This window comes from Aquila chrysaetos, chromosome 1 (assembly GCF_900496995.4).
Source record: "Aquila chrysaetos chrysaetos chromosome 1, bAquChr1.4, whole genome shotgun sequence".
In the NCBI taxonomy this organism is placed as follows: Eukaryota; Metazoa; Chordata; class Aves; order Accipitriformes; family Accipitridae; genus Aquila; species Aquila chrysaetos.
Window position 1 is genome coordinate 74,389,865 of NC_044004.1, and position 72,089 is coordinate 74,461,953.

The 72,089-nt window shown below is 38.1% G+C and overlaps 2 long non-coding RNA genes across 2 annotated transcripts in view; both read right to left on the reverse strand.

The window, feature by feature from the left end:
* Nucleotides 1-24,378: 24,378 nt before the first annotated feature.
* LOC115346958 lies at nucleotides 24,379-44,740 on the reverse strand. The gene is made up of 4 exons (XR_003925320.1): nucleotides 44,525-44,740; nucleotides 42,831-42,930; nucleotides 26,252-26,330; nucleotides 24,379-24,485 (listed from the first exon to the last, which is right to left on the reverse strand). It is a non-coding gene; the product is annotated as an uncharacterized LOC115346958 (long non-coding RNA).
* A 21,541-nt stretch (nucleotides 44,741-66,281) lies between these two features.
* LOC115346961 overlaps nucleotides 66,282-72,089 on the reverse strand; it is an 11,311-nt gene continuing 5,503 nt past the window's right edge. The window contains exons 2-3 of the long non-coding RNA XR_003925326.1: nucleotides 71,638-71,777; nucleotides 66,282-66,683 (exon numbers count right to left, since the gene is read on the reverse strand). This is a non-coding gene — a long non-coding RNA (uncharacterized LOC115346961). The remainder of the gene's footprint in view (nucleotides 66,684-71,637; nucleotides 71,778-72,089) is intronic.

Here is a 72,089-nt window from a genome sequence, read left to right on the forward strand (position 1 = left end):
TTGCACCCACTGTCTGTAATTCATCCTATGGTGAAGCCATTGCCATAATAGTATTGACATAATACTGCAATGGTGATATCTGCCAAGAACTGGGTTGTCTATAGATGTTGCACGGCAACAAAGTGCCAGTCACAGTCAGTCTTATCTTCTCTAGCGGTACCATTAGACTATAGATTTAAATTGCACATATGGATATTTGCACGTCTCTAGACACAGAAGTGTCACTGATTTCTGCTCTGCTGTCACCCTGACCCCAAAACACCCTACGCCTATGTTCACTATCAGAACAGGATGCCAGAAGAAGGGGTAACGCTAATAAGCAACCCCATAAGTTTCTTCTTTCTTCTGCACAACTCCTGTCACCCAGTTGTTATCAGTTGCTAAGATAAAACAAATATTTGTAACAGTGCCACCTGGTGATACTTACTGTAATGTTATCGTATGTATTTGCTACACTTCTAAAATAAATGTATTACTTTTTCTGGTTCTTGCTTATCGTTTGTTTTCAGGAAACCCTTTAAAGTGTTCAGTTTGAATTAGGTGATTTTTTGCCAGCTTTTGCAATTAAATTTTGACTTGAGACTAATTATTTGACTATAGTTCATATTGAAGTGATTATAGCAATTTTTTCTAAGAGTGCCAGGTATTTGTAATAATGCGTTAGGGACTGTATACACATTAAAAAAAAGTACACAAAGAGTTTTCTCCTACCCTGTGTAGCCCCAAATAAAAGCAAACACAGCTGAAGCCTCTGAATTTATCCCAACAGCTCTTATCCCAACTGTGTGAATGGGTCCTTCTAAATGATCCAGTTTCTTCAAGTCTTCAAAGCAGGGCTAAGTTCCACAGTTAAAAGCCAGGTCCAAGTCAGTAATGTCTTTCCAGGAAAATAGTGCAATTTTCCTTAGTCACAATAATAATAGTTTGAGACATAATGTGGAATTGTATGGCTCTGAAAACCACAACTGTAATCTCCAGACAAATTAAGGGATAAGATTTCTGTGAGTAATTCAGTAGCTGATATTTGACCTTTTATTCAAAATAAATATAAAAGAAGCCTGCCAAAATAGTTTTGTTCTTTTTTTTAAAGAGTTCTGATTTATTTTTTCTCATTTCTATTTCAATGTTACATGGCAATCTGGAAGAAGATTTCTCTACAGCTATATTGTAAGGCAGGTATACTTAGAAAAGGTTTATCTTACTTTTGGTTACTACTGGGCAATAAGTAGAATAATGTATTCACAAACATGATTGCTAAATCCAGCAAATTGATTCAGCCATGTTTGTACCAGACTTCCTTTGCTTTTCCATGTACTTTGGAGAAGCTGCCTTTTGTTACGATAAATGTTTAGGTAAGAACTATTTACGTAAGTATGAATGTATTAGCATACCAACAGAAGTGTTTATATGCACACAAGTATATACAAACAAGTATGTATATAAGAAGCACTTTCCTTCTCTTTTTACTCTTTTCCTACTTTTTTTTTTCATTTAGAAGAATGAAATGAAAGTTAAGTCTGCAAGGCAGCAATAAATCTGATGATTGTTCTTTTTATATTTGCTAGTCTAAAATCTAGGGCTAATATACATATTTAAATGTGATCCAAAGTCCAGAATTTGAAAGACTCACTACTTTCCATGGGATTTGAATAATTTACTGGCTGAAATGTATTTTATGTCTCAATGTGACAAAAAATACAAACTGCAGCACAGTTCTCAAATAATAGAGGGGCATTTCTGAATGGTGGAGTCATGAGCACAGTTGCTACTTGAATAATTAGGAAAATTAAAACATTTATAAAGCATATACAGGCAATTCACAGACAGTCTGGTACCTGCAAAAAGACAGATAAGTGTAACAAAAATTAATAAAGTCACCGTGTTGAATGCAGACATCCAGTAGCAATAGCTTAAGACTTTTAATGTCACATTTGGACAGGGAGTTGTCTCAGTTCTATTCCTGGCATTCCTAATTACCAATTTGGAAAAAAACAGAAGAGAATTTTTGTAGTGCTGGGACATGAAACAAGTCAGCAATAGTGCCAGTTTATTGTAAATAGGTATGTAGAAATGTCAGTCGGTGCTAAAAGAGCTCCGTGATGGTTATCAGGACAGATTTTCAGCTCCCCTTTTGGACAGAATTTTCCTGTGTGTATAGTAGCTCACATCAGGACTTGGCGAGCTGGAGAATCCATGGATTAGGAAAGTAACCACTTAATTAATGCATGGATTTGTTTACACAAAGACTACTTCAGGTACTTTTTATGTAGGTAAAAGGTAGGGTAACACAGTGCAAGGTAACAGTATGTGAGCCAACCTCTGGAAGAGTTACTTAAGCTAAGCAACAGTTTTTGAATCCAAAAATAAAAGGATTTGTCCAGTGTTAGGAAATACCAGAGCAAAGCCTTTTTCTGATGTAACTGAACTCTGGGGCCAAACTGAGCCATCACGTCAGTAGCAATTGCATCTTCATATTTCAAAGATAAAGTGTTTGTTATTAAATCTTTGTAAAAGTAGACATTGTACTGAAATCATCACTGAGAAACCAGGCATTGTAATGGAAATATTGATGAAAACATGCCCATTTTAACATGGGATATTTTTATACTATTATGCAACCTAATTAAGTTCACATACGATAGATGCTTTCTAAATTGAGGCAATTCACCACCCACAGAATTAACATAAATTTTTACCTCAGAGGTGAACTGAAAAGGGAAGGAACATTAAAGCTGCTAATGTGCTCAGCTATTTCCTTGCTGAACACTATCAGGAAACCAACAATAATAAAATAAACCTGAAAACCCATTCATGCATCCGGAAGTCCCTCACTTACTTTGTTCCGGAAAATGCAAAATGCTACTGTGCAGTGCTTTCCATCCTGCTTTATGTCTGTCTTGACAAGGTAAGACTCTGGCTTTTTTTTTTTTTTACTTCAGTTGTGTCACTTGCTATTAGATATTTCACTCTGGTGATTTGAAATGCATTTGGAGAAACTATTTTCTGTAGATCTGTATGCATATGCTTGCACAGAGGGAAATGCATGTAAATGAGGAAGTATTTGCACTGATTATAGCAATTAAATCAAAAATACAGAGGAGAAGAAGAATTAAACTGCATGTGACATTGCTATGAAAGGATTACGGTGTCAAAAGGGAAGGACATAAATTACAGTATGCCCACATAACTTAAGAAAAGAAAAAGCAAGCACATTATTATTGATAGTTTCTGGTTTACACACAGATGCACAGGCACATGCACATGCACACACATATTGTAACTTATTTTACAGCTTGAAGCCAGCAAATAAAATCCAAAAATACACTGTGTAAATTTGACTGCAAAAATGAGTCCAGAAAGCAAATAAGCCACTTGTGAGATTGTACTTTTGGCACTTTATACTTGATTTCCCAACCCCCCACCCCCACCTCCCCAAGTTATTTTACTTTGAGGACCTCTTAATTGTATCAAAGTTGTTACCAGGCAGTTCAACAATAAATATTTATGCTCTGGAAACCAGGAAAATCTTAGTGTTTGACAGAAGGAGGCATCCAGTTCAAATTACTTAATTCCTGCATCTCCTGTAACTATCCACTGCAAATATCCTCAGTCTATCTGACACTAATCTGGAGGATATTCTTGGTTCACCTTTTTAACCTCGACAGTAAAAGCTAAATCTCTGAGCCAACGTATGTGTCCAGGTTGGGGGGTCTATTGCTGTTAAAGTCGTAGTACCTACCTGAGTTTAACTTTTTGCCGTGATTAATTACAATTATCATCTGAGCAATAAGAATATCATGTCTGAACAAATAGGGGACTATTTGGAGTGTAAAAGAATACATCTTGTATGTTCATTTGAAGGTCTTCCTTAAATTTTCTAAATGAACCTCAGCAAGACAAATACTTTTTCAAGAAAATAATTTATCGAAAGTAAATAATGCCATTGTGGTTGACACCCACTATTTAACTTATTTACTTTGTTAAAGAATTTATTTCTCATGCCTAGTATTGTGTCGGAAACCTCTGTACACCCATAGAGACTGATAAAATGGACTGTCAAATAACTGTAAGAGCAAAGTATACTGAGCATTTCCCCATAATTCTGAAAAGAATGGAATTCACATCAGTTCTGGTGTGATGACTGTATAATAAGAAAGTCTATTTTTAAAAATCATCAAATTTCTTTTGCAAGGGAATCAGCAAAACACATCAGCAATGACTGCTTCAGACAATCACTTACCCCTGGAATGGGACAGACGAAACAGGACAGGAAGGAGCCGCTCTGACAAAGAGCCCCACCTTCTCCAGCGAGTAATGGAGGAAAATCTGAGCAGCAAAAACCTGCAGAAAATTATTGAGAACACTGTTTTCTTTTCAGTACATCAGAGGGTACACTTTAGAAGAGGGGAAAAAAATCACAGTGGCCTCTGTTGGCCTTAGTGGGAAGAGGGAATAACCATTGACAATCACAGAACTGGGAAACAGAACAATTATTTTCAACAGTCCATCCATTTTCAACACTCCTAACACTGAGCTCACTTGCAAACTTAACATGCAAGAGCAAATGGAAAAATCTGCCTCAGAATCTATCTCTGGATGAAAGAAAGAATGAATGAATGAATGAACAAACTAACAAATTCCTAATCCATGCCCATCTATTTCCATCCCAAATAGCTAAAGTACACACCGTGAAAAATTCACACTGATCTCTCTGCTCTTTGCGTAAGGATACACATTTTGCAAAAGAAATACCCGAGAAAAGAGCATTTCTCCATTTGTAGAAATGAATAACAATAAAATTTTAAATACCTGTAGCTGTGCATTTTCACAGGTTACTATGGGTAGGGTAGATAGATACTATGCTACTAGCTTTTTTTTTCTTCTGGAGCACCTATGCTCTTCGGTATTAGAAGCATAGCCATCTGTAAGTTTTAAAGGTCACAAAGGAGGAATATAGGCCACAGTCACAGGGGAAACTCATCTTCCATGTCCAGTAGGTCTTTATGTCAGTTCAAGGATCTGGGACACAAACAGTGAGGATTACTTATAGCAAAGAATGACGGCTCTAGAGCAACCCCTTCTTGCCTTGGAAGACTTAATCTCAATCTATAGCACAGAGCCCATCTAGGTGATTTAGATAAATGATGCACCAGTCTTCAGATATTCTGTGAAATGTTAGCTCTCATATTAAGGCTTATATCACAGTTAAACATAGAGATTTTATTGAACCAAGAATTCTAGTAGTACAGGTATAATATTGAAGTTGACATATACATTAGCTTTGTGTTATTGATGTTGTGGCTTCTATTTCTTTGCACCTTGAATGTAATGTGAATATCAAATAGAAATTCAGCTGGCATCAAGTTTCCCAAATTGATCACAAGTTGAAAATCTAAATCTTAATTTATTTTTCTAGGTTTTCTGTCTTTGTGAATAAGATAGGCTGTTCTTCAGAAAGACATTACATAGGAAGGTGGAGGTACTAACAATCCTTTTGGAGGGAAGAAAAGCAACCTTATTTTACTCATGCTTCCCAAACATGTGTGGAAGCTCTTGTAATCCATAATAATCAAAAGGTGATTAAAATACATCATGTTTCCCTTAAATTCTATTTCTACTTCAAACAGAGGGCGTAATAGAGTTAAAACAAACTTCTGTCCAAAGTTCTGTGTACTTAGAGAAGATAGGAGGAGAAATTCAGTGTTATTGTATGGTGCATATGGATGGAAACAAAAACCCTACCGCAGCCAAACAAACAAAAGTACAGGATATCAATTGTATCCTCTAATTGTTAACTGCTAAAATAAGTTATCATAGGGCAACTATGCCCATATATATATATATATCTGCATGCATGTATAAAATTAGACATGTAACTATGTGAACTTCAGTACAGGTTTTCCCTTTTTAGGTATACTCCCTGTAGTATAGTTGGATAACAATAAAATAAAATAAGGTGCCTTAATGTATGTCTGACATATTGTAAGACCCTAAATTTGCTTGAAGTATTACTCGTACTGAAGAAATTTGATCCCCTGGTGTCACTGGTAATAAAGTAATAACAATACTTTTGCGAAAGGTATCATATAATACCTTTTCTGGTCCTAAGTCTGTGTAGCCTTACCTACTGGTTATTTGCAAAAGCCCAGGAGTGAAAAAAACAACCTGTTTAATTAATCTCTCTAAGTACAGAGAACTCCATTTATATGAATAAGAATGTATGTGTAATATCAGAAGCATCTTCTCAAACACTTAAAAATAGCCTTTCCTCCTTAAAGGCTGGAAGACCACTCCTATGTTTGATACACACCCGACCCAAAATGTCAAGATAGGCATGTTGCTTACAAGTGAGGAGCCCCTTTTAGTCCTCTGGGGTAAGCAAACTTCACAGTTTCAGACTTCTTTGTCAAACACATCTCCGAACACTACCAATTTAATATAGGAGCACTTTCCTAGGGGCCTGGACACTTAGGATGTCTCATTCTGTCCAGGTAAGACCAAGATTCATGAAATTTGCAATGAGTGTTGGAAACTGGTATTAAACTCTTCAGCAGAGTAAAAATCAAGATGCAATTACATTTTTTCCTAATGTGCCTGTTCACCCTTCTCCTTTTACCATTGTTAAAAAAAAAGATTAAAATTATATCCACGTAATTTACTTGCTCACATACAATCATTGTTCACATTAAAATATGTTTTACAAAAATCTACCTAACATTCATATGTTGTGTTTGAAATAAGTGTGTGTTGCACAGTGACACATACCTACAAATATTCTTCATTTTCCCTGCACACTTCTGACTTGAGATAAAGGGCTTGTTCAGAAAATGGAGTTTTATATTCTGAGGAAGCGAAATGTGTTTGCTTTTTGTATTACAAAAGTTAAAATTCCTTTCTCATCGTAATCTGTAATCTGACATGCTTATAAATACCCTGTCACACTCTGCCTTGCACATTCCTAATCTTCTGTTGATAGTCATATTGACTTCCATTTACACTGCTTCACTCATGCCCATTCATACTGAATCAGGCTTTGTGCTTGGTTGATCACACTGAATGAAAACCATTCTTTGCCTCTCAGACTTTTATATTCATAACTGTTCGTATTTCTTTATTCATATTCTCTGCTTCACATATCCATTGTGTATTACCTCAAGATATTACCAGCCTGTGTAGCCTTAAAAATTTAAGACCTGATTTAGGAAAAAAAGCATCTATGAAACCAATATACTTAGGAAAAAAATCCACTTTCTGGATTTTCTTCTTTCTTGAAAAGAAAAATGGGAAGTTTTAGTGAACTAGAGAAAGTGTGGAAAAATACTACAGTGGGATATTTGTTATGCTGCTCACCTAGGGCCAGTTGCTGATACCCTTTATAATGAATAGTTCACCCGCTGAGTATGTATTGACTGAGTTGGTCCACTCAAAGCATACTGCATTATTCAGCGTGGTTAAGGATGGCAAAGACTGCCACCCAAGCCTTTGCAGATTTGTAATTGAAAAATTAGTTTAAGTAAGTATGCTAAGATTACGTAGTCTGATTGCTAGGCCTAAATTAGGGAGTGAGGGGGCACTTGTTTTAAATAGAGAGATCACTTCTGCTTGAAGGAGTGTTTTGACACCTATGGGCCATGCGTAAGATGCACTGTAATACAGAGGAGCTGATATTTTTGGCAGTATGGAGTTGATATAAAAATGCAAAGACAGATTCCCTCTCCCTTCCTGTCTTGATAGCACTTTCCTGGCACTCTCTGGTATTTGTGATATACTCAGAGGGAGTTGAGTGGTACCATGCATGACAAAAGGCTTCCAAACATGATACCATATTACCTTTTTATTAATTTTTTGGTTTGCTATTTGCCAGATGTATACTTCAGTTACGATGCAAAAAGAATATACTGAACACATGGGCTATACTATTAATTTATAAACTTCAAAGTATTTCAGAAAAGGTTTATATGTTTTGCAACTTTGCATTTTCAGTAAAAGCATGCTACAGTTTATTTATTTATCTATCTTGGCTGTATTACAATCATCCATTTATCTGTAAGATGTAACAGAGACTACTTCATGCAGTTGATCTTCTATTATGTAGGTGGGATTTATCTCAAATGATCAGCTTTCCATTATCAGGATTGATATGCAAAAATCTGATATAGTTCCTCAAATGGCCACAAAATTATCCTTTTTGTGGAAATGACACAAAAATACTCTTCAACCTCAGATTTGATGCTCTGGTCTTCCTCTGTCATTTTATTCTTTTTGTTTCCTTACAGCACATGTCCCAGTAGATATTTCTTGTCTTTTGCATCCAGATGAATCTAAAACACACCACAACAGACTGAAAAAGGGGGGGTAGTCTTATTAATGGAGGTAATTTGCAAGCACAGCAGGAATTTGCTCAGGTTTACAGGGTAGGAATTTTATGACTCTTCTGGGGTAGAAGCAAGGTGTTCTTTTAGTCACGTTGCAAAAACAAAACAAAACAAAGCAAAGCAATGCAAAACAAAACAAAACATAGCCCTGCTTTGTTTTTTCATCCACGTAAAGGACATACTCACCATGTCTGAAATGTCTTCCTTTCACGGGGCACCAAGACATGTCCTCGCAGAAGGAAATCTCTGCCAGGAAAGGAGTATCTGAGTGATGTCGCAGCATCTGCTCCAGTGGCTCCCAGTGACCACCTGTGGTCAACGTGAATTAGGAGCTAGAGCAACTTTATCATCTACTGGAGGAGGCAGCTGCCATGTGGACTTTCTAAACCAGACAGGCTAATACTGCTCCCATAAATCACAGTAAATTAGGGGCCATTGCTACTTAAGCTACGCTGAAGCCACCACACAGCATGTGGTCCCTTGTTGGTCACATACTTTTTGCTATTACCTAAGAAGACCAAAATAACCCCGTATTGTACCATATTCAATAGCCACCGTTAGAAGGAGGTTAGTAGTGAAATAAAGCATCATTTTGCGCATGATAATTTTAAACGCCTTTTAAAGCCTCTTGAAAATAAAACACCAGCTGTCAAGAGTCATAGTTAGGGAGCGGAGACTCAGCAGGTGTTCCAGGGGAAAAGCGGTGTACGCTCCTGGGGTGGCCCCTCGCCTCTTACAGAGGCACAGAAAACTCCATGGGGCAGAGGGGGGAATAAGTATATATATAAATAGATATACGTATATGTTGCCAGATCCCTAGCTAGTGTAAATCAGGATGGCTTGATCTGTGCCCTGACAATGTAAAAAAAAATCTGAGGATCTCGTCTGCTACTGTATCACACCCCCATTCTTCATGGACTTGGAGGAACAGCATTTTCACAGTCCCACAAAGTCCTTTGCTAATTGCTTGCTTAGAAGATGAAAAGGGTTTGGGGTTTGGTTTAGCTGGGGAAGAAGGGGAGGGGGTGTTCTTTGATTGTTTGGGAGTTTTTCTTCCCCCAAAGTAAAGGGTGCAAACATGAAACTGTCTATTACACGCTTCATAGCCTGTGTGGTTCAAGATTTTTTAACCAAGTGTGTACTGTCAAACAATTTCAGCGGCTCCCAGAAGAGAACAATATAACTAGCCGGTATGAATAATGTTTGTAAATTTGAGTAATGGTACTCCCTGAGAAACAATGTCTTTTTCTGTATATGTCTTTTTATTACCTGCAGCTCTTTCATCAGCCAACATCTGCTCTTTGATTCAAGCTCTTTCCTTTTTCCCATGCTAATAGCTGTTAACACTGAACCTGCCTGTTACAGTTCAGGCTGTAAACAGCATGGAAATATTCAGCATTGCTGGTGTCAAGAATCTTTAATGTGGCCCCAGACTTTAAAGGGTACGTTCAAATAAATAGATCAACCTTCTGTCATGTTTCAGCTTGGCATTCCTGAGGCAGCACAAATAACCTGCTCAGTAAAGTGTAAAAAGCATTGAAGCAACAGATGAAAAGTTTGTTTTCTGTAGTTCTGCTTAGCAAAAATAAAATATATTTTCATGATAAATAGCAACACACCTTCATATAGGTATATTTCTCTTCAATCATTAAGGCTCGGCTTCCTATTCAAATCATTGCTCAAATAGTCTTCTTTCTGAAAGGAAGACGGGGAAAAAGAAGAATCCCCTGAAGATGTATCACTAATCCAAATGTGCCGGTGGTACTTTGCAGGCTGCTGCTCCAGCAGTTGTACACGCTTTTTTTTAACCACCCCTCCCCATTGCACGTTCCACACCACCTTCTGTTTTGCAAAGCTTAGTGCTGTACCCATCCAACCGGGCCAGATTATTTACAGTAATCAAGGTTATTCACTGTCATCTGGACTATCCAGCATCTGGATATCAAGTGTGACACCTGTGGGGCAGGTATGGCGTTGAGAGAGATGTTTCTGAAGTGATACGTGATCAGGGCAAGCTCCCGATGTAGTCGTAAGACGGCACTATTCTTATTGCTCAAGTTTGACTGCCACGTGCATGTTATGTCAGAGATCAGAGGTACTAAAAATTAAATCAGCCAGCTCTAAATGAGGCATTCTGGATATCCGACTGCCTGTGGAACGTGAGGACTTCTCGGTATCGTTGAGTCTGTAAATCTGAATTATGTCTAAACCATAGTAACTTCATTAATTTGAATTAGAGGCTCACCTTGGATAAATCCTGTGAACAAATTCAGCAACGTATGAATGTTTATCATCACCTATAGAGGTTTATTTAATAGACTAGACTTAGATCCATTCATTCATTCATCATTCAGTAATTATAGTCTTTAAAGCGCAACATGAAGAAAGTCTGTTTGCTAGGAATGGCCTATTAGTATAGATCTTAGATTAGAACACACCGAGCTGAAAATTGCAAGACCTATACCTTTAATTGATAGGTGGAAAGCCATTGCTATCTCTGTTTCGCATTGCATTGTCCTGATGGGTGACGATAATACAGTTGCTGTGGAGCAGAGGACGCAGCACTGCCAGGTTCTGGATCCCAGGTGAAAAAATCGGTACCTACAATCACAGCCCTGTAGCACAGGCTTTGATAAATGCCATCACAGTTGCACAGAAGGAATTGTAGGGAGCTGTTTTGTTTTGTTTGTTATCTACAAGAATGTCAGTGATTTAATATTGTAGGTAGCCTGTCTGGACAAACTGTTTTTCTTGCTGAAATGGCGTAGAGAGGTCCAAACGGGATGGCGAGTAGGATACATGCATACAAAGAGCTCCCCGCTGAACGCAAGGGCTATTTGTGAACATGTGGGACTTTCTGGTAAGTCTTTAGATACCTCTATTCCGATACAACTTACTCCGGCACTTAGGATCAACTGGCTTTTCTATCGAAGTGGATATTTTTCAGTTCTCAACTGACACAGAGGGGAGGAGGTGTTGAGTTTTGTGTGATAGAAAAATGACTGCAATAGTGTAGATGATCTGGTTAATAGGATTATTCTCTAAGTATGCTCAGCATAGTTTTCAAGCAAATATTCATTAATATTAATTAATGTATCCTCATCTCAATTCCTACGAAGGAGGAAAGTTTCATCCCTACCTCACACAAGTCGCTCTAAATATTTTTCAAGCCTCAGAGTTGCTGTCTCTCTTAACTAACTCCAAACCAGCCCTTCTTTCTCCTGCTCCAGGTTCCACTATTATTCTACCTTCCATCTTTATTTTGTCTGCAGTTTATCTATTATTCCTCTCTTGTTAATCTGATACTTGGGAATACAGTATGCTACTGAAAAGGAATGAATATATATAAATACATGTTTTATTTCTTCATTTATCAGATGTTAAATACTATATTGATGTTAAATTTGTAGTACTTCAGATTCTATTTCTAAATTAATTAGGCATTACACTAGCAGGTCATTCAAAATAAAATCCACTGTGTGCATTTTAGTAAAAAAAAATTTGACTGCTGAAGATTATGTTTCATGAGCATTCAACACGTTATTTCACAGGATACCTCACTATGGAATCCTGACGTGGCATTAATAAGTTCCTATTTCTACACAGGTACGAAGAGGCTGCGATTTATACACATACATAAATATACATGCACGTATTTATGATATTAAAAAAAGATGTGTATATATGTATTTATATGAAAAAATCTCTTTGTACCTATACATATTTTACAATATATTTTATACATAGTTTTATGTATGGTATATATTATGAGTACTATACAACAATAAATACACTATATATACAGAAATAAACTCTATATATTTACACATACATATCATATACACCACACACCTCATGCAAATGTACATACCTACATGTATTCATACATATTAACATGAGTATCACTTTGCTATCATTGTTAATTAGGATTTATAGTGATAATGTTGATAGACCCTTAACAAATAAAACATGACAGGCATTGCAGTTTTGGACAATTATACTACACCTCAGGTGGTGTTAGCTGGCACTAAGCCAAATGACTATAATCACACAAGAACTCCAATAATCTCTCTGCAATGCTTTAGTTTGAGTGGCTTGTTGCTATTTTGAAATGCTGTATGATACATAAAAGTAAGGAAGAGGAATGGTTCTGTCTGAACTTATTGGGGATGTTGTCATGGAAATAACATCAATGTCAAACAGTCAAAAAGGTTCAAATATGTTCTGAACTGTAAGTTTTTCGTTTAATTATAGCAGTATTAATAGATGACGCTGTAGTTTTTATATCTTTTTCAGCATGAGCTATGCAACAGAATAGATTGTCTAAAAAGCAGATGATTTTGTTCCTTTACAGGCAAACCGAAATTCAGGCAAGATTTGGAAGAGCTCTTTTATCAGATTAAAACATCTGTAAAGTTAGCACCAATCAGGTACAATTTCAATACAATTCTATTTCTGGTTTTGAATATGATGCTTCTGGACCAAGTGTTTGCACACTACTTTGGAAGGCCACTGCTTTTAAAGAGAACTTTAAAGTGACTTTGCAAAATATATGACTGTCCAAAACAATTTTGATAAGGAGTTACATTTTTTGTAATTTTTGTAATCATCCTGGGAAAAAGAAAAAGTTCATGTGTTGTACAGACTCAGTTCCACAAAAGGAAACATAAAGCAGAATCTCAGCAGAATGGGGATGGCTGCAATCTGACCTCAAGCTTAAGCCTCAAAATCCCTCATAAAGTGTGTTAGTCCTCACTTTCCCAGATACTTAATGGTCCCGTGCGTGCCCAGAAATGTACCAGTATGGCAAGGCCGTGTAAGGAAGGATCAACCTTTCCTTCAGGCTGAGGAAATCCAGGGATATCTGCCATCCCTCCTGATGCTGACCTCCTCTCCTCTGAGCAGTAGGTTCAGGTGTCACATTCAACCCCTAAGCTGGAAGCTGTGTCAGTTTTTAAAGAGGGGTGAATTTCTTTATTTCACAGAGCAGGGGCACTCCCTAGCAGGTAATACCCGTGCTACAGACTGATTGCCAAAGGTTGTGCCATGTTAGGTTTGTAATCAACCAGCTCTGCTGCCCTTTGGCTGACTGCCCCAATTGCTGGGCTGGATCAGTGGCGGCGGTCATATTCCCGTTTGGAGACGTACGCGTTTCCTCTCTCATGACGTCATTTCTCTACGTATGTTAAACCTCTTCATGCCCCGGTCGTTCCTGTTCACAGATGACGGATCACTGCACTTTCTTAGGGAAACAGCTGTATTCTAAAATCTAGATGTACTCCTGTATATAAAACACACGGATGAAATAGTTCTAAAACTAGGCCAACAAAGATATCAATCAAAATAGTTATTAAGTGCCAATTACTTTGTTTGGTAATTAACTAATACCTAATGAATTTCCTCATAGCTGTTTCCTTTAAAGCCAATTAAATGCTTGAACAGACCTTCCATGTTTAATAAACTAATAAGAATGATTCATTTATAGCGTATGCATTTTTGAATAATTACCAAGCAGCTGTTCTTATCTATCTCCAGTATTTTTATTAAACCTCAGCAATCAGTTTTAACAATAATTCAGTATTTAAAATGCATGATCTTGAAAACTTGGTTATATTAATTTGTGTTGCTTCTTTTGAATAATTTTATTTCTGTACACACAGTTTGTGATTTGTCAACACATATAGAATTTAATTATAGTTGCTGGTAATAAGTTAGGACTTGAAATTCCATTGTCCTGCAATGTAATTATTTTCTTATCGTAAAATATTACCATTTGGTTAAGTATCAGCCACAAACCCCACAAAAACTATGTTGATTCTGCACAAGGGTTCATCCAGCCTAGTATTATTTTCCAACAGTGGTCATGAGCAGACACCTAGAGAGAAAACTATGTTCCAGGTGCATATCCAATATCCACAAAAGTCCGTGCAAGATATCCATCCGTACCAACCCTTCTTTGGGACTCGGCTCTGCCACAGCTCTGTCTTATGGGTCTTGGTTCTTGCTTTGGAAGGGACAGTGTACCGTTGATCTCGATCCGCTTTCTTCTTGCCACACCTGATTCAGCAGATCTCTGCCCTTTCCTCCTCCAGCCTTTGCCCTTTCAGGCTGAACATGCTAAGCTGTTCAAAGAAGTCGCACGTTGAAGTGTGCATGTCATCCCCCTAAAATGCACAGCAATGCCCATGCCCCGTGTATACCTCAGTTTCCTTGTTTGTGAAGGGAGAACAATTTTACTTCCCCACCTATTCCAATCACTTTGATATGTATGAAACCATACTAATCTGATCTATATACACTTTCAAATGCAAAATTATTATTATTAATGCTAAAATGAAAACAATGAGGCTTAATTTATTTCCACTTCGTTGGATCATTTGATTAGTATGGTAATAAGAAAAAAAAATTAATGCAGATTCATATAGTAGGGTAAATGTTCTATTTGTCTTAGAACTAATTTTTTAAAAAGTTAGTTTGGCAAATAAACTGGTGTGCAAAGAAAGAAAATGCATACAAATTATTGATATGGATTAGGGCAGATACAGGATCGTAACATCAAGCACTAGAGAATGCACGTTTACTCTTTTCAGAATAAAAACCTCTAGATTTGCTAGAACCAAAAATGAATGTATAAAATGTTCTACTTTTTGTACTTCCTGCTGGTAAAAGAGAGTTCTCTGTGGATACAGTGAGGAGGACTCTAAAAAAATAAATAAATAAGAGGAAATTAAGTAAGTCAGAAACAGGTCAGCTCAGGTTCCTATCTTATTAAAATCAAATGAATTTGGATAATGTGTTTTTCTCCTTGCTAGACGATCAGTGCTGTGCAGTCTGTGATTCGTCCTCTGAAAGAAGGATCACTAACAGGAGCCCATTAGGTCATCGCCAATCTGTTCGCAGAGAGGTTCAGTGCTGGGAACTAACCTGAGCTGACACGAGAACAGCTGTGGGTCCTAACAAGTGGATGGCATGCACAGACTGTCTCGAGCACGGACAAAAACACAGGCTTTACGTATTTCTAATCGGATGGTGTATTAATCCTCGTGTATAGACATGCAAGATAACAAATAGCAACACACACTTGAAAGCGCTTGCTGAGATGCAGAAGGAAGGGATGACTGACAGAAGCTAAAGCTAAAAAAATAATTCAAGTTATCATTATTTTTCTTCTTTTTTCCCTAGGTGAACTATGTAATGATGCAGAAAGAATAATTAAGTTAATGCGCTATCTCCAGGCATTTTCGGATACTGCAGATGCCAAAGTTTGTCCTAAGTTAGGACCCTGTATTGTCAGTGAAAAGACATAGGAACCTGCAGAAGAAAATTCATCCCATCCACCTTTAACAGGTATCTTTAAGTGAGACTTAACCCTTCATCCCTTGATCATGTCTACTTTTCTTTGTTATGTATACAAATTGGCCCAGCCTAGACAAATGGCTCAGAGAACCATATCTAACTTTCAGACGTTTGAGATCAGATGAATCACATCTCATTTCCTTTGCAAAGATGAAGGACTGGTCTTCTGGCAAGACCAGTTTAAGCAATGAATGAGCATGAAACTCTTGGACTGACTAGTCTTTCTGCCAGGATGGTCGCCTCCTCTCCCTCAGAAACGTGACACCTTATTGAAGAGGATTCCCTGGCTGTCAGTGTAAATAACCTCTTTACTAGTAAGTTTTGGTTCTGCAGGAGTAAGAAATCAAAAAGGTCAAGTGTCCCATTTTTCATTTCTTCACTCTTTTGAAGGCGACAAGAGGGCAGAGGGGCTACGAAGGGCAAACTTCTGCCTCTCTTTGATCATCCTAGGGCACACAGAGGTTTTTTTCTGTCCATGTGGAACAACTCAAAGAAAGGAGGTAGAAAGAAGAATTGTTCACTTTTACTGCAAAAATAGGTCCTTATTTGGAACATACTATCACTTCATAACAAATGAAAAATGAATCTATCCAGGCAGCTTTCAATCAAATCTATATAGTATAATAGATACCGATTGCATATATTAGTATAAAGATTGATGGAGTAAAAGAGATTAATAATGTTCTTGTAATTTGTTTATGCTTTTTATTTATTGTTTCCTCATATATCCTTCTATAATGTATGTATGTTCGACATTCCAGGAAAAGTGGGGAACATCTAAAACAGGTATTTATACTGTTTTATGCTTTGTAACAATTATTCCCACTACTGGTTTTGGTATTTCATGGGAAATTAGTATAAATCCATTAGAAAGCACACTGAATCCTGCAGTGGATGGAGGTCTAACAAATCCAATTCTCAACTTACTACTTTGGGGAAGCCTTACTTAAAAGTTAATAAACCGGTAATGTCAACAGCAATGAACAGCAGGCTAACTACAATAGGAGCCCTGGGTTTCTTACACACTGTCTCTAATCAAAAGGAGCCAATTATTTTTCGAGTTGTGCAAAATGTCATCTAATTGGCTGCGTAAAAGTTGTGTAGACTGAGAGAAATGTAAAATTAATCAAAATCCTGTTTTGAAAAATGTACAAAGAATATAATACATCATTGTTATTTTGCCCAAGTGATGAAGATCAAATCCTTCTTCCTTTTTAGAGCCCACAGTAGGGACTAAGGGAGATGAAAAGATGCTTGTAGTTATTAGACATAAGAACACTCAAACTGATTCTTTTCTTGGCTCGTGTAGCCAGTTGACTAAACTGGGAAGGAAACGTACTCGGTCATGCACCCCGCTGTCCCTCATCTCCCAGTCATCCAGACTGAGGACCCGTCCAGACAGGCCCAGGCATCACAGTTCCTTCCATGCCAGGCATAACAAAGAGCGTGTTTAAGCACAGATCTTGCCCCAGGTTGGAGTTAAGATGCAACAGTGAAGCACCCTTGGAGCTGTAGGCCAAGGAGAGTGTTTCGGTCCTCCAATTTAGAGTCTAACCTTCACAGTCACTCAGGGGCAGTTCAAAAAAATGGGAATGCCAAAAATCATCAGTACTTCTTGCCTGGTATTAATTCTAATCATAGGCTGTCATTTCAGGAGCTCAGTGAAGACTACTCATGGTTTTGTTTGGGTTTTTCTCACACACGCACAAAATGTAAATTTTTTAATCTATGTTTTTGCCAGCGAGAAGACTAAACAAGCCACTCCATTATTACGTGGTCTTGCTTTACTACTCTTCCCTAGCATTTTTATTGGCAAAATAATAAATCACAAAACATAGAACAATGTCATCTTTGCTTAAAAACGTGCTTTAAGAACCAAAACTTCAACTCAGATGAATATGAGGGTTGTGTGTGTCCCACGAACATTAGTTATTGCAGGAAGATTAAAATAAGTGTACTGTAATGAAAGAATTGCAAACCTCAACAATTTGTGTAATAACAGAAGACATAATTTTTTATAAAGTTACCTGGCATTTATTAAAACTACCTGACTTTTTTTAGCATTGTAAATATCAAAGATTTTTTTCCTCTTCATTAAAAATAATCATCTGCCTTGAAAGGATGTCCATAATGATTGCAGTAAAATTCATCATGATAAGAAACAACAGGTGGAAAGCACAGTTGTGCTGTAAGAAGAAAAATGGGTTTAGGCCTTTGCACCATTTAATATCTTTGTTTGTTATTTTCTCTAGTATACGTTTAACTTGAATGTTTTCTGATTGCACAGGAGATTTTACAGCACAGAACTTCTGCAAAGCCTTGCAGAGTACTAAGATGAAATGAGTTTCATTTAAGAATATTGAATATGAGACAGTGAAAAATAAATCATTCTCTCCTTATTTAATCTTCTTCTTCTGCACCTACCCTATTCACTTCAGTTTTTTCTCTTCTGTATCACAAGTCTGTTTCTCTAAGTAGCAATGTAAGTCTGTATGAAGTTGCATAGTCTCATTTTTGTGAAAGAAAGCATGCCATAATCTTCAGATTCTGCTTCTTGCTCATGCCACTAGAATCAAGTGCCCTCCTAACCTCCATTGTACTTTAAGCATGGCTTTGGTTTGTCATCTGTCTTCCTACGATGCAGTGAGTACTCTTTTGCTGGTGCTGCTTAACATCATTGTTGGCGACATGGACGGTGGGATTGAGCGCACCCTCAGCAAGTTTGCTGACAACACTAAGCTGTGCGGTGCGGTCGACACGCTGGAGGGAAGGGATGCCATCCAGAGGGACCTTGACAGGCTTGAGAGGTGGGCCCGTGCGAACCTCGTGAAGTTCAACAACACCAAGTGCAAGGTCCTGCACATGGGTCGGGGCAACCCCAAGCACAAATACAGGCTGGGTGATGAGTGGATTGAGAGCAGCCCTGCGGAGAAGGACTTGGGGGTGTTGGTTGATGAAAACCTGGACATGACCTGGCAATGTGCTCTCACAGCCCAGAAAGCCAACCGTATCCTGGGCTGCATCAAAAGAAGCGTGGCCAGCAGGTTGAGGGAGGTGATTCTCTCCCTCTGCTCTGCTCTTGTGAGACCCCACCTGGAGTACTGCGTTCACGTCTGGGGCCCCCAACATAAGAAGGGCGTGGACCTGTTGGAGCAAGTCCAGAGGAGGGCCACGAAGATGATCAGAGGGCTGGAGCACCTCTCCTGTGAAGACAGGCTGAGAGAGTTGGGGGTGTTCAGCGTGGAGAAGAGAAGGCTCCAGGCAGACCTTAGAGCAGCCTTCCAGTACCTAAAGGGGGCCTACAAGAAAGATGGGGAGGGACTCTTTAACAAGAAGTGTAGTGATAGGACCAAGGGGTAACAGTTTTAATCTGAGAGAGGGTAGATTTAGATTAGATGTAAGGAAGAAGTTCTTCCCTGTGAGGGTGGTGAGGCACTGGCACAGGCTGCCCAGAGAGGTTGTGGATGCCCCATCCCTGGCAGTGTTCAAGGTCAGGTTGGATGGGGCTTCGAGCAACCTGGTCTAGTGGAAGGCGTCCCTGCTCATTGCAGGATGGGGGTTGGAACTAGATGATCTTTAAGGTCCCTTCCAACCGAAACCATTCTACGATTCTATGATTTTAAGGTTTTACTAAATGAATTATTACAAAACAATGAGGTTTCCAAAATTCATGCATGGTGCAATAGCTGTGTGGTGGGTTCTAGAGAGACTGTGGATGCAATGATTTGGTAGCAGGATTGTTTTCCTACATCACTGGGACTAGAAAAAGAGTTCAGCTTTCAAATTAAACTTGTGAAAAAGGCTACCTAACGCACACCAAATAGGGGCAATGGATGGGAAAAAATATAGTTTCCCTCATGCACGAAAATGGAAACATCCCACACCATCAGTCTCGGTGCTCCATGGGATCAGAGAGTCCTGTGTCTAATGAAAAGGTGGGGCAGGCGTCTAGGTTGTTTCCTTCTTTGTTACTTTCCAATTGCTTAGGGGTTTTTCATTTTTTAGGAGAGGAATTCCACCTTTTTCAGAACATAAGAAATCAAATGAAACTCACTGAACCTGCAGAGTGCAAGGCGTAGTTTCTGTGGCAACGATCTCCATTTGACAGCTCTCAGGACTTGTCTTTGCCTCCTGTGACTTATTTACTATTTCAGCAGTGCAGGTAGCAGAGGTGAGCTCAGCAAGTTGCACAATGATCACTCATGATATAAAGTGCAGAAATACAAGTGCCATCAGAAAAGTTTATTTATGCAAAAAAAAGGGGAAAAAAACCAGATTAAAATAACATTCAGCTGATAATATTATTGCGTCATTCCATAAAGGACTGGTAAATCGGTGAACAGATGCTGCTCAAATAATTGTTTTGCTGGTTTGAAGCATTATGTTTAGATTTTTCTTAAATTAAAAATAATGATGGACAGATTCCATTTTCTGCTTTACCCTCTTTTAATAAAGCTTTCATTCTGTACCTAGGCCAAGCACCTGCACACCTGCACTGTTACTGTTTTCTTTAATCTTACAAGTATATAGACCAGAACTATAGAACAGACCACATACTATCTGATTAGAAATACGTAAAGCCTGTGGTTTTGTCCGTGCTCGAGACAGTCTGTGCATGCCATCCACTTGTTAGGACCCACAGCTGTTCTCGTGTCAGCTCAGGTTAGTTCCCAGCACTGAACCTCACTGCGAACAGATTGGCGATGACCTAATGGGCTCCTGTTAGTGATCCTTCTTTCAGAGGACAAACTGCTGGTTGTAATGCTGCCTTTTTTTTTTTTTTTTTTTTTTTTTGGGGGGGGGGGGGGTGGAGTGGGAAGGACACAGACATTATCAAATCCAGTCTGATAAATCCAGCAATCTGAGCTGAACTTATTCAGACTTAATTTCCTCTTAAATATTTAGATTTGCTTCAGGTACCTTCTAAAGCAAATTAAAAATGGGTATTTACAGGTGGTAAATTGTGTTTCATTGGTGCCTTCCAACAAGTAGGAGGAGACAGAGTCTAATTAGTGAATTGTATCATAGCCTAAAACAATAATGATATTAATTATAAAGAACACTGCACATAAGCATGTAGCATTAGATCATTACAAAGCCGTCCTCATTGAATAACAATGTTGGTTATTACCAAAATTGTGAAGAAATGATATGCTGAAACAATATGAAAACCACTGTGGTAATTTCAAAGTACCTCTAGCTTTATTTTGTTTTTTAGAATTGCACAGTGGGAATTATCTGAAGGGGTGAATTCCACATTCCCATCACAGAATGAATCAACAAACCATCAAGTGACAAATAATGGTATGACCTTGATAACTGGCTGTCTGAGCATCATCTTTCCAAGGCCATTTACCACAGGCATTCATAGCACACCAGTAGGATCTTCAGTTACTGGAGATATGTATTCCAAAAGCTATTAGGAACTCTAGCATAAGCGAAGAAATCCTACTAGTCATTATAGACTATGGGAAAGAGATCAACTTTTGGAGTAGTAACAAGGTTTTGGTAACAAGGGAATACAAAGTCCTGACTGGTGCACTAAAACCAGGATTAATTATGAGCCAAATGACTGAGAAGCCCGGTTCTACTTTTGCAGAGTATTTATGTGTCTATGAAAGTGTTTTTATAGGTCTGTAGCTACCCAGTGGTATCAAACCAAACCTGACAAGCTCAGGACTCCTGTTAAAATTGTGTGTTTGATGTTAGATGGTTATCTGGCATGCTTCATATGCAAAGGAATCTCAAAATTCACAATGAGGCAATGAATGAGGTGTATCAGCTGTTGGAGGTTTCCATCCTCATTGACTCTAAAGAAAAATTAGCTGAACGGCTAAGTCTGGCCCTGGATCCTGAGACAGGTCAGGTAGGTGAGACTGATGCAGGTCTGTCGTTCCTGGCATCAGACCGTGATGTGTTTTTAATTTAAAAAAAAAGGGATCTAGGCTTCTACTTATTGCAGTTCGGAATGCATATTCTTTGCTTGAAATACCAGCTACTTGTTACTGGACAATAAGGCATTATGAATATTCTTTTGTTATTTTCTTTATCTAACATTCTCTTAAGCAAATGAGATATGCTCACTATCCCCTCTTTGGGTCTACTTAATTTGGATAAAGTTACAGGAAAAAGAAATACATGAAGAGTGTTGCTAAAAATAGCAAACAACTTACTTTCTGTTAACTCCTGTCATAGATTTAAATGCAGACATATTTTACACATTCACAGACATATAAATAGGTACATCTTTCATTCATAGTCCTTTGAAGTTTATCGCCAAAAGAGAATTTGTTACATGCAGATGTTTCATTCTGATTCCTGATGTTTAATCAACCCACATTGTCTTTGGAGATATAGTTGTGATTTTTCACAGAAAATTCAATTACAATGACTATTCCAGACTGGATTGAAAAACTAATGACAGGAAAAAATTACGTATTGGTGTTTAGTATAATCTTTGATATTTCAAGAGCTGGAGAGAGCCCGCAAAGGATTTGAAAGCTGGTTGAATAAGTCCCTGGTTGAGCTGGTTCCAGCCTTGAATGACTGACTTCTATCTTCTACCTATTATCTTTGCAGAATATTCACCTTGCTTTTGGCATTGTGTTTATCTGATTGCTTCAGACAAAATTAGATTACTGACCTCATCACTTGGAGTTTTGTTTTATTCTCAGTAGAAAGCAGTTAGATCAAACTCATATAAAGGATCAGCAATGAAGTTGGCACTGGGGGAATTTTATTTTTCATTTGTTTTTTATTTTCCTTTTATTTCTTTGGTGAAACAGTTCTTACTAAGTTATGGGATATGAGTGAAAATTGAAAGCTAGGTGAAACAGTGGTGAAACAATGTAGCTATTTCCTCAGAAAGAGAAGAGGAAAAATGTGCAGCTATTTCCCTTACTGTACATTAATCTGCTGTTGAAACTTGTGTCTTTGAAAAGGAAAAATACTGATTATTTTATAAGTACAGCAGGCACTTGGGTTTGGAGTCGAGACAGCCTACATATTGTCTGGGAAGCAAGACTTACATGCACAGCATAAAAAGATTAGTAGAATTGAATGAATTGTGGATGGAATCGTTGAAATAATTAGAATAGAACAGTGCGTCTTTATTCTCTTCTCATGATCACTACTGAGCTACTCATGTACAAGCATACCTAAAAATATAGCTTATTTGGAAGTATTGCCATGGTAAATCAAATCCAGATCTCCTGTTTCTGTAAGTGTCCAGATTGGATGGTTCAGAAAGAAGCATGAGAAAGCAAAAGCAACTATGTGATCATCTATACCCATGCAATCTCTTCCTCATGCCAATTAGCCCAAAATTGCCTTAGATCCTGAGACACTATAAACAAATTTGTATTGGCAGAAAACTGTTGACAAATAAAAGGAGAGCAGGAGTAGTACCTCAAAATCAGGAAGAAAACAAATAACACATTTAATTCTTTCTTTTTCTTTTCTCATCCCTCCAATGATAGATGTTGACTGAGTGCTTTCAGCATTAAATTACACATCACATGCTCTGATCAAACGCAAATTCCTCTTCTGCATATCACCTAAAGCAGAACTGTCTCATCCAGGGCTGAGGTTCCTCAGCTGATACATGCATCCTACAGCAGTGGCAACAGAAACATGGATAAAAACCTGACTGCCAAGGGTGTAAACTATCTCACTGCAAATCACTTTAGCAGAAACATTTAGCTAATGTGCTAATCTCACAGTTTTTGTCCCCTGCCCTTCTTCCTGACATACCAGCCATCCAATCTTCTCCTGAGAACATAAGCTGTGAGTATAGCTGGTACAAATGAGCGTAGCATGGAGACAATGTCTCTACAAGTACAGAGACAAGGCAGAAGAAATTGAAATTTCTTTGATGTCAGGGAGTCTTTGAGTATGACAGAAGTAGCTGTGTCAGTAACATCTCACCAGCCAGTAAACAGCCTTCACATTTTTGTGCTAACACAAATAACACTGAGCTTTCTTAACTGTTTGTGTTATTCAGCATCATCTAATTAAAGGCTTTTCTGAAGCATCAGCTAAATTAGTTTTTGTTGTCTTCAGAATAAGGACCCATGATCAGTGTATTCCAACTATGGATGGGGATAGAGAGGTAAGGAAGCAGAGCTGCAATGGAAACCTGTCTTTAGAGAATTTATTGAATTATGGCCTGGTACTGGTAGGACATGGGAAGCTGGGAGTAGCAAAAAGTGCTTCTGAGGAAGACACTTTCAACCTCTGTACCTGCCCTCCGAGGGAGTTAATACACTGCTGCTTCTTTCAGCAGCAGCAAACCTGCCTGTCCAGAGCTCAGCAGAGATCTAGCCATTGCCCTTCCAGCCTGCTACCCTAAGCTACGGACTTTGCTCAGATCTATTTAGAACTGGCCCTCATTCAAGGTTATAATTAACTCAACACATTTCTACAGTGTGCACTGTTTAAATAAAGCTACCTGGAATTTTCAGGTGCCTTCATGCAGAATCCACTGAAAGGTCACAGATTTTTATCCCACATACATAGGTGATGATTAACTTCTTTAGTCTCATGGAGGCCAGTTCACAGAAAATGAAAATTGCATAAAATAATAATGACTGACCACTGGGTTTTTTTCTTTTCACAAATTTTATTTATCTAATTTTAATGACATTAGCGTTTGTGGAAAATTAATTTAAAATCCCAACATAAAAAAATCCATGGAAACCAGCTTCTAAATTCCTACAAGCCAAGGAGTGGTGCTAAAAGGGCTTGAAAAGTCATCTACGAAAAAAATAAAAACAATCCACAAATAACTAGTGCATCCAATATGAGATATGTAATATGGTCTAAAAATTATAAAATTACATTAAATTCACATTACAGAATAAAATTTAAAGTATATCATGCAACATGAAGAGAGTAAGTTTAATTAGTACAGAGCATTAATGTATGTAAGGATGCTCCACAATATCCTTGTCAATATGTTAAATGAGTTATTCACAGCAGTACCTATGAATTGCATTTTGAGCATAGGCCCAAGCCTATAGTTTAATCCAAATTTGCTTCACATTAACACAGTATGGGAGCAAGTCCAAGTTCAGATACAGGCAGTAGGACTGAGAAACAAACATGCGTCCTTGCTAATCTTTGGTATAGAGTCAAACGAGCAGCTTCCAGAAATTTTCCATCACTTAATCAATCTGTTCTCGCAGCAATATCTGTCCTTGATGGTGACAGACAGAGAAATCAGTCAAAAGACCTTGCTAGGGGGGCCCAAATACCACAGAAGGGATTTGCTGGCATGCTGATCATCTCGGGCTGCCTTTGGCTGTCTAGACAGCAATCTCATATGGTGGCATCATGGCCAGCTCACTTAGAAAGGTAGAAGTCAATGAATTAATCCCATGGCATCACTATTTTGTATAAGGGCAGGATATACGAACTTGTTAATAAGCCGTATGAAGCAACTGGAGCCAGCAAGAATCATCAGGGTTAAATAATGCTAATAAAAGAACGCTAACACCTGCCTCTTCAGGAAAAGCTTCATTTGCTACCTTTCGTCAGGCAAGTTTGCAAAGGTTCCTATCCTGTATTTGCCCATTTCTCAGACTTCTGCACCAACACTGTTAAGCCAGCCTACGAAGCTCATGGGCACTAAAAGGGAGGGAGAATTATTCAGCTGTGATTCTATGCAAACATCTGCAACAGTACTAGCCACATTGCAAACAAGGGCATATGAACCTTCAGACTTGGAGGTTTCTGTGACTGTTCAAACTTGTACTTGGTCAAGCCTCCTGACATTTTCTTGTATTTTAAATGCAAGCTTCCACCTTTAGCATTGAGACTCTGACCTCAACCTTGCTTCTTGCTGCTTTATTTATTTCATTAATTTTTATTTCCTCTGTGCTCCTTCATCTCCTCAAGTATTATAAACTGGGGCATTTGCTGAATACTTTTGAATTAGATTTCAAGTGCTGAATGATTTGAAGTCAGAAAAATTCTTTTAGTAGTAGTCCTTTTTTTTCTGAGAAATGTCACATGAATGGGTAGGAACACTTTTGCTAAATATCAGAGGAGTTTTCCTGATTCAGGTTAAGGACAAAAGTCTAGCTTATAACGTATTTGAACAAGAAGTACACAAAAGCAAAAGCGGAGTTTATTTTTCAGATTTTTTTTTCCACAAAATTGTGGATTTCTGAAGTACAGTGGATAAGTATCACTTCAGTGATGTAAAACTCATCATTAACACAGAAGGCAAAGTGCTAAAAGTAGATACCAGGGTGCAAGAGCCTCAGGACAGTAGTGTTGGAGACTTCAATGACTTTCGAGTGGGAAGCAAAGGACAAGACAGGTCAGAAAAGAGAAGTGCTGTGCCACTTGATTGCAGTTACACATAGAAAGAGAAAGGATCATGGGTACAAATACATTCCTGGGTGAGCCCATTGCGTTATTGTAACTGATGCTATTTCAGTGTAAATTAGTCTTTTGACAGAATGGTTAAGCTTGGTTTTTTGTATGTTTACCAAACCAGAGGACCCGGTACGTACAAAGGCTTACTGATGTCCCTCCAGCATCGTAACCATGACCAGGGCGATCTCAGTTCTGAAGTTTTAGTACCAACTGCCCCTGTGAAAGATACAAAAATGCCCATAAGTTTGATGATGAATAACATGGAGCCGGTTTGAAATCACTGCTGACTTTTGCAGGCAGTCTCGTGACGCTGTGTTTGTTCTCTTCAGAGCTGAACAAAAGATGAGTGGACTACACCATATCTTCATTAGTGCATATCTCTTTCTACCTATCTATATGTATGTATGTATATATTTTGCCTTTCAGGAACCAGGCATAGTGAAATCCTCACCCAACGCCCCAGAGCAAGTATTTAACATTTAGCAGTGCTAGTCCTGTCAAAGTTAATACAGCTTCTCAAATATTCTACAGTACATGTTTATTTAGCAGTTTTTCTATGTTGCTGGCAAAAGGTCACTGTGTTACCAAGCAGATCATGGTTAAAGTGCTTAGGAATAAAAACAAAACCAAAACCAGAAGTCCCAGTATCCCAATACTGGTTTTGGCCACCTCTTCAGACCTACAGTCCTCTCTTCATGCAGAAGGCTTTGGAGGTGCCCATTGTCAGCCTTGGGACCCTAACAACCTGGTCAGCCAAAGGACAAAAAGCTTCTAGCCCACTAAATTGCTAAACTGTGCCACAAGGCAATTACAGGGATTTTGCTGTTCCTGTTGTCATCAGTCAGAGTTCTCATTGATGGATTTCCTGTGATAGAGAGGCAACAGGAATATAAAACCAGGAGATTTTTGCTAGAAATAAGTTATAGTTTAAAAGTAAAGCGGGGAGAGGCAAAAGTTACCAGAGAGGAAGAGCTGTAAATGACAAACTGTGCTAGTTAAAGTTGCTAAGAGTTAGGAAAAAAACCAGTTAATTAGGTGGAAAAGGAGGAGTAACATTCCAGTTTTATTAATTAATTTCCACTGGTCCTCCAGGAGGTTTAGAGATTTAGTATTAAAGCAAGGGAAAGCAGAAAAAAGATACCTATCAGCAACTTCATCTAGACAGTTTTGACCAGGACACAGACAAAAAAAATTCACAGCAAGGTAGATTCATTCTTATGAGAAAATCAATTTAAAAATTAGATTTGGATAGCTTTTAAAAATGGCAAGCTTGATTTATGTGTATATTTCTCCTCTAACAGCTCCGTGAATGACATCGCAGGGACTGACTCTGCTCCTTTTCTGCTCCTCTGGAACATCAGGAGTGGAACAATAATAGTATACAGCTACTCTCAATACAAGGAAAACAGACACATGCTGTATGTATTTCTAATTTATTAATGCCAATTATATTTAACAGTAGTTGCTGAGCAATGCCTGAAACCTTAGTGTCAGTACAATCAATATCCAATTCCTATAAAAGGAACAGTGACAAAAAAAGTGATGAAAAATATCAAAGTTAGGGTCATAGTGCTGTATTTTCTATGCCTTTTTCATTCTCAGCTTTGTAATTTAGTATCCATTATTTACACAATAAATGAAACTCTAAATGTGTCAATGCAGGATGTCCATCACAGACCATGTGGCATGTTAGAGGACAATGTAGAAATACACAATGCCCTTAAAATCTTATCATTAATTTTCTACATTTCCTGACTTTTCATCAATTTAACAACGTTACCTGAACATTCAGTTGAACTGAGCAAGCATGCAATTCATTAATTACATTATTACATCTAGTATCAAGGAAAACATATTTCCAGAATTCAATTTCCTGCAAAGGAGGACATTTGCCAAGTTTGAGATATGCTAATACTTGTGTTTAAAATATTTGCAAATGATTTTATGACCATTAATAACACTGCACTTCATCCACATGCAGATCACCCTCTGGAAAAAAAATGCCATCTGTTCCTTTCAAAAGTATTTTAATAGTATTTATATATGGCTCTAAGGAGGTCCTTTCGTAAGATTAAAATCTTAGATTTGTCAGAAAATGGATTAATTTTTGCTGCCATTTTCAGATCTAATTATATTTTTGGCACAAAGTAAAATGGTTTTGTGTCATTTTCTGTTCTTTTTACAATTTTGTCACTGATAATGATTTGTAAAGATAAATTTACATCAAGTATTGAGCCTTGTGATAATTCACTCTTACAGCAGGACAGCACTGATTAGAACTGCCAATTCCGCAAAATCAGTTGACTCCTACTCATAAATATCACGGGAGGTGGTATAAGTATTACTTGCTTCTCATGGTAATTTATAGGCAACTTGGAAAAAAAACCGTTTTTTGTTATTTAACTTGAATGAGACCACATTTACTGATGCTTTAAATTCCCGAGATGGCTTCCATTTAAACAGAGTGCAAATATAAAAAAAAATTGCAACAATGCAGAAAAGCATAATTTATGTCCTTTTGCAATACTGAGCTATGTAGCGATTAGAAGCCTCATAACACATAATAAGAAATTATTACCCTAATTTTGCAGATAGAAATTTGGCCAAAGATGGTTGGAGTGACTGGGAACACAGCTGTTTTTTGACAAAACTGTAATTCCCCCATTCCCCTTACCAGCAGTCCCTGCTGCTTCAGACCCGCTGAGCTGAACTGGCCACAGGAGCGCTCCTACCAATTAGCCCGTAAGTCAGAGCGGACCAGGTTAGGAAAGAGCTCCCTCCGCCGCTATGTGAATTTGGTTCAATTTAGGTACAACGACCTGAATCTGAAAGTGCTTCAGCAACAAACAATATGATAACGGATAAGTATTTCAGGGTCAATTGCCTATTTGTTTTTCCTGGGTTTGTATCCTTTGTATGTGGGTATAAGACATATTTCTGGCAAATTTCAGTAACTTCTAGCACCACCGGGCCCTGCAGGCGGTAACGTTTTAGTCCACCAAAAGCTGTAAACAGAAAAGGATGCCCATCCATGCTGCAAACTCACATTAGCTATGCCCAGACTGTACGTCCACACAGCTAAAAAACATCATGGTCCCCTTTCTCTTTGTACATGTGAGTTCCTGGGGGACCCGAGACACATCAAACCGAGCTGGGACATTCACAGCGAGCATGCTGAAATGGGGTAGGTAATGTGTAGACACAGCTACAGACCAGCTACTCCTCCACAGAACTGCTACCACTGCACAAGGGACCCACGTGGGTTCCATTTCCTTACTGCGTGGTTTTTTCCAACAATATGGCTAATTCCTTTTTTGCAGGGAATTGAATTCTGAAAGTGTTTTCCTCGATAATAGACATAAAAACATAAATAACGTGTTGTTATGACGTTTATGACAAGATGAGGTGGATGCTGAGAGGTTACAGGGATCCAAGGGGGACTTGGACAAGTTCAAATAGAAATGTGATCCTGAAAGTCCTGGGCAACAAATGATAGGACTCTGGGAGTATTTGAGGGAGAGTTTCATATAAATTTTACTTGTTATTCTACCCTTTGTGAGTCTTCCCCTGTTAGCTGTATTTTGAGACATGATACGGGAACAATGGTTGTGTCTGACCTAAAGCAGCTATTCTTACGTTCTCATGTTCTGTTTCAGTCTCACTGTTTAGCGGTTATCATTCCTCAGACCCTTTCTGTTCATCGCTTCTCTACCTCACACACAAATCTGCTCAAAGAATAATTTTAAAATTCTGCTTACCCCCATTTCTCACTTCCTTCGGGAAAAAGAAAGCAGAGTGGGAGTCAAACACATTTAGCACAGATGCTGTCATCATAACAGAAGCTAAGCCATTTTGTCCTTGATTTGAGGTGAAGGGGGGGCGGGGGAAGGCACGCGGGGAGAAAAGCACCAAAAGACTTGCCTCTTTTAAAAGCAAGAATAAGATCTAAAAGTAAAATTACCATTCAGTTTGAACAATTGAGTGTAAGAACCAAGAACCCCAAAATAAAGGTCTAACCTTTGAAAATCTGTAAACTTTCTCTGAGGACAACATATGGTGCTTAAAGGGCATTATGACTGAAGAAAGCTCATATAAATACAATTATTTGTGTAAAAAAGCCCTGTCAATGAAGTACTTCAAAAAAAGCAATTGCTTTAGAAGAGCACTGCATATTCTTCTTCAATATGACCTTGTTAGACCCCTGAATATTTCAGTATTGGTACATCTCTAATCCAAATACAGTATTGCAAGGTACAGTGTAACACCATTAATGCAGATTGCCAGCACAATAAGATGACAGGCAGAAAACATCTGAAAAATGTTACACCTGTATTTAAAGTGCCACAACCCATGGCTTTATATATGCTTATGAAACATTAAATTAAAGGTACATGCTTAAGGGGTAGGTTTTGGCATATTTGAAAAATCAGTCTATGACACAGAAAATATCTACTTCCCTCCCCCTTATTTCACAGCTCTTACTCTCATAATTTCAGTATATATGGAATAATATTTCTATCTGAAATACTAAATATAGATTATAAAGTAATATGAAACTATTTACTTGAAGGTAATGAAATGCTTCACTTAAAAAAAAAAAAATCTTTGGGAGATTGCCTAATGAGTAGAATACAGATGTGGCTGGCAAAAATATAAAATCAACACATTTCTTTCTTTTTTTTTCATTTAAACTTTCTTACCTACTTTTCTGCTTTCTGAACATAAAAACACACCTTCCAGATACACTTTTGATTTCATAAGGATGAAATATTGTTGGTAAAACTAAAAAACTCTAAGTGCAGAGTACAGTTCATATTAAACAAGGTCTTATTTATGCTATGTTTACGTATCACCTCCGTTTTTTTAAATCTAACGTTGCAGCATCATGTAATGCAGCAATGTAAAAAGATAAGAAAAAACAGTTTTATTTGGCTAAATAGCATGCTAAGCAATGTTAATCTAGAATTCTGAAAAAAGAGATATCCATAGAAAACCATAGTTTTTCTTCTGTTACTCCCTAGTTGTGAGTGGAAAACATGAGACACTGCAGAGGGGCACACAAAAAAAATGTCACCACCAGAAATTCCCCAAGCTTCTGACAGAACCTGGGAAAGGAAAATCAGAGCTCTGCATTTGTCTGTTTTTCCTCCAAACAGGCAATGCAATATGACAGCAGTAAAAACTGCTTTGAGAAGTTCTGGAATTGCTTTTTCACTACATAAATGATAACAGTAGTAATATAACCATAATGTATAGTCTTACACTTGATACTTTTGTGTTTACTATAATATTCCATCGGCCTTTGAAATAACACAAAAGCTTATTGAATCAGTGTGTAATAAAACTTCTCAGTACAACATTGCAACAACATTTGGGCCTCATACATGCACACAAAATGATGCACAGTTTCAAATAATAATCAGCTTTGTCTTGTGAAAGTAAACTCCTTAACGGGTCTGAGAAGTCAGATCGGTTGCATACCAGCTTGCACTTAGCCCCAGCTTGATTACCTAGTTTTAAATAATAAGTTTGCGTGATTGCATGAAAACTGAGACAAAGTTACTTTTGTATTTAATTTCATATGTTCATAGCGTTATGAATTAATAACAATTGGCCCCTCCGTTTTTCTTAATGTCACTATGAAGGGATGTTGGAACCATTCTTTCAAGATCTTTTTTCTTTAAGTATCATCAACTTTACAGCCAGTTCCTGAAATGGCATGTATATTTTTACCATCAACATAATATATTGTAATCATTTTTGGATTTTATTTGCAGGAAATATATCGGAAAGCTGGCATGAACATTACTGCTTTGAATTATGTAGTGTAAGAGTGGTGTCCCTCCAGCCAGAATTTTAAGCTCCAAACCTCTTCCTAGATTTGTGTGCTTTAGTCTGTCACTTTGCACAGATATTATGGCAAAGGACATGTTAGTATCTGTTGGTAGTTTGTATTAATGATTCTCTGAAGACTTGAAAGCCATAACTTTGTTCTTTACAGAACATTCACCTGAACAACCTGACTCCCTTACTCTTGCTTGGCCTCGGAGATGCTTGTATCCAAAGAGTATGTCCCTGCTCCATACAAAGGAGAATAGCTACAGCCAGAGGGACTGGGAACATTCTCTTCCTTAGTCCAGGCCTCATCACTTTGTTGTTAGAGCCTAAAAAAAACCAAAACCAGTTTCCAGTTCTTCCCAGAAGGCAAGGTAAGTGGAAATCTAGGTTGAGTGGAAATCTACATTAACTGTAACAGCTCTCATGACTGATATACGAGTTCGGCAGATATGCTCAGAGAACTTCTCCCTGGGTTAAATATGGACACGTAACTGGTAAATGTTTTAAAAAGCTTTTGCATTCCTGGCACGTTTGCAAACAGACCTTGAGATGCTTATGACATATTATTTTTGAATATCTGGGTGTCCACAAATATTGGATGCCTTGATGGATCTGGCAAGAAAGGCATGGGAATTCCAGTTATTAATTTTGTACCAAGGTGGCTATGGGTGCCCATCTTATATACTTCACCTGCATCATCTGTCTGTCTACCTATCTAGCTTTTTTGTAGAACTAAGCATGGAATTGCGAATGCTGATTATTTCGAGTCTTTTGGGCATCATACAAATAAAAGATGCTTAGCATCTTGTGGAATGGAGCTCCACACGTATGCAGAATTTGCAAGTGTAAAAAAGCCACAGAGGGTTGTTACATAGGTGATTTCTTCCAGCATTTGACAATCCTAATTGAAATAATGTTTGCAACAAGATGGTAGTTACTGAATTGTTATGGCTGTTGAATCTTGCATCCTCCATGTTACTCTCGGACAAGTGTCTCTGTAATCAGGCTCAGCCATGACAAATTGAACGGTTAAGACTTCTGCTAAGTGTTTTGGTCTGTCTCTGTGTCATGTATGGCTGAGGGTTTTTTTCAGTCTATGCTTTTTTTGGCCATATGCTATATTTGACTGCTTTTTTTTTCCCATTGATCTTTCAACAATCCAGACAAAAGCAGTTCTGTGCCTCTCCTAGTCTCTTGACCCTTAAACACTGCAGCCTCACAAAGCAGAATTACGGCCTGGTTCCAAGGAACCTGGCTCTTCCTGAAACAAGACATCGAGGGCAGTCATAGCTGTTGTATGGCTGAGTCCTTTACAAGGTTCAGATGGTAAATATTTAACTACTCCTCTTTGTTGTCTGTCTTTCTGCCTTTAACAGTACTTCACAGAGTGATATTGTCATTCTAGCAGTAGGCTGTGACTAGGCTGCACCATCTTTTCCTTTTCCTTTCCATTTTTCTGTTTTCTTTTCAATTTGAGGACACTGGCTGCAGCTTATTAAAAGGTCATGTTACCAAATCCCTTTTCTTTAGCTCTCATAAATTCCCCTTCCCTGTAAAGGTATCAGATTTATTTTGTCTTTTTATACAAATAGTAATAAAGTTTACTATTAAACATAGCTGGTTTTCTTGTTTGGTTAGAAACATAGGGTTCTTAATATACTTTATAGCATTACATGAATGGACACTATGTTCTACTTCTCAGTAAAATTAAATAAAACCTCTTTCCTGAAAGATGTGCTATGCAACTTAAACATTAAGGACAACTCCTGCAGAGAGTTTAGTAACTGTGACATTTGGGTGGAATTTAGGGAACTAGATCTACGTGCAAAATTGTAGACCAAAGAGACACTTAGCAATTGCCAAAGTCAGGAACAGGACCTTATTTTCTTTGCCATGAGTTAAATGCTGCTGCTGAGTGGCTGGTAGGATTTAGAAAAATGGAAGAGAGAAAATCTACATAATCCAAAGGAAGTATAGAGAGCAAATATTGGCCCCTGAATAACAAATTGCTTCAGCAGCTTGTTACAAGGTCGATAGCTCATACAAACCCTGAGCTACGTGCTCTGGAAATGCCCTAAGCCAGGGTACCACTCATAACGACCAGCATGCTTCAACAGTGATCCATCTGGTTGTTCATCCTTAATTCATATCATCCCCTGTCGCACTACTTCTGCTCTTTTCCTTTTTCATCCACATGAGCAATAAGAAACCATCTAGGGTAACAATGCAGCAAATGAAGCAGCACCCCTTGGGGAATAAACGAACCTTATTTTCTATTGGTCTGTCTACTTGGCAAATTCTCTTCGGTACACTTTTAAAACTAATCTATTTTGGTTATGATTTTCCTGATGAAAGAATATAAGTTTAAAGTTTGTCCTTTGAGAGACTCAGGTTCTTTTGTTTCAGATGATGAAGGACTGCTGTTTGTTATCTGCTGCTCGTTCTTTTTGCAATGATTGACACCCAAAAGCTCCCCAAACAGAATAATTTAGAAGAAAAAAGAAAAGATTCCACAGACAAATATTTAAGCTAAAATGACAAACAGAAGGAGTACAGTTTGTACAAAAAAAAAAAAAAAAAGTCAAAAAAGGAGTAGGAATATGGGAGGCTTCGTGTTCTTCACTATTACCTTTAATCAACTCTAAGACTTTAAATCTGACGTGGGTCCTATTCAGTAAGATATTTAAGCAGTACCAGAAGTGCTTAAAGCAAGACACACACACACGACTTGCTCAGTGTTATAAAAATCTTGTCTCAAAAGGTAAGCAATTTTTGGCCTTTTTTTTCTTCCCTGCTCCATGTTCTGTTCCAAAGGAGTTACTGTCTAGCCTCGTTTTCCATCACCAGACACAATTATTACAGTACTCCTTCTACTAAAAATAAATGATACAGAAGTAATGTGATAGCCTGGTGACCAAGGCAATGACAAATGAAATGTTTTTAAGAGTGACCATTCACTGTAAATTTCACTTCTCGTATATGTTGTATATTACACCTTGTCAGTAAGTAAATCTTGTTATATCAGAAATCTAATCATTGCCAGAGTCCTTTTAAAGCCTGAGAGCAACTTATTAGCAAAGGATTTATGGCAATTCTGAATTGCTTTCAGAAAGGTACATCACATTTGCAGCTGGGACCCAGCATGTAGAACAGCTGTCCCGACAGTGTCCTTGTACTATAGCGGTGTCATCCTGGCAGCTCTTTAAAACCCAAAAGCATCTGGTTCACATTTAATTTTTGTACTCAAATGACTTATCTGCATTACATTTTAGCGTAGGATGTTTCATTCATTATTTATCGTACATAGATGTTCAAAACCCAGCAACTTTGTGTATGCCACAAAACCCTCACCCGCAGTATGAGCTGTTTACAGGACGACATATAGACATCCATTTTTGGTAAAACACTCCAGGTAGATTAAAAAAACAAAAGCAGAGTTTTCTCTGTGAATTTATGCAAAACTGATTGAGCAGATTAAATGCTTGAAAACAACCGCATTTCATACTGGAAAATTGCCATTACTGTTCTACTAGCGCTCTGACAACCTACAGCGTATATGTAAGTTGAATGCATCGCTAACTCTGACATGCAAAGTCATTCCCTTCCCCTGTCACGGGCATAATGTGATGCTAACAACAGCCAACGCATGTCAGCCTTGTTTTGTTAAAAGCAAATGATCAGCGTGAAATACTCTAATTTCTTAATTTTATTTTTGAAGACGAGTGTCTGGTACCAACTACGAAATTGGGAAAGAATGAATAAAAGCCTGTTGCCTCATCACCTGTTGCCTCATAAATCTGAAGGCCATTTCCAATTCCAGTTGTAAAGGAAAATGTATTTCAGATAAAGTAATTCCACAAGCAAAATGGTGATGTGATGGAATTGAATTTTGCAAGTGCCTTTTGCATTATTTACAGATATTGGCAACGCATCTGGAAGAAACAGGGATTTGGGGAACTAGCGTTTCAGCTTGGAGGAAACAGAAAAATCTTAAGTTAGCAGACTGGCTGAGGGGCAGCTGAAATACCATAAATTCTTTACTAGCGACACCTCGCACTCACCTACACTTAAAAAAGTTCTTCAAGAACCTTAAACAAATCCTGCTGTTATTTTGCTACAGCAGCATAGCAAAAAGATGGTTGTATAGCAGCATTATATTGATTTACCAGTATTCCTGTGACAAGCACCTGTAAATTCCAGACATGCTATGGATACCAGTTTCCCAACATCTCCTGACATCATCAAAGATGATGACTGTGTGATCTTTTTCTTTTTCTCGTATCATTAAAAATCATTAGCAACACATAAAAGCCATAATTGCAAAACTGTTGCAAAACCACTGATGCATTTGCATTTTCCAAGTTTATGAAATGAGGTGTTTATGTTTGGTCTTCATTCTAGAGAGAAACCAGTTCAACAAAGGGAATCTAGAGGAACTGTTCCTTTTTTTGTCAGGTAGTACACAAGTTTCGATCATTAAGATGAGTCCAAGCAATTTTATTCTTGGTTTTTATTCAAATAGAGAATTTAAATTAAATTTAATATATAATGCATATAAATAAATCTAATTTTGTATTTAATATATGATAAATTATGATTAAAATTAATAGTAAACCACGGGAATTTATCATAAGTTCTTAAGAGAGACTTTTCACATCCTAGGAACTAATAGTTCAGGATGTGTAAATGAAAAACAATATCTTGGATTGCACAAAGCGGCATGCCTATTTGATAGCAGAGAATTCTGAAATTCATGGTATATACCAATCTCTGCCTTCAGGCTCCATTTCTGGGCAAATAACTGCCTTGTGTTAGCTTCCTAGCTCTCATTTTGAACTAGATTTTATTTGCTTTAAACAACAAAATATTGCTCATCTCATCTCTTCTGACATCTGTCCATTACTGGTCCACCATTCCCAATTTGAAATTAGAAAATTATTGACCTGCATTTTTATTTCTGCAAGCACGTGAACTATCCTGCATATTCCAATCTACATAAGTTACAATTGCTTTTTGAATAAAATACTGGAAGAGAGTAACTAAGTCTTTGAACTGTAGATTGCAAACTGCATCAAGTTGTCCACAGAAGCGTTTTTATGCATGGACTGTTCAACCATTTTAGAAAGAATTTGATTTTTTTTTCAGTTACAGAAATCTACTTTCTAAAATACTACATCAAAATTCACAGAATGCTTGAGTATAAATTTCAGGGATATATATTTCCAGGGATATATATCTCTCCAGCTATATTGCTGGGAGAGATTAAACTGAATATAGTGTTTTAAACAGGCATTTTAAAGTTCTCAGGGAAAACAATGTTTATGTTGCAAGAAAATATAACCTGAAGGTGCAAATCACGAATATCCTTCACTCAGCAGTATAATGTGACTGACTAGAGTAGCAGAAGACCAAGATGAGATTTCCTGGTGTCTTCATACTATATTGAAGCCCAGCATGACTTTTATTGTTGAGTCATGAATATACTTCTCAAAGGACAAAGCTTTTTGTCCTTCCTCTCTTGAGGATAAATTGCCCACAGGGTTTTCTGGTTATTTTATTCTGGCTGTAGGAAAATACAGAAAATTTTTCATCTTTCTCTTAACCTTGAATTGTTTTTCATTTCTGAGCCACTTAAAAGTTTCACCAGGGCTCCTTGAATTAGCCCAGTTTATAAAAAAAAAATTACGGGTATATGAAGAGAAACAGAAATAGAGCAGCTATGGGGGGGGGAAAAAAAGTCTCCAGCAACTGATGTTGTTGCTTTCCTTATGTTGGATCTTCCTCTGAGGAAGCCATGCAGAGTGACACTGATGCTCTCCCCAGAACATACCGCTCCTCTTTTCATCTCTGCACTGATAAACTAGAGCTTAAATGGCTGCACAATCTTCTTTAGGGAATGGAAGGCATTAAGAAGGGAAGAAAAGAGACACTCTACCTAATTCTTCTCCAGAACAAAACAAAACAGAAAATGATTCACTCTTTGAAAGAGCTAACTCTGTTTTGAACCTTTTGTGCACAATTGTTTGAAGGCCAAAGTGCTTGATGTCAAAGCGGTAAAATTCCTGACAGGGGACATTACAGTAGTTGTTAATCGCCAAAGGGCTTTTTATAGGCAGCCCTTAGAAAAGATATACACACGCAGTATCCCTGTTACTGTCATGGCGTGTACTGTATAAAATTTATTGACCCTTAGTTGTTAAAAGCCCTGTGATCCAGAGCCTGTTATCTGTGTGCAGACAGGAATAAAGCAGGGAGAGGCGGTTATGCCTTTAGGCTGATCGGCTGCAGGGAAGCTGGCAGGAGCTGGAGCTGGGGAAGGACATCTCCCCTGTGCCCCTACGTCGCTCTGCCGGCTGAGCAGCCTGAGCGCGCCGCATGAAATCCGCGCAGGCTGGATCCTCGGCAAGGAAAGAAAACATCTGCCGGAGGAGCACGTATTGAAACAGACGTACTCCAGCCGTGCGGACCCTGGGATTGTGCATGAGCTAGGATTACATTCCCCCAGCTAAAGCGTAGATATTGCTTCATATTAAAACAGAGTTATGCGTAGCTACTTCGGAATAAAATAGTTCCATAGTGCTTTGATAGCCATAACGGTAAGAACTAGCAGAAACATTACAGAGATGCATAATTCACGTTAAAGCTGAAATACTATTGTTAATGATTTCCCTGCCATCCCGCTGCAACCGCAGAACAGACAATATGAATTTTCTAAAATTTACAACTATCGGTATTTGTACTGGCCTCAGGAAAATAATCCAAATGCACCAGTCCTCTTCCCAACGCCCCACATAAACACAGGTGCTCAGACAACTCAGCTTTCCCCAAAATAAACACCTACCTTAGGGAGTTAAATCTAGATTTAAACTGAATAAGTAAACCTGAAATAAGTGAAAAGTTAAAAAGTTAAAAACTTAGGTAAATTCAAAGTCTATTTTACCCAGACCCTGAGTTTTAAGCAATTCCCTTTGTTATTTTAAAAACATATATCCTTCATCAGCCGTTGGTAACATTCTTACTGTCGTGATACCGTAATTGTTTTATGTGCCCTCTCTTTGGGACTGGAATCACCCTACAGTTTGGTTATCCACTTCGAAGACTGCAAGCTCTTCCTGACTTAGCTCCTACCAAGATGCTCCTGAGACTGACATGCCTACCTTCTGCTCTTCACAGGGAAAGCAGCCTTGCTGCAAACCAACTTTGTTAGAAAGCACTGCAGAGCTGATAAAATTCCATCATTTCTCACAACAGTTTTAGTAAAGCTAGTTGTTTCAAAGTTTTGAACAAAAGAAAGAAAAAAAAGATTTTTTTTATTTTTTGTTTTTTTTTTCCCCTGGATTTCAGGGATTTTATAGTTCCCTGGAACTATTTCAGTGATCTCATAAAACCTCAGGGCTGTTCACTTCCACAGTGATTTTCTTCCTCTGGTCCACACTTTCCTCTCTACACCCCCTTGATCTTTGGCCACCTCCATGGAGCTGGATCCAGAAAGCTGGTGGCTGGTCCCGTACTTTGTGATCCTCCCCAGCAAAATGTGCACTGTATCAAGGACTATGGGAAGTCCAAATTAATATAGAAAAAAAATCCCATTATATTTACAATTATTTAGTAATATAGCCACTTTCTAGTGTCTACTCCTTTTCCCCAGCATTATGCTCACCTTGGGGGTGTCCCTCTGAGTCCCAAGGTCCACAGTGCCCAAGAAATTTGGATAGGAAGGTGTTACATCAACCTGTTAGCATCCTGAGGGCTTTGCTGGGAGGAGCATGGCATTCACGGTGGGGTTTTATTTCTCTTCAGTCTTGGACCTGCCCAGGGCTATTATTTCATGTTTTCTTAAGGCAGTCTGCTCACTTGTACTTTTTTCCCCACTGGATCCCAGCTACAGCTTGACAATCCTCACCCCTTCGCTGTTAAAGACACACAACAGCCTCCCGCAGCCCCGGTTATCAGAAAAGGTCTTTTGCTTGTTATGCAGGGACTGCGCAGCTTTGCTAGACCTTTACCACATTTGGTATGCACAGAGATAAGCTTAAACAAGGTAGGTAATAGTCTTCTGACAGACAGACAATTGCTATCGCAGCTGGAAACAAGCTAAAATGAACTCTGGCCAAGGCGAGTCCAGGCAAGTCCCGAGGCCAGCGCTCGTGAGTTAATACACAGCATGTGGCATTTAGTAAAATCAGAAACAATCGTATTTGCTAAGCTGCAACAGCGGCTAGCACCCAAGTTTTGATCCACTTCCATTTTGTCAGATCTCTCTACAGCATTTAAAGTTAGGCAACCAGGCTTTTGGTGTTGTAAGAGCACTGGCAGATGGAGAAACAGATGTAAAAGTGGTCCAAGGCAGAAACAAATCAGGAGTTAAATGAAGGGAGAAGCACATTAAAGGGATTTTTGACACTTACAAAGCATGAGAAAGACTCAGGTGTTTATCCAGTTTAGTCCCCGAGTCCTGTGGGTACATATTTATAGCTGTTAGACTTCAAAAATAAATGTATACGTCTGGGAGTTTGCTACAAACCTACTGCATATACTTTTTTGAAGGGGGGAAAAAAAAAAAAAAAAAGTTTATTTTCCTCTGAGCTTGAGGACTGCAGCAATGGCTCGTGACCCAGTTGTATTTTCCTGAGTTAGAACCCCAAAGAAACTAAAACCATGAAACCATGCAGTGAACAGCAGATGTGAACACAGAGAAGGCAGGTGGGGAACACAGCCAGTTATCTTCAACTCAGGAATTAGTTTGCTGTGGATCCGGGAATTTTTGAAAATAAATAAATGGGACCAGAGTATTTGGAAGGAGACACCATAATCTACTGAAGTTACTTCATGTTAGTCTGTCATTAAAATTATAGTGGATACTACTCCTGTTCAGTTTTCCTCTGTTCTAAGAATATTCTATTTTGTGTCTCAGAACTGGTTAAATTGCCCATCTTTCTGCTACTAAATATATATACACAGCTCCTAAAGTATACCCTACAGTCGGTGCAGGTTTGTATACTAATACTTCACCAATGTTAAGACATGTCTTACTGCACCATTGAATTCAAGGGATGAATCTGAGACAAACAGTAATCAATTTAAAGCTCCCCTCTACTAGGAGGTTTTCACTGGCATATTTACAGAAAAAAAGATCAAAATATTCCAAAAACGTGAATTAAAATCTGTTTTCCAAATAATCCTGCCTCCCAGCTTTGTTAAAATAACCAACTATTTACATATTAAAGCACACAGGGTTTACAAGGGATGTAAGATACTGTAACCTCCAGAGGAGAAGTGTTAGGTACTCTCAGAGAAATTATAGGGAATTTATGTGGAAGTGGATCTCAGCAGGAACAGCTTTGACCAAATAGAGCATCCCTGTTGGGGCAGAGTGAATTGCACTGATTGGTGTGGTGGTTAGTACAGGAAACTCTCTCCTGTCACTCCCTACTCAGTGCATCACCAATTTCAATCCACGTTTCCAAAATGAAATTACACCATTGTCTTCATGGGCACACCCTATGGTGAAGATGACAGGAGTCACACAAGATTATGAAACAGCGTAATTAAGGTCCTGGACAGTGATGTATAATTTCAAAGAAAACCAAATCTCTGGAGTGCAAGTTCAGAGAGATCTTGGCAATAAACTTCTAAGTCATTTTTGTGGGCTTGTTTCTTTGAGTGCTAAATGTTGGGGTTTTTTCCTTCGAATTGTCTGAATGAGTTTGATTTTCCCCAACATTCTTCCAGCACATGTACTGGCAAATAAATATTTCACGTGAGCTGGTTTACCTGGAAACTAAAATTTCTTCTATTGGCAGATGAAGACCATTATTTATGATAGACTAACATATATCACACTAAAGCTAGTATTTTCTCTCTGAAGTTTACAATACAAGATAGTGAAGCTGGTTTTATGTGAATTACATTTTTAGAATGGATTTTAATACTAAAAATATTTAGTGTATGTGATTTTCTGTGAGGATAAACTAAACCCAAAATCTAACATGACACAGACACCCCTAAGGAACCCTTCAAAGAGCGCGTAACTAAAGAGAAGTGACACAAGTCAATCAGAGATTGACAATACTTCTTGACAGCCCAAATTTTCATGAAATTCTTTTCCAAGGCCTTTCCAGTTATTATTAAAAGCCTGTTTCACATACTACATTATTTAAAAGTGCCATTTTAACAAGAATAAGAGAGACAGTAATTATGCTAATACTTTACATAGAAACTTCTCAACATTAATTGTCAGGAAATGCGTAAACCAGAGTAAAGTACATGTAAAAGGAATCTCAGGTCCCAGAAGATTACGAATTTCTCATAAATAAAGCTCTTTTTTCTGTGCTTTGTTCAGCCAAAGCCCCTGTGGAAATCTGGACTTGAGTTGTGGAGGGGTTTTTTTTTAGGATTCCCATGTTGGATTTGCGATGTTATCTGGGTTTTTTGTACAAACTATCATGGGGAGTTTAACTGTAACAAGAACTGTGGAGCTGATCAAAACTTCTTTCATCAAAGTCATTGAAAAAGGAAAACAGAACATGGGGAATCTATTAAAAAAAAAGAAGTGATTTGCACCCTCAGAGTCATTTGAAACAACTATGCCACAAGGACTGCCTATCACATTTTCATTAAGTGGATTCCAACAGTCTTCTAAACAACTAATTCTCACAAAAATACATCTCCCCACTCCTTCTTATGAAAGATACAACTTAGAAAATTTGAGAAAGCATTTTGAGAGCAAAATGCCTCCATATAAGAAGATTTCTTGGTTTTCTCCTACTGATTTCCTTGTCCCATTAAAATTACTCCTGCTGCCACTTCAAAACCTTTCTTTCTCTTCCTCCAAGAGGCCCTTTATTTCAGTCTTCTGCCACTTTTATGACCACATACCTGCAGTCCAGGTGTCACCTCAATGGCTGGGAATAAGGCGAGACTCTGCTTAAAGTATGGGAATGGGGCTTGGGATGCAAGAGGAGACTGTTGATGGACACTGAAAAATGAAGGAAAATTGTTATTAATATAATTTGAAATTAAAAGGAGCAGGTTGTAACTTTTACACCCAATGGGTATGGTTTTTGTCAATTTTGAGATATTTTCTCAGATGCACTTATCTGGAAGTATGTGTTTCACTGTTATAAAATTTCAGGATTTTTAAGGCAATTTTATTTACTTTTCTCCGTGCTATAACATTTGACTTAGAATATGTGACAATGTTCTGAGTATATCAGGACTAAACCGGCAAAAAAAAGACTGTTTTTTATCTCCCACTTACCTATACAGACATTTATACTTCAGTCAGTATTAAGGTAACTGAGCCTTTCAGGATACCATTAAATAATAAGCAAACATAGCTGACAGACCTAAGCTTAGAGGGACAGAGCGTTCTGTGCTCAGTAATAGCAAGCAGATGGAAAATCCCGGAGTTATTTTTGTAAACTCTATCTTGAAATATATGGAACCAAGCTCTGCCCTTGGTTATGTCTGTCTAACTAACTCCCAGAAACTTCACTTCTATTTGCATGTCTGAATATATTAGGGCAGAACCGGACTTTATATTCTCAGCTACAAAAATGACAACATTTTTCTTGCAGTGAAACTGAGACGGATCTGTTGCCTTAAATGAATTTGTCTGTTGGTTTTATGAAGAAATCTTGAGAGAAAGAAAATCAGATGGTAATTCCACTAATGAAAAATCCTGGTGATTTCAGCTTTTTGAAGAGCCAGGCAACAAATTACTTACTTGGTCAAAGAACTACTCTGGAAATGGCAAAATCCTCAGTTTTAAAATGTTATATGTGGAAGGTGAATTTCACCAGGAAAACAAAAAATACCCAGCTAATCTCTATGTCATTGTATTTAAGGCAACCATGTAAAGTGTCTTCTGTTAAGTCTAAGGAGGTGCCACTGTGCTGTTCCAATCATATTCCACATATTTTGGCAGAGATGTCCTTAACTGAGTTTTTGAATTGCAAACAATGTTGTAACCACTGAAACTACAGTTCCCCACAGTGGCATAAGCAAGGCATCCTGTGAGTGCGGGAAGATGTTATTATCCCCCCTTTTTTCAATCAATTCTAAAAGCATTCAAAAAATACTAATTGTAAGGCAGATAACATGGCATCAGGATCACTCTGTTTACATAAGCTGGTCTGTAGCACCAGCTACAGAAACTTAACGACAAGGACAGACCTAAGCGTACAGCATGTTTATATCTAATACTTCAGTATATATCCATGGTATTAGTGTTGTAGTTATCTCCACTGACTTCTCAGCGCGAGCCCATCTCTTTATTTTCCAGCTGAGACACCTGGGGAAAAACCCAAAACAAAGACACAAAAAAAGAGACAAGAGGTCTAGTATTCATAAATAACACCACTATATTACAATAAATACCATCTTTTGATCACCCTTTTTCATCACGTATGAAGCACAATGCACCATAAGCCTTTGCTCAGCAACTGAATGTTTTCCTGTTCTTTTGAATATGAAACACAAATCCCATATTGCAGAAAAGGCTAGATGCGTTAGTGTGTTTTGCTAAACATAAACCAAGACCCACGGCTATCACACTTTTATGAATGTACCTGGAAAGATGAGTGCTGGAGCCTACAGTGTTTATGCATAACACAGTAGCTTGTTATTGTGAGTAATATCCTACCTTTGTTCTTCTATATTCTGGAGGAAAACAAGAAAAAGAAAATTACTTATAATTGTGATATACAAATCATGTACACTTCAAAAATGTTTAAAACACATTCTAAAATACCACTGCAGTTCTAAAATACCTGAAACAAAACTCTTAGCAAGCTTTATACCTGTATAGAGAATCATGCATCAGACTATGCTGTGGAGGTTGTATAAGAAAGCAATTTATGAGCAGAAACATTTCAGAAACAGCTACCTTCCAGTAGATTAGTATTTGGTGGCAGATTACTAAGCAAAGAATTTTCTTACCAAAACATATTTTTTAATATATATATATGCAATATATATATACTTACACATATTTTTATATGTGAACATTGCTTATATTTATTTGTTCATGGAGAGGTTCCAATCACTGGAGCACTTTAATAAAATGGGGACCAAACTGGCAATGGAAGCTTTTAATTAACAGAGAAAGAAGCAGTTTAACAATCATTCCAAAATCTGTAGAGCTACATGTTCTTAAATCTAATGTATGTACCCACTTAAATATATGCCCTTTTATATACCCTTTGTGTGCTTAACTGCTTGAAACATTTTGAACCGGCTGTAGCAGCATTTTGCCAAATATATTAGCTGCAAGTAGTGTTATGTATCTGGACTTCCACTATTTGATTAAATGAACTAAATGACACTAGAACAGCGGAGATTAAAATAGGTCTTGTGTGTTTTTCCAGAATTGTGCTGCTGAGTCCCAGCATGGCAGTGTTCATACTTCTATTTGTCTTCCCTTAATGACAGCAGCAAGAGATTCACTGTTAGGAGCTGCTTTTATAATGCGCCTAACAAAAAATAATCAGTGGCTTTTCTCTCGTATAACAATGCTTTCCTTGAAAAGAAAAATCAGGGTTTATTCACTTTAAAAAAGATCCGTAGGTTTCCCTTCCTCTGGACAGTAAACACAGAGTACATTTACTTTGAATCGAGTATATGCTGCCAGAGTTGCACGGCGTCTGGAGTGGTGCTGGTTCACAGCTGGCTTGGAGAGTATCTGCACATCTGTGCAACGCGTGGTACAACTGCATGTCAATATGCTGCAGTGATCCTGCATTTGTTTATTTTGTTTAGGAAACACTGTGCTTTGAAAAAACATTGTCTCTCCTTGCCTCTTAAAATGCTCATTGATTGCCAAGAATACCAATATACAAAAGACGGGCAAGCAAGCCTCCTGTCATCAATACTAGGATACGAGAGGAAAAAAATCATTCACCTGGACATGAATATGTGTTTAGGTAAACAAAAAACCCATAGTCTGAGAAGGTACCTCCTGAGTGCGCCAGCCGCTGAATGCCAGGTGCTGAGTGGTGCTTTCACATGAGCCAACATTTTCATGGGGAACGCTGTGCTGCCAGCTCACCAATACAAGTTAGGAACCGGGCATGAGCCTATTTCTGTTACCTGTGTGCAAGCTACATGTATGTCATCTATATAGGTCTGTATATTTACATTATGAGTACGTAAGTATAGACTTGTGAGTATATCTATGCATACTAAGTATATGGCGATCAGTGAAGGATTTCTTACGGTAACATCTACCACATTCTGACACAAAATCTGAGATTGACTTTACCTTGCTCCCGTAAATTGGTTTTGACTCATCTTTTACCTGTCATTTACACCCAATTATTTTCACATGTCTGCAACCTGCAATTAAAATGAGTAAGTGAAAGAGGAACTCTAGAGTATCTGTGGTTTATTTGCTAACAGATTAGAACATTTAATGCAATATTTAGTCCACTATTAAACAAAAATATTAGCCACAGTTAGTACGTGGAACTAAAATTCCTGGGTCAAAATCTTTTACTAGAAATGCTGCGTGATTTTGATGATTGTTCCATACCTGATTTAAAAAACAGTACTAAAAGGCATCCCCTATTGCACAGCTCAGTAAGCATTATTTTATCCCTTCAAAGTGAAGACTGTTAATCCTCAACATAAGCTGCAGACGGGCGTGGGGGGTGAGGGAACCCCAAAACAGTGAAGATAAAGTGATTCAGGCTATACGAGTGTATGTCTGTAATTCAGACCTGGTTTCCTATCATGGACTTTTCCACGACAGTTTCTGTAAAGCCAAACGGGAAAATTCCGGATCAGAGCCCCTGTAAGCCACAAGAGCCAGCATCCCTCCTCTGGGTCCCACTGAACCTTGTCCCCATCACGGTTGGTGCATGCATTAGGACTAAAAATCACTGAACTAGAATTCACAGTGGGACAGAGTCAAGCAATGGAAAGCCAAATTTGGATGAAATTCAGATCAGAAAGCATACAGTTACCCAGGCGGAGTATTAGGTTTAAGGCTCCTTAGAAAGCTCATCTGAGTAGTCCCAGCTTATAGTTAGGGAAAGGCTGAAGGCTTCATTTCAGAAACATAACGTGCGTGCACTGAGCCCGACGATGACGGAGAGAAGAGAAAAGCCGATGATAAAGACGTGATACTACATTACACAGTGAAAATATGAAATGCCATTCACTGGATAATAGCAACCTAAACTGGGATGAGGACAAGGGCAAGGGCTGACCTTGCTTCTGTAACTGAGAAAGGGAAGTGAACATCGATGGAAACTCTGTTTTTCTGCAAAGGGATTCAAACTGTTAACATGGCCACTAACTTCCACTACGGGTTACAATACATGCAAAAGCAGAGCAAATGAAGATGCAAAACCCCAAACATCAAGCTGGTTTTGAAGTCACTTCACTTCCTTTCTCTACAGTTTTCTTCAGAAGTCCATACTTTCATACAGAGCTACTGCTGTGTTTTCAGTATCTCAGGGGACACAATACAGTATCTGAGATCACTTAAAAAGGCATCTTTGTATTGATATAAGTTGGTGTAACTGCAGCAAGTGCCTTTTCCTTCCCCTTTCACAAACCCAGTGGGAACCAGAGCCACAAAGCAGCGTTTTGTCACTGAAAACATGCCTCGGGGAACCGCCGCGCTGCCGCTCGCAGCCTCCGCGGTAGGCTTGAGATCCCGAAACCAGAGCCATAAATATTGTGCCTTTGCATTTAGGACTTCAGAAGCAGGCGTTCGTGTATTTTAAAGGCTGAGGCAAGCAGACGAGCCACGGTTCACACTGGAGTGTCGCTACCTGTGACTCCATTGTGATTGCAGTATTGAGTATTTTTTTCCATTGTGGATGCCTTGCTGAGAAGCTTTTCTTCAAAACCTTAGGGAAGTACATCCTACCATTCTATAATGTAATTGCTAAGGTAACATGGCTTATGACATAGCTACAATACTCTCAGTGTCTGAAAAATAACACATCTCACTAAAAAGATTAACCTGAGTTGAACCAAGCGTGCAAAAACTACTAGATTTTTTTTCTCCCAAATAGAATGATTTCTTTCTTCCTTACGATAGAGTCTTTGTTAACTAAATGCAAGTATATTTCCCAAACAGCACAGCTATATTGCTTTCTTGTTTAAATTTTTTTTTATTGTTCATTAAATATTAAAAGTATTGTCTCCTTTAACACTTCTGCAAGTATTACTTTCTTCTGCAAAGCCCCTGATATTTTTGTTAGTATTTTACAAAAAAAGACATAATAGTATAATAATTTCATGATAGAATGCTGCTTTCACATAGCAATCTAAATTTCATAGCTTAGCAGAATTGGCAGGGTGAGTATTGTCAAGTGTGATCCATCCCAGTTAACCCAACATAATATGAAATTCCATTAGAGAAAACTGCAGCCTAAAGAGAGGACACCTAAATCATATTCAGAGCCTCTAAGACAAGACTCATTTATGACATTCTGGCTTAGCAAAGGCTCTTTTGAACACCCGTGAACAGGCTGGAGTTTTTTGTAGGATTTTGTTCAGTCAAAGGAATAGATTTAAAGCTATCCAGATAGGAGAGAAAAGTTAGTAGGTTTTGTAAAGAGCTTTCTGAGAGGAAGAGAGTTTGCCTCTGTAACTGGATTTTTTCTTTTTTCTTTTTCTTTTTTTTTTTTTATTTTATTTTATTTGAAGCTCCTGAAGGAGGAAGTGCTTATCTTGAAGGGTTCATGCACACACTCCTAGAAATCTCTCTCACAGGTAATTATTCTTTCCAAGTGCTAGAACTTTGTAGAAATATATTAGCTTCCCCTATTCTTTTTGAGCTGCAACTTGGATTGCCTTAGTCAAAAATGTCTTCTGATGGGTTTTAACATTTGAAAAACTGTATTCCCCCAAACAATTATAGTCTGATAATTCATTAGAAAATTTTATAAATGTAGACTTGCAAACTATACTCAGGAACAGAAGCTCTACAGAGTCTTTAATCCACCTATTTCTAAAAACTGAAGTGATCTATTCATTCATACTACAATACATTAGCTAAGAATGAAACAGAGTTTCACATTGTATGCCGCAGCAGTTTTATAATTACTTTTTATTACTTCAAATGTTTTTAGAATGTTTACTTGCATGGGAAAATTTCAAACAAAGCTAACTACAGATTTGTATGTGTGCACTTGATCAAGCTTGGTAAGGGTTATGAGAAGGTAACTGGAAAAGAAGTAACCTTTAACCAACATTATAAAATTAATTAAAAAATTAAAACATTTAAAAACTAATTTCCTCTTGATATGCATTTTTGGAACATTCTCAGTAAACTAAATACTAGATATTTTTTCCACTATCTTGGCATTAAAGAAGATGAAACATAAATAATAATATCTATCCTCCTGATACGCTATATTGTTCTGATATGCTATTTTGTTATAGGTAAGTTCTTCTCAGTCTGATTAGTGGAATCTGAATAGAAATCTATTTAAACTTAATTCAGTATTGTGTTGGGCTTTGCCTTTTAAAAATTTTATATGGATCCAAATGTGTCCCCCGACTGCTCTGTTTAGTAGCTCCATCCACAGCAGAGTAAATACAAGCAGTGACAAATATTCCAGCCATACACCATCACGCAGCATAACTAGTAGGCTGCTGTCTGCTCTGGAATGGGCTTGTAGCAGCGTCCAGTGAAGGAAGGCTGCTTGCGCTGTATTAAGGCTAAGTCCGCATACAGAAGCGGATCTCTAGAGCAAAAAAAAGTCACTGTGCAAGGAGCTGATGGCCTCACTTCAAGCTTTTTGGCAGATTTTACTTCTGGGCAGCCTAGTTATGTTAGAATGGTTGCCTAGTAGGGGCTGACAGTTATAAAGCGCACTTGGGGAGCACATCTTTTATTTTACTTCCATATGCCAAGAATACAGGCTGTGCTCTCCAAGGCCACTCCTAGATATTTACCAAAGCACGCTTAAGTGGATGTGACCGAGATAGATACACTGTAAGAGTGCATCGCTAAAGTGAACTAGAGCATTGGTAGAGGCACATCCTAAACTGATACCACTGCCAGGTGTTAAAATCAACTTGGACTCAGCAAATTTTTTGGAAAGCAGGTGTATCTCCGATCCAAATGCATCTTGACTTTCTGTTTATCAGCCTACCTTGCTCTCTGGCAGACTATATGGAGAACTGCATGGACTACCCCCCTTCCAAGGTAGTTTTTGCATAGAATTTCAGGATTTGTTAAAGATCTGTCCTGAAATCCTCCATGACATTCAATTTCTGTTCCCCACCCAGATTTCCTCACTGCCACATTGCAATCCAGAGTTAGAGAGATCAAACTCTTCCCTTCTATTCTGTAGGATGTGACTATGTGCAAAGATCTTGAAATAAATATTAAATAGAAGATTAAATCTTTCAGCACTATTTCATTGGAGCAAATACATGTTCATTATCCACACATTGGCTAATAATAAGCAGTATCTTAACAGATCCTAACAGATCTTAATTGGAACATACACATGCATCTCTAGCCATATTTCATTTCATACTCTTTTTCTTCCTTTTTCAGACAGCAATTAAGAAAAGAACCATTGAATAAAAATGTATTCAATAGAACATTAATTTATTTTAAATACAATGATCTGCACATAATATGGATAATTCAGATGGGAAAAAGCTGATACTCATCTATCTCACCTTAGAGATGATTATGGACACACCTCTGCTGGATACTGGCACAGAAAATACAGAGAGCACAGGGAAATCAGCCACGGAGAGGTCCAGTGAGGAGCAGAGAATGAGGTGGTGAAGAATACTAGAATGAATCTTGTGCATGGATGATGTCTTAAAATGGCATACAAACAATTTGAACAGCCTGAGAGATGCATGTTGCAGAGATTACCTAGCTACAGCTACCAAATGTGGTGTCAGGGTTAAGCCCAGCTGGCAACAGAGCACCACTTGGCCGCTCGCTCAGTCCTCCCCCCTGGTGGGACAGGGAGAAGAAAATACGAAGAAAAGCTCGTGCGTCGAGACAAGGAAGGAGAGGGATCACTCACCAGTTACAGTCACGGGCAAAACCTAGACTCAATTTGGGAAAAAAAAAAAAACAAAATCAGTTTAATTTACTACCAATCAAATCAAAACAGGATCATGAGAAGTAAAACCAAATCTTAAACCACCTTCCCCCCACCCCTCCCTTCTTCCTGGGCTTAACTTTACTCCCAAGTTCTCTACCTCCTCCCCGCTCAGCAGCGCAGGGGGATGGGGAATGGGGGTTGGGGTCAGTTCATCACACGTTGTCTCTGCCGCTCCTTCCTCCTCAGGGGCAGAACTGCTCACACTCTTCCCCTGCTCCAGCGTGGGTCCCACAGGAGACAGTCCTCCATGAACTGCTCCAGCATGGGTCCTTCCCACGGGCTGCAGTTCTTCACAAACTGCTCCAGCGTGGGTCCCTTCCATGGACTGCAGTCCTTCAGGCACGGCCTGCTCCAGTGCGGGCTTTCCCACGAAGTCATGGCCATCTTGGAGGGCACCCACCTGCTCCGGCATGGGCTCCTCTCTCCCCTGGCTGCAGGTGGGCATCTGCTCCCCCGCTCCCCTCCATGGGCTGGGGGGGACCAGCCTGCCGTCTCACCGCGGGCTGCGGGGGCATCCCCTCCTCCCCCGCTCCTCCTCCCCTCCTTCTCTGACCTCGGTGTCTGCAGAGCTGTTCCTCTCACATTCCAATCCCACCACCCACTGCAGGTTCCCCTTCTTAACTCTGTTCTCCCAGAGGCGCTGCCACCATTGCTGATGGGCCCGGCCTGGGCCAGCGGCGGGTCCGACTCGGAGCCGGGGAAGCTTCTGGCAGCTTCTCCCAGGAACCACCCCTGCAGCCCCTACCCCGCCACCAAAACCCCGCCACACAAACCCAAAACATGAGATTAACAGGGAAGGGTTGTTTGTGAAAATTATTACTATGAGTAGTGATGTCAGTCACTATCTTAAGTCTTTATCTAGCTTCTAGGGGTAAATTCATACTGATTGAGGGGAAAAAAAACCCTGTGGGATAATCTAAAGGTGCCCCAGTGTCTTTTGACACAGACGCCCATTTGCGGGGAAGGCCTTTTCAGGGTACTGGGATGAATATCTCAAAAGCTTTGATTGTAACTGGTAATTCAGGTGACAGCAGCAGTTATCTACACAGCTTCAGTATCCACTGCTTTACATCTCACTGCATATATTCCAACAGGATAATAAAAAGCTCAGTTCCCTCATCTGCCTGGTGGATTATTTCCAAAGTGGGATAGGTACTGGGATACCAGACCTCTCTGAGCATCATATCTTAACTGGGGAGGAATGCAGGGAGCTTGTCACTATAGTGTTTGCCTTACAAACACCTTCTTAGGATTCCCACTGACTAAACCACTATCTGCTGCACCTGCTGCAAAACAATGACAGATGCAGGTAACACAATATTAATCATATCCCTATTAAAGAAGAAGGCTAGGTTAATTTCAGAGGGTCATTGCAAACTAAATCATATTAGCGTATATGCAATGAAGGTATCTGGCTTCTGTCTGCTTTTCTCTAGGAATACATACTAGACACATACCAGGCTTCTAGTTTCAGCAACCATTCTTCCTTCAAAACATCCCCACATCAACATGCATGTGTAACTTTACACACATAGGTACACACAAACCACACGCTTTTCTTCTTCCCCAGTAACACCCACATGACATCTTTATGTAACAAGAATTATCATCTATAGCCCTTCAGATTCATCTGAGAGGTTAAGAAGTAGGTTAACACCAGAAGGAGGTTTTTTTTCCCCTTGAAGTTCACAAGCTTTGGATAGTTGCCCCATGTATCCAGAAATCTTGCAGTCTGCATACCTTGACCCAAAGAACATATCATACAATCTTTTCGGTAACCAGTGAAATAAAGATAGCAAAAATTACCTCATGAGACAACCTTCGGCAACACTTTATTACATATGACACATACTTACTTAAAGCAGTCATCTGTACAAAAGAATAACTGTCAGTGACTTATTATAAGAGTTTCCTTAAGTTAATAAAAGATAGTAGATCAGATGATTTTCTAATAAAGGCTTTTAGTTTGACTGAGTCAAATATAGGACCTTTATGTACTTTGACAAACACTGAAACACAAGTATCTGAGCACTGGGATATCAATTTATGACCAGATAAAGGTTATTTTCTGCTCTTGATATGAAAATATGATCTACTGTCTGTTCCAGGTGCCCATGCAAGTGATGCAGTCTATTAATTGCAAGCAACAGAGCTAACTCTCTCTCTGGATTGCAGATACAGACTCTTCTCTTGAAATAAGGTACTTGGCTAACTTTATATGATGTTAGGAAGGCTTTTACTGAAGCATGTAGCTCTTGTACCACAAGTACACAGCTGCTTGCTTGAGCAGCCAGTTCAATTCAGTATGCAATTCTTGGACTGGCTCATTGATCTGATTAGCTCTTGATCAGCTCAAATTGAGATCCTTTCTTCAGTCTATAAACATAAGCGAGGTCTTTACTTTGTGATATCCACAAAGTAAATTTATTTCAAAAAATGTACATCCTTCTCCAGACAGTCTGTTCTACTGCTTTTGCTGACTTCTCTGCTCTCTTCAACTGTGGAGGCACAGTCCACGTAGCCTCAGTCTAAATTGCTCTTTTAAACAATTTCTCCAGCCCCTTTATTGCCATTTTGAGTCTTGCACTATTACAGCTCTGCATTAGCATATATACTTTATATTCATTATAAAGTTCTTTAATTTTTTTTTTTTTTAATCAAGTCTCAAATATTACCATTGAAGGGATGAGGAAAAGTGGGTGATTAGGAAACTGAGTTATCTGGTACCATCACTTTTTAAACATATTGTCTCCCTGAAGTTTCTGAGGAATATTTGAGAGGAACAGCTGTGTGACAAGATGGCCAGAGTTCTTCATTATTGCAGATAATCCCCAACCCTACCTAATCTCTCTGTCTATTCACCTGTGACATATATAAAGCTCCAATCAACATCAGATCTCAGTCCTAGTCTTAGCACGTCTTCTCTAAATATGTGATTCTCCCCCTCTACTCCACTCTGGTGAGACCCCACCTGGAGTACTGCATCCAGCTCTGGGTCCTCCAGCACAAGACAGAAATGGATTTGTTGGAGCAGGTCCAGAGGAGGGCCACGAAAATGGTCAGAGGGCTGGAGCACCTCTCTTGTGAAGACAGGCTGAGAGAGTTGGGGTTGTTCAGCCTGGAGAAGAGAAGGCTCCGGGGAGACCTTATTGCTGCCTTTCAGTACTTAAAGGGGGCTTATAAGACAGACAGATGCTTTTTACCGAGGTTTGTAGTAACAGGACAAGGAGCAACTGTTTTAAACTGAAAGAAGGTAGATTTAGATTGGCTGTAAGGAAGACATTTTTTATGACAAGTATGGTGAGATACAGATGGAACAGGTTACCCAGAGAAGCTGTGGATGCCCCATCCCTGGCAGTGTTCAAGGCCAGGTTGGATGGGGCTTTGAGCAACCTGGTCTAGTGGAAGGTGTCCCTGCCCGTGGCAGGGCGTTGGACTAGATGATCTTTAAAGGTTCTTTCCCACCCAAACCACTCTGTGATTCTATGATACATCCACACTCTAATGATGGCTGTTACAGGAGCACATTCAACCTTAAAGTGCCACGGTGAAGTCTTTGGCAACAGGCAGTAAAAGCAAATACTTCTTTCCCTCTTAGCTGTCGGCTGTGTGCTCTGTTCATTTATTTTAGACATACCTACCAATTCCTAAAAACATTATTAGAACAATTCATGAGAACTGGGACACGGGAGGACACTCATATCATTCAGTTGGGTTTTTTTCTTTTTTTTGCTACCATTTTAAAATAATTCTTATGCCTCAGTGTTTTTGTATAAACCAGATCTTGACTGGCACTCAATACCTTGCTGTACAGTTTCCTGTCAGAAGATTGCTTATTAACGTTGATCTTTCATCAATTGCTCGAGCCGAGCACCAAGCCTGTAAACAGAAGCAAAGTCTTTGTTCTGTTAATCCAGATGGCTTTTAACCTGGATGTAGCTTCTGGTCATGAAATCATCTTTCAAGTAAAAGATGATTTTTCCCAGATAAGTGACAAGGCTTCTAATTAGAACATTAACTCAGTTTTCCTGCACTTTCCTTATGCTAGAAAGTATTTTAACAAATTGAACTCAAGCTACCTAGTGACAAGAACACATTTTTTTTCAGCCTTCTTTTTGTTTGTTTGCTTTCAAAATCTGTTTTAATCATTTTTCATACGTAGTCCCTGTTGCTTCATCAAAGCAAGCACTATTTTGATTACCGAAACAGGCCATTTTCTTTTTCTGGCTCTCTGAGAAATCAGAGCTGAAAACACATTCCCACCATTAGTTTTTTCCCTTTGGAAAGTAGTAGCATTTAAAAAAAATGAACTGTAAATTTAGCATTATTTAACAAATGTAAACAAAATAAATGAAAGCAAATTGCAAAAGGAAGACATTTTTCAAGCTTCCTTTTGTACCACAGCTGCAAAACAAAGTAAACATTATACAGAAACATCTTATCTGCAGAATATTCAGACTCTCAGAACCATGATGGCTGGCAGATATGGGAAACACTGATTGCCATAATGCCTTTCAAGTAGAAATGCTGACAGAGAACAGTAATTTCTTCCCTCCAAAACTATATTATAATTTGTCTAACCAGGAGACTTTCTATTTTAAAGTTAATGTTTCATTAGCTTTTTTCATCAGAAAAAGTACTGAAGCATAAGTGTACAAGTAACCTTTGGGCTTTAACCAGCACATTTTTTGTGATGTGGTGCTTTCAATAATGTCTTAGACTACTGCTAGTAGAATCATGGCCAAGACTGGGAATAAAAAGCTGAAAGTGGAAAATGAAAATTCACTCCATCTCAGGAAACCTATGGGACAAATGGGATTTAGCTCAGCTAGGAGGAAGCAGACTAAGTAACCTTGCCTAATATTTTCTGCATACCATCAGAAAACCACTCCCATTCATCTTCAGAGACATTTATGTGCAAGGCACATAAATACACTTAAAAACAAACAAACAAACAAACAAAACCAAAAGAGAAAGAAAGGGAGACCATTCCTATAGATAAAACTAGGCACTGCACTGGAGCCTGGTGCAGAGTATGCATAAGGAAATTGTGGGAGATGCAGCTTAGGTGAATCCCAACACTGTTAAGCAATACTTTAGTTCCCCAAACTAACCTCACTGTTATTGGGTAATATTGAACAGTCATCTCTGCTCAATAGGTCAAGTTTATGTTTAAACTACAAGTAAAAAACCCTAAGGTTAATAACAGCAGTTTTGGTGGGCTCCAAAGAGTTGGTGACTATTGCATTATTGAGTGGAAGCAATCCTTCTTCCTAGGAGAATAACTGCAGGGCACTTGTACCTGAATATGTATTTTTGCAGATAAGAGAACCAGTAAGTAGAAGTAATGCACAACAAATGGCATATAGTTTGTGGAAAGTCAACCAGAGAGCAACACGAACTACTTGGATCTTAAACCCCCACATACCTGATTGAACACTGGAGCTGGCGTACAAGGGATCCTGTTACAAGATTATATTAATTTCATAGTGTTTACTTAAAGTGCTTTCTGCTACTGGAATGACTGTGCTTTTAGAATATGCTAGTACACTCAATACAGAGAAAGACAAACAATGCTTTGTTAAAATATTTTTGTAGCGAATTTATCATTTCGAAGAGCCAGATAAATTTCAGTCTTTAAATAAATCTTTGCCTAAAAAACATATGACATTCTGCGTATTTGCCTGCCCAGATACTAAATCATCAAAACTTGTAAGCACTATCAATTATTCACAGTGACTGTGGTACAAGCATGGATGCCTGCAGTTATTAATTTATGGCATAAATTCATCCAGCTGAGAAGTCTTGAAGGAACAATAAAGTTCTGTGTGTTTTGTTGGGAAATTGCAGTGGGGCCTGAACAGCTGTTTACTGTTAGCTGGATTTCCAAAACAAGACCATCCATACCAGCTTACAGACAAATTCAGATCTATTGGTGAGCATAGTCATCTGCTAAGAACAATGGTTTTCTGGCAACTGAACAGTGATTAAATCACACCAGGTTCATATAATTCAACTGTCCAATTCTTTCTGCCAAGCTCTATGGCAAATTCTATCTACACAGATCCTGATGCACAAGGTACTAAAATACATACCCAACTCCAATCACCCAGATGTGCTATGGCAGTAAGATTTTGGCCTTCGCAAATTAGGCTGCATAGACTCTGAAAATTTTGTTCTCCAACGGAAATTCTATGTAGAAGAAGTATCAAAAGCATCATAGAGAATTAAGCAAAAAAAACTGAAAAAATGCCACTAATAAATGATAAAATAATGCCTATCAAACCACTGTAATAATGACTACAGCATATTGTTTACACCATATCATGTATACCAGGGCTACTAAAATTTTAACAGTATTAAAACTTTAATAGCTCCTCAATTAAAGTCTTAAGAAAGGGAGATTTGCACAGTTTTTAATTTTTTGTTTGTTTGTTTTTTTTAACCAAGAAAAGGGTTTTCCTTGCATGTGTTTTGTCCAGAGCCTAGCTTGAGGAGTGCTGTATGCAAATTGTGGGGAAGGTACCCCACACTTAACTTCTCCCCCCACTCAGTCCCTACTTCCAGTGTAACCAAAGTATTTTCTTTGTGCTTTACAATAAAGATATATAAAATACAAACAAGGAAATTGATCATTTTCCTGACGTTTGTGGACCTGGGCCCGCTAAGTTAACACACACAAGTTAAGCGCATAATTGTATTGTTCCATTGAACTGAAGACTATCAATAGCTCTTCATATGCATAAGCGCTTGCAGAATTCGGTAAGGCTATGTAGGTAATGCCATTTCTAGCCTTTCTGTATCAGTTGCAAAGGTTCTTCCCTCACCCATATGCGATCGAAAAACAGGTACAAACACAGCACAAACTACCTAAAGACATTTTTTCTAGTGGTAGAAAGATGTCCAGAGCAGGGCTAACAAGCAAATCTTACCCAGACCTGCCTGTATTCCAGATACGTTGGTATCTTCCACTTCCCAGTGACTGATCACGTTTGAATACTTTTCAGGAGTATCTCCAGCACAAGAAGACAACAATACAGATGACCTGCCCAACCAGGCAGGGCTGCTCAGATTTACACTCATTTATCCCAAGGGGAATATTAAGTTTACTCGGTAAGTTCCCATTAAAGAAAGGATCGCATAGCCATGCTGAAGACCTTAAGTCTTAATACTGCATGTATTTGACATTAGCAGGTGACATGATATGAAACTGGCTACCCAATAAATGAGAAACATGTTGATGCAAAGAAAACACTTTTTTTCTTGACATAGCAATTTATATGCTTTGTTAGTTGTCTTAAAAAATATTTCCTGATATTTAAAATAAATTTGTGTATTTTTACTGTTAATCAATTTTATTTCATATACTTTATTATTCCTTCATAATATCACTATAAAAGTTATTTTGAAGTAAGCATTTCTAAGTATTTCTTATTATAAGGGATTTACCTTTATCCATAAGTATTTGACTTGTACTTAAACTCTGCATCTACTTCAAAGAATTAATTTCTTTTACTTCATCTAAAAGAACAAAACCCATAATACGACAAGGAAGGTTGTTAATTCATATTTAAGCAAAGCAGAATACATATAAATAAACATATTTAAATAAACGTATTTCATTTATTAGCTTCCAGGGTCTCTTTGTATTAGTTCATTAAATAAAGCAATTAAAAATTGTACCATATAACTCCCACATCTTGAATTGAGCAGCATTAGCTAAATTGCTTTTCTATGGACTTTAAACCACCACTTCCTTGCAAAACACTATTCGTTATAAATTTGACCCACTGCAGATCAAATTGAAGGGGAATGGCCTTAGTAATTTCCTAATTTGGTTTCATTGATGGATTATAACCATACAACAAAAGATAGTGGCACAAATATGTTTGAAAGTGATAAAAGAATAAGATCATAAATGCCACTTTAGAAGATACTAACTTTGCAATCAATTTAATCCTTTGATATAGGGAAATATACTTTCTTTGGTTCAAACTCGCACAGAAAAATTGCGCTCTCGTGTATGATATTCAAATTCAAAGCAAATGCTGTATCTTATATGAACAGGTTGCATGATCCAGCCTCATGCATCCAAGCCGTCTTAAAGAAGCGCAAACACAAAATCACATTTTATAAATAGTTCAGAAATATATTAAGAGATATACAACAAATGAGACATTCACATAATTCTTAATAGAAACTAAAATGCCACCAAGAACCTAGAAGCTCAGAATTAGAACCAGCTCTTCCAAACGCTTACAAACACAACCATAGACCATATTATCATAGTCTAAACTTGCAAAAAGTATTTTGTACATTCTCATTGAACATTTCCAGTCTTTAGCATTATTTCAATATGGCTACATTAGCCTAGTGATGCTTTCAACTAACTCATTTGCCTCCCTTACTTAGATGTAAGAGGAAATAATAATGGTATTTTAAGTATCTCCCTAATTTTAAAGATAGATTTACAGTATTTTCTTTTAGTGCCTGGCCAATGGAAAGTCCGTCAAGCCATTATTTTTGAGATGAACAAACAGCAATGGCACAATATAGTGCTGTTGCTCAAAAAAATGGGGAGAAGGAAGGAGACTCTAAGGAGAGGGGAAAGAAAATAAACTAAGAACTATCATATTTGAAAACAAAACTTAAGCTAAATGTGTCTGTTCTATTCTTGTTATTAATGTATTCAATAAAAGAATACCCCGGGAAGCAGGACAGTAGATAATACAGAGTATGCAGAGACATTGTCGGGGAAAAGGCTCAATATGCCATTCTCTTGAAATACTGTCAGTGAAAAAAAATTTTACCTCACGGCTGAATGAAAATGTTGAAAGTCCACCAATCCTTTTTGAACAATGGTGTTTAATAAGGATGTTTCCTGTTTTCAGCTATACTTCGCTCAAAGTTAAAAGAGATGACATGTATAGCCAAAACCAGAATTCCCTTTAAAAATTCTTAGGTTAAGAGAAATGTCTGTATTTGAGATTAGCATAATCTCTAATTATGAGAGTCTCTTAATTATTTATAATTTTTCAGAAAGAGTTTTCATAAAGTTAAAGTCAGGGCTACATAGTACTACTCAAAGAGTAACAGATCTACAGTTCCCCTGAGAAAACTAGGAACGGCACAGCTCCTCTCCAGGCATCCAAATAGGTGCCAGAAGTAAGCAAATGATGCATCCAATTCCTCCACAGCATGCCTGGCATTTGATATCATGGCTCATGGAGCCCATCTCTAATGTCCTTGGAGCAATATGCTAGTGTAAGGGAGGGAAGTGAGAGGTATCTGTACCTTAGATTGTAACTTTTTTTTCCTCATGCAAGAAAGAAAGAATAACTCATGTTGTTCTTCCAGATCTTTATACCATGGAACGACCATGCTTCAGTTTATATTCATTGCTCACCTTAAGGTCAGCTACTGCTGCTGTCTGGTGCGCAGTAATAACCAGCAAATGTTGACTTTGCAATGACTTCTGCTATAGCTTTGTAGTTGAGCCCATAGTGTGTGCTCAATAAGCTGAACATTCCCTTCTGTTTTCACTAGATATGCTCCTAATTTTACTATTTGTGGAGAAAATACATTCAACATGCAGCCACACTAAGTCTAATAGAGATTCTCACCTCTAAAAGCATCTCGCTGAGAACAACGGGACCCAGAGTGAGACACGCTACAGCTTCAACAGGAGAACCCCCGCGAGGAGAGTCCCTACCTCATGAAAATGAAAATAAGCCTTATAGTAACTACTGGCGTGAAACTACTATGAACTCATTTCATTTAAGAGGCTGACCACTGGATATTATAAAAATAACCACAAACCATTTTGCATATCACCATCAAAGGGGAAAAACACAAAATGAATCACGAAAGCATCCCTTGAACTAAACTATTTTGTTGGACACACCAAGAAACATGAAATGTAATAAATAACAAAAGGGAATAGTATTTTCAAGGATCAATTACAAGGCTCAGTAAAAGAAGGTGAATTTATTTTCTGTTCTAAGAGTAATTGTGAGACTTAAATTTTAATACAATTCTACCAAAAACATTTTTAAACGGAAAAATGCCAAAAAGCAGAATTTTTTGATGAACTAAAATGCTCAAAATATTTTGATTATTCAAAATATCTCATTTTGGTAAACAAATCATTTCATACCAGCTTCAGTTTTTATATTTGCAAACAATAGAATTGTATACATACCATCTAAAGTTTAAAAAATTGCAAAAGGGTGGGGTGTTTTTCAAATGGAAAAGTCTACCACTCCTTTCTGAAAAGTGAAAATGGAGCATTCTCATTTTTTAATGAAATTCTCTTCAGATTGTCACGTTCCCACAAAAGATTTCACTTTAAATGAATCAGCATTTTCTAACCGAGAACTACTCCATCAGAAAAATTCTGGCCAGCTCTACTCAAAACGACAAGCGAGAAAATCTTCTAACTATTTAACGGGGATTGCCATCAAATCAAATCACTGTAGTGTGCTACATCAAGCAGCCAGCAGTACTGCAGCCGAGCCGGGCTTCCCATCCACTGTCTGTCTTCCACTCATCATCTGTCATTTCAGTGCCCTCCCCCCAATCCCCTTTCTCACCAAAAAAAAAAAAAAAGGCACGGGAAGAGTCTCAAGCACCAAACCGAGGCAGTCGGAGAGGGGTTGGCAGGGAGAAGCATCTCTATTTGCAAAGATTCAACAGCACTGAAAAGCCTTCCCCAGAACGGGACTTGTCCTGCTGAGGTGTTGGGGGTCCTAACAACTGGGCTGTCAAGCTTGGAGGAACTTTCCACGTGGACCACTATCGAAAAGCAAATATAAATCAGAAACAACTGTAAACTGGCAATATCTGAGAAAAATAGCTGAGAAACACTACAGAAACACCTAGAACAGATACCAAATGGCAGGCTCTGATGTCCTGGAAGAGAACATAATCCTGCAGCTTCTCAGTAGAGGTAAGTAGAAGAAAGAGGTCTATTCAACTTCAAACTCATGAAGTCTTAGGACTACATTTAAATCTGTTGTAAAAGAATATAAATGCATTGATTTGGTCTGATGTCAACTTTTAAGCTGTATTATTCAAAGAAGGCGTTAGCCGCACAGTTCCCACTAAAAGGAGCTGAGAATTTGCACACTCGTACCAAGTGCAAGAATTGCACCATTACCGCGTCAGAATGCTGTCAGATCCCAGCAAACATGCAGCAATGCACTCCTTTACAATTCTTACTTTAAAATACACCCTGCAAAGAGCATCTTCATTCAGGTTTCACTACTTTCAGTGGTATTTTTTCTTTCTCTGCCCACACTACGCTTTACAGCGGCATTAAAAGCAAAGGGCCTTTAAATGAAACACAGATCTAGACTGTTGTCTCCTTCAGCCATTGCTCTGGAAAGAACTTTGAAATATCTTAAAGCTAGAAGCCCAAATTCTGTTTTATATCCAAGTACGTTTAAACTAGAAATCACTTAAAACACTCATTAGCAGAAGTTTCAAGCCTGTGCTAACCCCACCTTATGACCTATCATCCCCTTGTTATTAAAAGTAATCATGTAACAATTCAGCGGTCCAGTCTCCATGTCTCTGTATGATGTATTTGTTGACTTATTGGTTTTCATGTTTCTTAGAAATTCAAGCACTTTAGTCCCCCTAATGCAAAGTCTTACAGCAGGGAAGCTTTCATCTTTCTTCTGTAGTCATTAAGGCAGTAAAGGAAAATTTCTCCCAATTCTTTTTATCTATTTCTCTCCTGTGCATTGTAATAAACCCTTCCAAATTTTCTGAATTAATCCTCTGCCTGGGGAAGGGGGAGCAAACAAAAAAAAAAAACCCAAACGCTAACACCTACCAGTGACCTGAGATAAGTTGCCTTCAGCAGAATCCAAATCCCGGTTCACTGATGGATCTCTGCCTGCCTAATTAAACTGCGGACAGTGAACTCTAGGCTATAACTCAGCTCCTCGCAGAGCAGCAATTCATCATTTTGCCATGCAGCTCGTGTTGTCAGGACAAGCTTTTGTCATATGTAACATGCCAGTTTTTGTTTTGATAGGTGACTTTTAATTGAACCATAATGCCATTGCTGCCAGAGTGTGAGAGGACTGAAGTTATAAATCATAAATACAGATCTATAGCACTTACGCTCTTGGAAGTGTGTGAATGTTAAAGGACCCTGGATGCTATTAGGTTTTCCAAGAGAAATGAGCTGCTATGAAATGGTACATGCCATGGTATAAAGACACGATAATTATTTATGTAGATTTATAAAAGTAGAATAAATGTAACAGGTGGTGCAATAAGCCACCTGATGAGCAAGTTATGATGAATGCTATTGGACTGGTTATAACTTCTTTAAAGTATTTGAGTTTATATCCTTGCAGAACTCATAAATTGAGAAATGCTTCAGTGATTTCAAACAACTGAGTACAATGATAGGTAATTTGCAGTTAGTAAGAGCTTTTTATGGCTACTGCAATTAGTAAGTAGAGCGCAAGCAGAAGTCTTGAATAATAGCTCAACTCATAGATAGAAAAAAACTGTAAAATTAGGGAATATATTTAACATTGCTAGAGAAAGAAATGATGGCAAAAAAGCCAGTTTAACTGTCAAAAGCCACAAAAATCTTCCATTTAACAATACAGACACTTTCCCAGCTCTTATATTACAGCAAAGCAGTATAGTATTACACTCAAGGCCCCATCCTACCATGACCATGGCCATCCATGGTAAAAGCCCTACAGATGTATGGAAGTTGAGTAAGACGAGAAATGCTCCTCTCCTTTATCACACAAAAGATCTCCATTTTTTTTTCTAAATAATTCAGCTGTTTTCACTGTTAATAAGCAATTTTGCACATGAACATATTACATATCATAAAATAATGCACAGGCTTGACAAGTTAATAAGCTTCTCAGTTACTTTTAAAGAAAGTAAGGCTACATTGGTAGTAAGTTGCCTTTACCAATAAGGTCTTTGTCTATTTTTCTCTTCCGTCTATTCCAAGGCACCAGAATTTTGCAAACTGCAGCTCAGACAAAAATCATTGCCAGGTATATACCAATGAATCTTTAAAAACCAGGCTCCTGATCAAACTCAGAATGATATCCAAAATACGTCTTCCTGATATTCATGGATACGAAGGGGGAGACTCTTCCTTGCCAGCCTTCATTTTTCTCAAACACAGAGATTTAAATCATTCTTTAATCCTCTAAGTAGCCCCCACAGATCTCAGGCACAGGGGCACTTTGCTTCCCTTCCCAGCCAAGCCTTGGGTGTGTATCATTTTCTTTTTCCTTCCTGAATTTCCCTTCTGCTTACATGGGGGCATTAATTTGCTATGCTGTAATTCAACTTACATTGGCTTCTACCCTGGTTCCTAAAGACAGTGATTTACCTCCTGAACAACAAGTCATCATGCAACCTTCATGCGTAAGCCCTATTTTAATCACTGGACTGGCCTTGATTAGGCCACCTGACCAAAGCAGTATCTAACTCACAATATGCAAGGAAATTATAGAACTAATTCCTCTGGGATTTTTTTTTTTCTTTAGACACCAGTTATGTCAGTTGTGAGAGCTCAGTCATTTCCTCATTTTGCCTGATCATACCCTTATTTTCAGTATTATGGGATTTTTCACTTGAATAATTTTTATTGGTACTGTACAATTATAGTTCTAGAGAAGTACTTAACACATGCATTATGAAGCCACAGTATCCTTCTGCATCTTGGGTTAGATCTTTCCAGTCTATCCCTCTCCATACTGCAAAATTGTTTTTTCATACAGCCACAGAAGTTAAAATTCAGTTATTCAGTTATTCCACCTAAACATTATGGAAATAACTTGGAATTAGCAATCATTGTAGAAAACAGTAGTTTCATTATTTTTTTTTTAATTGAAAGAGATGCATAAAAGCAACAAGGCTTTGACTTTAAAGATCATTTCTACCTTGAACTATCTCAGTGGAAAATTGGTTTTAAAAAAAATTATCTGAAATTAGCCTCAACTAAAGTAGCTGTCATCTAATTGCTTGTCTTTTGCATGCCTTCTTATTTAAAGAAGGTAGTATCTAAAATTATTCTGCATTTCAGTTTTGCAGGCTTCAGGTCACAAAGTCATCCTGCACACAGTTTATGTTGTAATTGATAACTGATGGAGTATTGCTATGTTTTTAATCTTCCTGAAACTGCAGTTTTGAAATTAGAGACATTTATCACTCCATTTAACCAGCTATGAAGATATGAAAAAATGTTTAGTCAGTATTTCCAGAATTCAATCACACAATCACAACATGTTCTTTCCAACCATTAACAGACAGCTTACTAGCTTTGTCACTTAATGCAGCTGAAATGCAATTGACAGAATGACAAATCTTTTTATGAGGAGTCTGAGTCACATCAAATTAGTCACACAGAGATGTTAGTAACATATAACCTGCAAAGATGTAATGTCTTTCTGATTTTATACTTTCCGTGTTGTTATTCAGTCACTGCTGCACAGATATAGATAGAATGTCTTTTTGATTTTAAACTACTCCTGCTACCATTTGTGCAGGGTTTTATAATTAGTTTTAAGATAGGGCAAAGAATTCACATAATATCTGAAGTTGAAGTTGGGAAAATGTATCTGGCAAAACCTAATTTACACAAATATGACATTATTTATTATACACCAACTTTATTATACACAGACTTTTCTTTAGCTTCGATCTACAAACCCAAACCTCAAAGGCAGGATCCTTGCAATATATGTTCCAGTTGGACTATTATATCTAGATTATATGAGAATCTTATTCAAACCTGGTCTCTCAGAGCTATTTGGTGCTCTCTGTTGGACTGATAATTTGACTTACAGTACGGCTGGCTTTACTCCAGAACAAATCCATAAACCAACAAAAGAAAGCATAAACCCCACACTATGATCCATTTGCCCCACCAGCAGTTCTGAGATATGCAGTTAAAACACAGCATCAGTCTCAATGGCATTGTAGCTTGCTGGGGAATAAGTCTTTCTGGCTCCACTGCGTGGCCAGGCTGAGATTTTGACATAAAGATACCCACCTAAGGACTGCAAAGAAAAGAAGATTTTTGTTAGCTCCGTTTCAGAGTAAAGGGAAGGAGTCTGCCTGAGGTCTCCCACCACCGAACACGAAAAACCCCAGCTTTAAATACACAGGCAGCCACCATTAAACAGAAGGAAATGGCAGAAAATGCTTCAAATCGAAAATGCAAAATCAGATTACTGTTTATTGTGATTGTTACAATCTCAACAGTGACTTCAGTATCTTTAATTAACTCACAGTCATACCAGTCATGCTTGGAGCACTGCTCTGAATACGCAGCACTACCAAAAATTACAAATTTTGAAAACAGTAACTATCACATAAGTACTTAACCCAAGAACCGCTTGAGCTGGCATCGCTGTATGTGCATGGGCCCACACTGACTACAGCAAGCATCCTGGAAGCTGCTGTCAAGACCAAATTTGTAGTTATCCAGGCTGGGCTGGACCATGCCTTCCAGAGCCACACGTGGGCTTTGTTCCCCACAAAGCAGCCTCATGGTCACAGCTTGTCCATGGGCAGTCTGGAGGACATGAGCGCTGCAGCTTTCAGGCAGCAAATGGAGTTGAACCTCTCTGGGCTGTTATTTGGAAGAATTATGGAAATAGTTATTTCAGAACACTTGCAAACATTTGTATAATATGCAATCCACCACAGTTCTTATTTCTTCCTTGCAAATACAAGTCTTGCTTTTGCTAAAGTGTTTGAGCACCTATAAGCTCATTTTTAAGAACTCCAGTTTAAAGTTCCAGATACTGTTGTGCAACATCTTAAGGACAGAGAGCACTTTGGATCTTCAGTCATGCCTACCACGCTAGAGGCACCCTACATAGATCTAGATCTACCCTTCATAAAGTCTCCTACACATCAACCTCTGTGACCTCGGTGATTTCGGGGCGGTTGTTTGGCAAACTCAAACTGCTTTTCTTGGACGTTAATCCTGATTTTTGCAGTAGTCTTTCTCCCTCAGCTGTTTGTTCCCATATCTCAATCGTGCACTTTGGACCACAGCACCAGAAAACGTCATTACCTCCAGCCCTGAATGATTGAATTCAAGCACTGAATTCTCATACATGTCCCTTTCTTATGTGAAGTGCAGCATTCCAAAATATATTGCTGTGCACTTGCTGACTGGAGAACCAGTGCATCACATGGAAGAAACAAACTTATTTTGCAGGCTTTTCCAGACTGCGGGCCCTCACTTCTATCTACCTATTATTTCTCATGGAAACTGAAGGAATTGCACATCTTTGAGATCTCTAACTCTGTTGAATTTGGCTGAAGATGACAGAGCAATTAAAAAAATCTAAAAGAGGATCTCATTGGTTGACAGACTAGCTGACAGAGAAGTTGCTTTAATCTTATTATTTTGGAAATACGGCTCTGGTACCAAATTCTATGCAATAAGGAATATGAAACCTGATACTGAAATAGTAACAACATTCTCTTACTGCTTTTTTACAGTAACTAACCTCAAAATTGACCCCAAGTTAATACATTGTCCCTTGATGTATAAGGATCCAGAAGACTTGGTTATTCTTTCTCAACCTGCCGTTGACCTGTGCTTACTTCAATAAGACATCTAAACTTTCCCTTCCTCCATCTACTAAGTATTTGATTAAAAAACCCTTTACTTAAGGCATTGACTTATTTTCCATTGAGGTATTCTGGGCCGTCCAAGTAGTGTGTTAAGTCTTGATATCTGTTCTTGGGCTCTTAAGCATGCCTCTAAGATCTCAAGACAATCTTAACTCAACTTTGAGGCTTTACCAAATCCACCCAAGTTAAAGGCAGAATGTGTTGCTGCCAATTCAAATTATTTTTCTGCTCCTATAATTCAAACTACAAATCGTTACATGTCAACATAAACAAATACTGGTATTTGTTCATGAAATACGGGTGCCTCAAAAGTTAATCTGTGTTTGTACACAAATTTGATTTCTATTTGTATGTGGATTTTAGGATAATGTTCTTGCTACTCTGTTTTTAAATTATTTATTAACTGTTTAGACAAGTAGTCCCACCTTTTCTTTATTCCCAGAGAGGTGAGATGAGTGATGAACAAAACGCATTTGCCAATAACTAGCATTTATTTTGGCCTAAATGAAAGTGCACATTGTCATTTATCCTTCTATATGGCATTGTGAATTTACATAATGATGTATGGTAACAGTTATAAAAAGGACACTATGTCATCTTAAAGAAATGAAGCCAATTGCGGAGACGGCTGTAAATGACTTCAGCAGAGCTGAAGACAGGCTTTACTGCTTTAGTCTTTTATATACCTCAATTTAACAGGTAAATTCCCAACGCTAAGTTAAAGTAACATTGAAAAACATATTAGAATTTTTTATTCATAATATTTTATATTTAAATATAACTTCAATATCTTTTTTAACTATCCATGAAACAGAAATGTATACTCAGAGCATAAGAGAATGATCATTCTTTCCCTTTTTTTTCACTTCATTATTCATAGAAGTAGCATAGTCCAAATATTTTGAATCAGATTTCTTTATCTCTGTGCAACGTTTATTTAATCTCACTGTTTCCTCCCCTATATCAGTGAAGATACCCTGGACTTGCACAGGTGACAGAGACCTGAATAAGGGCCACTGCTTTCCAGATCACCCCTTTCTAATTACTAACGCTGCTCTTGTCCACTCTTGCCCATCTCTCACTTCACATAACTGTTCTTCTTCAACTGAAGTTCATCCATTTCTTTGCTGCAAAGCACACTCTTCCAGTCCTTTTGCTATATCAACACTTCAGTGAGCTCTTGCTTTATTTTCTCTTTTCTATCCACAACACCAAGTAAGTAATTTTCTCATATGTTTTGCATGCAGTTTTGTTACATCTCATTTCTTTTTCCCACAATCCAAAAAAATTCCTAAATTGAACAAATTACTCGAGCAACATTAGCTAATATCACCCCTGTATGCTGGAACTACCTTCGTTGACCAGCACTGAATCCCTCTTTCCTGCAAATGCTTATGGCTGGCCTTTTAACATTGTCATCTGCCTCATGTCTTTTCCTGTGCATGTATTCACATTTTATTCCATTCTTATTTTTTAAATACAGCTAAAAACATAACAGGGTATTTTCAACATGTCAGCCTCTCATTAGACTTCACATGGTGATAATCATTCTCCCTGAACAGCAAGTTCTTTACCATTATTTGCTGTCCTATGTCTAAAAGCTTGTAAGTGCCTGAGGGTAGAAACCTGTCTTATATTTCAGTCACACATTATTTACACAAGTTATTACTGTTAATTACTTCTGTAGTCTTCCCATTTCTTATGTTCATCTTCCCGTCCATCCAACCCTCTATAACTATGTTCATTTCCCTTGTCAGTCCCTTTGACTGTGACAACCTCTCCTTAAACCCTTGCTGTGACTTTAAATATTTTTCCTTACCCCATCTTATTGTCACAACAATAATAACCCTTTTCACTGCAAGGTTTAGGAGAATGAAAAAGCAATAAAGAAGAAAATAAGACTAATAATTTGAGAAAGTACGCTATGTTGATCCTCAAGAGCTGCTTTGTCTCTTAGTAACTGGTAACAGGAATTAGGACGACAGGGCAAATCATTGGAAGCATAATAATATCAATGATAATGAAAGGTTTGTATAATCCCTCAGAAAAAAAACGTTATCAAAACAAGATAATCTCTTCTCTTTCAACAATTCTTTTTTTTTTTTTTTTTTTTTTTTTTTTTTCCAATGGCATTATTCATGTCATGCTTGCAGGGAAACAAACCCCAAATTTTAATTCAGAAACAGAATTTTCAAACACCTACTCAAGAAAGAGAAGGAGGGAGCTGCAGAAGAAGGAAATCCATTTCAAAAAAAAGGCTAATCTATCTTTGTGTGTGTTTAAATAAACATTAAGAAAAGAAAGGGAGCGAACATTCTATAGAGGAGAAAACAAAAAGAAAATAATACTAGGTTTGAATTTATCATATTACTTTACATTGAGCCAGAAAAGACTCATATTCTTGCAGTTTTGTTAATGTTGAACTCCCATTTCTGCAATGTAATGCACATCATAAAGCACCAGAACATTTTTAAATAACAATGAAATTCAGTGTGTATTGTATGTATGTTGTACCACAGGACACAAATATGATATGACATACTACATTAACCTGCCAAGATACCATAATAACTATTACTACGTGTTTTCAACTTTTGATTTAGAAACCACAAAGAGTTACAATTCAAATCCTAACTGGATAAAAAATTACTTTTATATCAGTGTTATCTCCGGGGATACGCTTATAATTGAAACGCTTGTTTTTAGAACACTTTGACATTATTTCTCATTGAAATGAGCATGAGAAATTGTTCATCAAAAGCAGAGAGGAAAAAAAAAAAAAAAAAAGATTAGCATTTTAAACCTATCCCAGGAGCTTGACTTAAAATTGAGGTAATTTCATAGCCAGCTAGAATTTAACTCCTTGTAGATTCTAAATGGCAGCTCTCATACTGCTCACACAAGAGGAAGAAAAAACGTTAAATATATTTATTCTCTAGTGACCTGAACTTTAAATGGAAAGGCTGCTACTTTCATAAAACAATGAGATTTTTTTCTTCTGATGTTTTAATTTATTTATGCAAGAAAGTGATTCTGACAAGGCTTTACAGTTACATCGCCATGCTACTACAGTTTCTTCTGCTCTTGCTGTCCTTCCAGATTCTTTTCTGTTCTCCTCTCCTAGTTTTCTTCTTTTTCTTTCCATCCTTTTTTATTCCCTTATTTTCTCTCCCTTATCTCTTTTCCATATTTTTATAATTACAAGTAAAAGTCCTATAAAACTTAAGAAGCCTTCAGATAGATCATTACTAATATAATTACAGTATGGAGAGCATAGTGATGTTTGAATGTAAATTAGAGCGAGTTTTTACAGTTCATTAGAAAGACTCGGGGATTGAATTTAGTTTAATCAAAGCTTGAGTGCTCCCAGTATACACAGCACATACCTAGTAAAAAAAAGCATTAATATAGACTCAGAGATTAAAGATGTATGTCATGCTTTGCATCCATTTAAAGGAGTCCATACAGGGTGCATCACAGACCCTAGTACCTAACGACCTAATGGAGTTGAACGAAAAATAATTGTATGTAATTCATTAATTTGCAAATGAATATACATTACTCCACTTTTCTGCCTTCTTTCTGCAAGCATTCCTCCCATAGACAAACACATATTGGGGGAGATGCCTGTCCCCGGTCCTGCTGGCTTCTGCCAGACTCCCGCCACAGACGGTGGCAAGCCCTCCGTACCTGCTCCTGCAGTATTTTCCACTTTATCTCACCTAAGGTAATTTCAAATGCATTTGGCAGTTTAGGCGGCAAGAAAGGGTGCTTCCCACTGCTGATTCTCTCCCGGTTTCTTTCCCCGTGGCGAGAGTGCTGGCACTGTTTCTGGGCTTCAATGTGCCCCGGAGCTAGTGAGAGCAGCTCTCGGAACCAGACCCAGCTCCCTGCGTCCCCATGTGTTGACAGTATATAGGAAAAACATTTCTCACCTGCTCACTGGAAAAGCATATATCCTCAAGATACCCAACCAAAATACTGCGTGTAATTCCTCTTAGAAAACACCTCTGTAGAAATTTCCTAGGATCTCTCCTTGGCTGCTGGTTTTCCATTCAGATTTACTTTGCGATACCTAAAAACGTTCAGAGCATTAATCCAACTGATACGACTTTGTTTAGTGTTAAAATTTAAATGCAATTGTCATGCCACATTAAACTACTTGCTCTAGAGAAGTTAGTTTTCTCACAGTTATTTTTCTCGGATTACCTTCAGATGTTTTTTTAAAAAAAAAAAAAAAAAAAAAAAAGCAGCCAGGCACAGCCAGAGAAGATCCCACAGAACACGCAGCAGCTCAGCGTGCGGGGGCTTCCTGGGGCCACATCTGCAGACTGCTTCTGGCTGGGGAACGGGCAGCTGCTGCAAAGATCACTCTTTAAGGGAGACT